The 54831-nt window shown below is 32.4% G+C and overlaps 4 protein-coding genes across 7 annotated transcripts; all 4 read right to left on the bottom strand.

The window, feature by feature from the left end:
* Positions 1-1449: 1449 nt before the first annotated feature.
* Positions 1450-5215, bottom strand: LOC110426652 (plant cysteine oxidase 2). Of its 3 annotated transcripts, none has more exons than XM_021441927.2 (5): positions 4422-5215; positions 3112-3230; positions 2834-2996; positions 1975-2196; positions 1450-1863 (listed from the first exon to the last, which is right to left on the bottom strand). In XM_021441927.2, the coding sequence occupies exons 1-5, from the start codon at positions 4720-4722 to the stop codon at positions 1754-1756; spliced, it is 915 nt and encodes a 304-aa protein (XP_021297602.1). In that variant the 5' UTR covers positions 4723-5215; the 3' UTR covers positions 1450-1753. The 3 variants fall into 3 exon arrangements, with proteins under 3 accessions (XP_021297602.1, XP_021297601.1, XP_021297600.1); XM_021441926.1 differs by having other exon boundaries at positions 1450-1878; positions 1975-2193; positions 4422-5211; XM_021441925.2 differs by having other exon boundaries at positions 1450-1878; positions 4422-5210.
* A 10499-nt stretch (positions 5216-15714) lies between these two features.
* On the bottom strand, positions 15715-19249 carry LOC110426701 (Tetratricopeptide repeat (TPR)-like superfamily protein). The gene is made up of 2 exons (XM_021441988.1): positions 16541-19249; positions 15715-16345 (listed from the first exon to the last, which is right to left on the bottom strand). The coding sequence occupies exon 1, from the start codon at positions 19059-19061 to the stop codon at positions 16935-16937; it is 2127 nt and encodes a 708-aa protein (XP_021297663.1). The 5' UTR covers positions 19062-19249; the 3' UTR covers positions 15715-16345; positions 16541-16934.
* A 7000-nt stretch (positions 19250-26249) lies between these two features.
* On the bottom strand, positions 26250-29626 carry LOC110426669 (uncharacterized). Of its 2 annotated transcripts, XR_016351966.1 has the most exons (2): positions 27904-29626; positions 26250-27041 (listed from the first exon to the last, which is right to left on the bottom strand). XR_016351966.1 is itself a non-coding variant. In XM_021441949.2 (1 exon), exon 1 carries the CDS (start codon positions 28647-28649, stop codon positions 27969-27971), a length of 681 nt encoding a protein of 226 aa, XP_021297624.2. In that variant the 5' UTR covers positions 28650-29626; the 3' UTR covers positions 27746-27968. The 2 variants fall into 2 exon arrangements, 1 of the variants encoding a protein (XP_021297624.2); XM_021441949.2 differs by lacking the exon at positions 26250-27041 and having other exon boundaries at positions 27746-29626.
* A 205-nt stretch (positions 29627-29831) lies between these two features.
* Positions 29832-33893, bottom strand: LOC110426670 (uncharacterized). The gene is made up of 8 exons (XM_021441950.2): positions 33528-33893; positions 33082-33262; positions 32893-32987; positions 32454-32559; positions 32008-32225; positions 31805-31847; positions 31427-31680; positions 29832-31055 (listed from the first exon to the last, which is right to left on the bottom strand). The coding sequence occupies exons 1-8, from the start codon at positions 33704-33706 to the stop codon at positions 30644-30646; spliced, it is 1488 nt and encodes a 495-aa protein (XP_021297625.1). The 5' UTR covers positions 33707-33893; the 3' UTR covers positions 29832-30643.
* Positions 33894-54831: the final 20938 nt, after the last annotated feature.

Genomic DNA, 54831 nt, shown 5'->3' with positions numbered 1-54831 from the left:
GATGTAGAATATTCATCTGATCCACACAAAGCTCGATCCTAGATAGATTACTTGTTCACATATGGAGAAATTTTAGCAACTCGTGAGCAAATTTTGAATGTGTCTAGTTAAGATCTGTAACTCGACATATTCGAGAAATGTGTAGCTTGTCAACCAAGAAAGAAATTCTAACAACGTTATATGAGGATAATTTTACTTGTACAGTACAATTGAAGGAAGGATATATTAAAAGCGATCGAACAAAACACATAGTTCGTCAAAATCCTTCTTTACTCATGATTTTCAAGAAAAAGGTAAAATAAGTATTCAACAAATTCAGTTAAGTGACAATCTAGCAGATTTGTTCACTAAAGCCCTTCTTATTCCCACTAGGTTTTTCTTGATAAGATTTTTAATGATGCAATATTTCATAAGCATATTCTTGAAAAGAATTATGTACTCTTTTTCCTTCACTTGGATTTTTTTTTTATGAGGTTTTTTCCTTGCAAGGTTTTAATGAGGCATATTCTTAATACAATAGATATTCAAGGAGAAGTGTTATGAATATTTTATGAATATCCATTCATGTTATCTATATCTAGATTTAATGTAAATCAGATTAGATTAGGATATAATCCATCTAATCTCTAAGTATTATCTTTATCTTGTAAAAAGTTATTTGCCTATAAATAGGTCCTTTTAATTCATTTGTATACACACTTTAATAAGATTTTTTTCTCCCTCCTTAAATACTTTCTTTATCTTTAAATACTTTCTTTTATATTTCTTTTATAATTATTTTTTAAAATTTATTTCATAACATTATTATATATTAAATTTTATACTTATAATAATAAAAAATAAAAATTAATGAGTCACGGATGACTGCATTGATAGCAATAACGATGCTTAGAGTATGGAAGAGGAGGCATCATCATTTTTCTTGCAAATGCATGTTGGAATAACATCAGAGAGTGCATGGTAGACATAGAGCCGCTGTCCTCCAAACTTGTCTCAAAATAGTAAGCACGCAGCAACCATTTCTCGCAGCAGATGATGATGAACACAGATAACGTAGACTTGAGAGACATGACGTGGGATAACTGTCAAGTCAAACCAATGTCGTAGGCTGGCTGTCTGTCTCTGTCACAATAGTCTCAAAAGATCACTCAAGAAAGGCAAGCCCCTGGAGAAAGACAGTCCGTCTGCCTCAAATCTTCCAACAACGGCCTAGGCTAAGGCAGCACCAAACCCTGGCTAGGGAAAAAAGTCTCGGCTTTATGTAGTTGTTGCCCACGACCCTCCCTGAGTGACTTGAAAAATTACAAACCATATGTTGTTACATCAAAAAAGGGGGCCTAGAGATAATAATAAAAAAAGGGGGAAAAATTGGCATCTTTGTCATAAATCTGTTTCAAGTCAGTCATTTACAACACGACGAGACAGGGACAATATGGTGGAAAAAGAAGGTACTACAAAAGAGCGCACTTTTAACATTTCTCTCATTGAGATACAAACAACATCCTCCGGTGCACTTACAGCAGTTTGGCTTTTCTTTTTCTTTTTCTTTTTCTTTTTTTTTCTTTTTTTGCCCTTTTATATACAGAAACTGTAAGGAAAAAGAAAAACAAAAGTACCCATGTCCCACTGAGACGAGAAAGCAAACAAAGAAAAGAAGAGTAAAGTTTCCTAATGCTGCACAGCAGCCACTGACACGACAACGTTGATGAGGAAATGATGTGTATTACAGGATTGACGTAGATGGCTGCAGAGATCAGTTTTCCACGATCTCAGGCCCAGTGTATGGTGCTCCAACAACAGCCAAGTCCTCAGGTTTCTCCCTCTCTTGAAGCCATGCATACTTATCCTTCTCCTCTTCAGCTACTGTTATTTCATCAACTGAGTCAAATTTTTCAAGCATTTCACGGTAAGCATTACTTCAATCACCATAAGAAAAGCATGGGAGACATGGGTTATCAAGAAGCAACATGGTACCTGACAACTTTGTGAAGGGATAGTCAAAGTAGTACGTGCAGTGCCGTCCTTCAGGATCAGAGTACGGAGGGCCTAGAACATCCAGCACCGCACATGCTGTCACAGCTGTGAAGCAATGCATGTTGCCGCCATCAGCTGGATAAAGTATGGAGGCGTTGCAAGGAGCAGTGAAGTCAGAGTCAACCTTGACCTTAGCCAACCGGACTTCAGGATGTTGCACTGCTGTGACAAAAAACGTAGTGTCAGTGCAGTTTCTTTCCATGTAAATCAAGGAAAATGCTTCTGTAATGCCTGTAATTTTTTTCCACTACGAATCTCTTCAGGGATTCCTAGTGGGGCTTCCAACCATAGCTCTATAAAAAAAAAAAAGCATTCATAACAAACAGAGCATCTTCATATACTGCATTCTAAGCATATAACTCGTTCCAGGATCAAATTTTAAGCAAATACAGCATCTCTAGTGGACTATCATGTCCAACAAAAGAATTGCACAACCTAAGGTTGCAAATGCAAATTTTACTACTACCGATATTTGCTCCTCTATTTCTTCACCCCTCCCTTGCCCTCTTTTTCTTAATTTTTTCTTAGGCGCCCTGCCACTAGTCCTGTATCCACAAACTTAAATTAGAAATTGGAAGTCAATTCATCAGGCAATAGTAGAAATTGCCTTCCTTTTCTTATTTATTGAAGAAGTGGAAGTTCGCTGGCCTTTTACATGAGATATCTTTTGCAGTATCTCAAGACCAACAGCATAAACATCTGGAAGACCCACCCTTTACATGGCTGGAAAGAGAATGAGTTTGAACACAACCGCTTAGAAGCAATAGAAAAAACATTTGACCTTGCAAAAAACACTTACTTTGTGAAGGAGGCACAACAGCTGATGCATTGCTAGGCACATCAACCACCCAATCATATGATTTGATGTGCATAGTCCCAAAGAGAAGCTTACTGAAAACAGTCATTCCAGGGTGATTGTGAAGTGGAAGGACACCAGATGGCGGCAAGCAAAAGATGCCCATCTGCAATAAATGAAAATTTTTACAAACCCCAACTAAGACACACTACATGAAGTCAACAGATTTCGGCTTACGTTTCCTAAAGATCACAAAAGCATTTCAATAAAGATGGATGTACCGAAAACTTTTCACATTCATGGATGTGCAGGTATGTTATTGGCGGAGCTCGCCGAGTTACTGGCAGACTGAAAAATGGCATTTGTGGAGTAAGACCAACATCGGCTGGTTGGATTTGATCTACACAAAAGAAGAGACAGTAGTCAGTGTCATACAAGTAGCATCTATATAGTTCATGTAATTGTTGTTCTTTGGCTATATCTCCATTAGTTACAACATTGCACTCTTTAGATAATTAACAAAAAACTGCATCTTTTCTACGGACGTTTTTACTTAAAAAAGAAGATAACAATTAATGAAAGCCAAATAACTTTATTTGAATTATAGTGGCAATTGATTATTGATGAAAACAACCACGTTGACTGTCTACAGAAGAACAAAATGCAGGAACATGATGGGGGAGTTAGCATCAGACATAACTAACGTGCATCAAAATTAGAGCAACCCGAATGGCTATATACAAAATGAATGCTCCTTCTACTTATCCGAAGAAAAGAAAAAGCTCCCTTCTACTTTTTCCAGTTACACACCATAAAGAAATATTAGACATAGGATACAGATACAAGATATCTTTCCTTCCACATCTGAAACACGTAATATCAAAATGAAACATTATTTATTGAAATACTTTAACCGACAACTAACATAAAGTACACAAAATATGAATGAACGAAAGCCTTAACGGATATCAATGAATCATATGCAATAAGAACGACATGAATAAAATAACAATGCACGCACCCCAAAACACAAATATTCAAAAGAAGCAGTAAAACAAGAGTAATGGTACACTTCCCAACATTTTGTTTTACCGTCTTATCTTCTAAAATAATGTGACATCAGTAACTACTGGTTTATGATATCACATTCCTCATGATCTTCATACCCTAACAAATGAATAGGTAAATGAGTGGAAAGCCAATGACTACATGCCACTAGATGACTCGTTCGAAAAGAAAATTAGTGAAAAATATGTATATATATTGAAAGACGGCATTTTCCCAAAATTAAAAAAAAAATCATGAAAGATGGTAACATATTTGATTATTTCATCAATGTTAAAAGGATATAGCATTATCAAAAGACAAAAACATTCACAAAGAATGCTGAACCAAATTCACAAATTTCATATTGCTTGATCAAACAACTAGCTAAGCAAAAACACTAAAACTCAATCAAAATTGACACATAGAACCCATTCCAAATCAATTAAAAGTTAACACAATTAACAACTTTGGGTATCAATTAACTACATTTAGACACTAAAATCAAACTATCCTATGACGCAACAAAGCTACAATCAAAACATACCCAAAACAGCTCTTAGCTGTTCAATTTTATCCGGAGTAGGGACAATTCCAGTCCCAGCTAAAGCAAAAACGTCCTTGCAAGTATCGAAAAGCCTTTGAACCGGCGACACCATGACTGCAGCCGGCATCGTCGTCTTCTTAGGCCGCCGACGGCTCTTCTTTCTACTGCTATCTGAAGTAGTAGTACTCCTGTTCTTATTCGTATTGGAAACTTTATTTGTATCTTCTGTATTTGTTTTGGTTTCCTTAGCCAATTCGCTAAAATCTTTCCCTTTTATATCAGCCAAAGCTGCTCTCCCCATTCAGCCTTCAGGTGTTTCCTTTGAATTTTGAATCAACTCTATCAGGGGCATAGACAAAAGAGCTAAATTTCGATATGGGTATTTCTGAGAAGTTTTAAAAATTGAAAATTAAAATCTGGGTTTCAAAGAGAGAGTGAAAAAAATCAAGAAATGGGGATGAACAAGGAAAAACAGAGGAAAACAGGGGAAGCAGGGGAGGAAAAAGTGTCAAAAAGAAAATATGTTTATTCTCCTTTTGTAATTCAAGATGTGATTTTTGTACAAGTAGAGGGAGGGTAAGACAGAGATGTGAAAGTTGGCATCTCTGTTGGTGAAGAAAAAGAAGAGGAAATGAAGGGGTATAAAACGGAGGGAAGAAGGAGGAAGGAAATGCTAGGGTTAGGATGAAAGGGCAAGAGTGAACAGTTGTTTTTTGAGAGAGAGAGTGAAAACCAGGGGCCATAGTCTTGGATACTGCTTCCCCTGCAAAATCTATGGGCCATTCAAACAGCGGATTTTGTATCCAACTCTTCTCTCTTCTCTCTTTCTCTCTTCTCTCTTCTCTCTTCTCTCTCTACCTATATCCCCCACCTTTGCTTCCCCTATTTTGCCCTTGCATTTTTGAGTTTTTTACAACATCACCCTTGCACCCCAACTGTAGAGCATAATTCCGCAGGTGTTTTTTTGATGTGTGCATGGAAAAGAAGTGTTTGCAGTTGAGGACTTGAGTTTTGGGAAATTTTCACAAATGGTTGGTATTGTTGCTTCCTTCTTGTCTTTTTCCATTTATTCCCCAACACAAAGAAACAAAACACTCAGGAGGAGGAGTCTCAAGTCTTGCTTGTGAAGATTCTCGGAAGTGGTGGGAATTTGGTGGTATTTATGGTTAGGCCTTTTCGTTTTTAGGGCTATAGTTTCTTATTTGGATGTCCTCCAATGTTTACTATGTTTGTTGAGGTTTTCTTACAACTAAACACTTTGTTTGCTATATTCATGCTCCTGCCTTCAAAGTCATAGTCGAACCTAATAAGTAAGGTTAGCAGCCCATGACTGTTTTAGGATCTCCAAATTTAATAATTTCTCGTATTGAAACATACATGATTAAAAGATTCACCGACAGTCATGTATCATTATCTGTAAGTAAATATTATAATTATTGTGACTTGATATTCTAATGTATAAAGTTCAAGTTCAAATTTTGAAATAAAAGAATTGAAATTCATGGAATTAAAAAGAATTTTTTTTATATATATATATATATATATGACTATGGAATCCAAAATAATGACTTTTTATTAAATACTACAAAACCTAATGAACTTTCACTTTTATACAAAAATAAACATATAGAAAACACAGAACACCTGTGGCTTTCAAAAATAGTTCAAAAATCAGTGTCCTACAAATATTTTCATCCCATTTCTTTTTTTTTTTGTTTAAAATTGAATTTTTTATTTTAATTTTCACTATCCATTTTTCAATTGTTAATGTTTTTCATGTGAGGGATCAATTGCTTGGATATTATTTTGTCTTCAACGTTTCAACCTTTAATTGAAAGACAGTAAACCATTAAGTAATGTGGGATTTACCTTTTTTTATTGAAAAAAAATCCTAATTTAAATTCAAGAATGAGTATGCATATAAAAAATTAAAAACCATCATAGTTTTGATGGAATTTAATCCAACAGATATAACTTTTAATTGTTACAAAATTTGAACACTAAAGTATTAGGTCAGTTATGAATCTAAATCTATAATCTTACCAGAATCCTATTGTTGATGTTTTGGTAAATTAAATACACAAAGACTCCTCTTATTTCTATATCAGTATAAGTATTCTAACATATGAACATTTTAATATTGACAATGCAAAAAAGAAAAAAAACCTTGAAAACTAGAAATAAATTAAAGAAAGCTCAAGATATTACACTAGTTTGGGGCTAAAAATTAAGGTAATTAAGTTAATTATATTCTCATACTAATTTCAAGAAAAAGTAAAATAAGATTGTGAAATTGCAATCCCACTAAAGCATACTCTGCATGTCATTTCATACACCTGGGCAGCTTTTATTTCCTTGGTTTTCACATGGCTTAATTTGTGAAAAATAATATTACATCATATTTTTTTGATTAATTTGAATTTTTTTTACCTTAAATGTTAGTATTTTGTCTAGGAATATCCACAAGGCCAATCATGCAACTACTGGAAAAATTATCACACGAGCTATTTTGCCTTATATTTTAAATTTCTAGTTTCGTATTAAACTAACCACAAATTAATATCTAATTAAGACAGAATACAGATATAATGAAAACTAAAATCATTAGGCCATTTATTACATCTGAGTGTTAATTTATTATTAACCTCTATATATCTAACAAGAAAACATAAAAGAGAAAAATATTAAAAGAAAATTAAATTAATAAAAATGAAATTATTCTATAAGAATTAATATGTTAGTATTACGTCTTAATATTTAACTTATTAGCTAGTGCATGATCTCTTTATTTAAAAAAGAAGCAATGTTCGAATCCCCTTAACATTATTTCCATACAACTACAAGTTGTAGCTTATTTATTAATTAAAGTTATTCAAACTTTAGTAGTTACAAACTATAGGAAATTTGGCTAATTTGCATGGCTCCAGCTATATGCTCATTTGCTGCCTGCCCAAATATATATATATATATATATATATATATATATATAAGGTCTGCAAAACAATTATTTTAGGTGAAAAATTATTTATATTTTTAGAAGTATTTTTCTAATATATCAAGGGAAATATATGTACCATACTCTTCCAAGAAAAATCACAAAACCTACAAAAAATTAAAACATGCACAAACAATAGTTGTAATCATATATAATTTGCATCAAATCTTGGTATAAAAAGCAAGCAAAGTTTTTAGATGGAAATCATGACACTTACTTTTCCAAATACAAGAGCATATGGCTTCACAAACCCTAATCAATCCATTAATAACTCCAGATTCCCCTTGCTCCACACCTAACAATGAGATGAACTTGCTTCTTCCTTGATTATTCACCATTTTTGCTATCTGTTCTAAAATAATAATGGAGGCAGTGAATGTATAGATTTTGTCGAATATAAATAAAAAAGAAAACGTAAATGAAAAGAAAGAGCGTTACTCAAAAACGAATCGACACGTGGAAATCATGCTCATAATCGAACAAAAATTGTTACGTTTAATATGTTTTAGGCTATAAAACCCTTTTTTTATATATATATTTAAACAAAATTTTAAAAAAAAATCCATAGTTTTATTTTTTTACCATACAGTCTCCTATTGATTTTTCTTTTGCTTCTCTGCCTAGTATGAGCAAATCCACCAAGGTTACCCTGATTTTTCCTTTTGGGTCAAAGACGAAAAATCATTCTATATATTGCTCTACCCTACTTGGTACTTGCCTCACTATTCCATATTCTCTTCTAATATAGGCTTTTTGCATGCATCATTTGCAACTTGCCAACTCATCATATGATCATAGTACTTCAAACTAGAATCACTTTTTGGTCGAAAGAGGACAAAACATCTGCATCTCATGTGTACATACCTGTATAATATATTCAAACTATAAAAGAATAGATTTGCTTGTCAATAAGTTAAAGAACAACACTACATAGAAATTGCAAGTTATATATATAGCTAAAATAAGAAGGATTGAAAAGAGAGAAATAGCGGCACTATTAATGTGAATGGATATACTCATCGCGGCAGACAAAGGACACTTTATGTTATTACGATGAGGAATTGGTATAGCTAGACTCTTCAACTTGGTCTCTCTCTTTTTTCTTGTTCTTTTTTTATTCCTACAATTATAAAGACAAATTACATTAAAAAAAGACTTGAACATGACTTTTTCAGCACTCATTTACCTACCGTCTATACCTATACATATATATATTATATACATTTCAGCTTGTTACTGTAGCGTGCCTATTAGCAAGCGCCCATAGACTTCATCTGGTCTCGGGAATTTGAATTTTCTCTTGATTTCCGTTTGAATTCAACAATGGCAATTAAAATGTGAAAAGCTTGAATTTCCCAGGGTTGGTTTCCGTAAGAGGAATGCAATAACTTCGATAGGATATGGTAGAAAATGAAAGAAAAGAGAGAGGAAACATTTGCAAATAGTATAAAATATATTCCTTCAATTATCAAAATAAAAGACATTAATGGAACCCATAAATTTGCCGTATATTTGGGTAAAAGGTGAAAGGGATAATATGGGAAATGGATCAAAGTTGTTTTCGGTTATGGTCCTTTTGGAGATGGAGAAGGGTAGGTATTGTTAAACAGCTGTGACAGAGGCAATCAAGGCATTTCAATGGGGCTGTTTCTTTCTTATGTTTTTTGGGCTTTTAAGGCATGCAGATGGAAAGGGTTGGCGTTGGACACATGCACTTAACTACATTGAGTTTTAGCTTTGGCAAGTTGTAACGTAAGACCTTTGCAAAAGAGCCAAAAATGGCCAAAATGTTTGGTAAACAAAAGGGGCAAAACGAAAATCTGGGGGCTCAAGCAGCACCCAAGATTAAAAAATACAACTACTAGTGTTGGTTTCAGCTAAAAGCTTCAAATTTAATCCACCATTTTCAGGAGAAAACATGCATTGCAAGGTCGCTTTTGGCTTCGTGTAATGACCCTCTCTCTCACAGTTTTTGTCTGTGGAAAAACAAAAACAGTTCTATGTTAGTCCAAGTTGATCATCATGATTACACAGAAATGCAAAGGTGTGTTATATATTATTTGCTACCCCTTTTTCAACATTGCTCCCCCATCGTTTGATTTGTGTACAACATGCCATATATAGTCATCCATTTCATGATGTAGCTTTGACCTGCCTTCCCCATTCATCACCTCTTGACGATGATATATGCTAGGCTATAAGATAGTTTTTTCAAACTAGCTCTCATGGATCTCAATATTATAATGCCAAGTTCAGTAACAATTAGGGTTTCTGAACCACATTCGTTGTGGTCATCCCGACTAATCTCGAACGATATACACATTGATAACAACACATCTTGTTTTGATGTAAAAAATTGAACAATTTATGCGTGGCAGATGTTGGCCTTGGGTATAAAAAAAAAAGTTGAATATCTGTTATGGGTATAGCTCTTTTAGATCAAACATGGCATTGATGACCTAAATCAACGTGAAGAATAAATGGTAATGTTTATGAATGATCACTTTAATTAGCAGTAGTCTCAAAGAAATTTTTTCACCATTTAAAGGTTTACCTTTTTTTGTAAGGGTTTAAGGGAAAAAAATCCCTCTCCTTAATTTTGAGAGAGAAAGAAATGGGATGGTTAGGAGCAAATTAACGTTTCTTTTATCCATTTTTAAATGTTCAACATAACTGATTGATATTAATGTGCAGGAAACTTTTCCTTTAATTAATCATATTCTATGTATTACTTTGTTTTTTCTTTTGGAACCATTGTAATGGACCATTCAATGCTGACAAAGCTGAATAAATGTCCCTTATCTCTTCATTTGACATTGTTGCAGCCCTAATTTTTTAGAATAAATTAATAGACTTTTTCAGAGCATATAATCATGGTACTATCTCTCAACAAATTAATTTCAATCAATCCTTGGTAGGGTGGGTTTTAGTATGTAAAGAAAGCTCAAGTATGAAGAGATTTGTCAAGTTTTTGTAATGTGGTTTCCAAAAAAGCTTTTGTTTCAATCCCCTTAGACGAATTAAGTGACCACCCACGAGGAAAAAAACCTTGAAAAAAAGTAATTAGAATATAATTATAAGCAAGCAATGATGTAATTGAACCCAAGATTTTTATCAAGATACAAGAAAAGGAGAGGAAAAGTAAAAACAGCTCTTTAAATGAGTGATTTTCAATTTAAATTTATTAAACAATTGAATAATATATATATATATATATACATTATGGTACAAAAATTAATTTTCTTATATTAACCCCGCAACAGTTTAATAAAAACTTAGAGATGGGTCAAAATAAGTATATAAATTTTTACAATTTTTACATTTAAATATATTTTTATATAAAAGTAAAATTATACATTTTATTTTATATATATTGAAAGACAAGTGTCATGTGTCGACCATCATAAGCCGAAAGCCTAACCTCGTGCGGCCTTAAATTCTAAAAATGAAATTTAAGTTTATAATCACAGCTCACATTTTCAATCTAAAAAACACATATGATAAGTGATGGAAAGCCCATGTTTATACATTCAAAATCCATTTAATCTGTTACTGATATAAGATCCATAACATTCTACCTCATCTATTTGTGCAACATCTCATTGCATTGACTTTTTCCCCTTAAAGGGTATAAACTTTTACATTAGACCTCAAACTCTTATATCTCTCATGAAGGCCCGACATCAATAAAGATCTAGGCCTTCTCTAATACCACTTGTCACAAGCTGTAACTTAAGTCTAACTTCATATAACCTAAGTTCTGAAAATAAAACTTAAATAGGCCTATAAATCATGAATCCACATTCTTAACTTAAAAAGCATGCTTGATAAGTGATAGAAGACTCATATTTATATACTTAAGATCCATCCTATTTCTTATTAATGTGGAATCCGTGACATCGACAATGACTTTAAATACATTGTGCTAATTCAAGACTTTAGGCTTATCATTGGTAGGCAAAAGACTTGTTTCAATCTTAAATTTTATTATATAAAAATACATTTTTAATTCTTATTTATTGAAATATATTCTTTTGCTCTTATATCTAAATTCCTTTTTTTGGTTAAATAACTAAAATAATAACCTAACGATACCTAACTTGAAAAATTCATAAATGATTATATTAATTATAGGCATGATTGCATAAAATAATATATTTTATTATAATATTTTTTGATGATTTTATTGCAATAATTTATTGTTAAAGTAATTGGATAATACACTCAATTTTTCTTAATATTTAATACTTTTGGGTTTAATGCAGAAGTTACTTTAATAATACAATGTATAAAAAGTCTGTGTTTATACAATGCACATTATAGTATATGACCCCACTTATACTTTGTCCTGACTACACCACTAAATGAATCCTTTAACTTATATGTATGTTCATATTTCTTCATTTAACATTCTACTACTGACTAATAAGAGATAATCGTACTCATATGTGAAACTCGATCAATGGTTACACTAATCTTTCTTTGTGATTTTGACTCATTAGTGGAAACATATATCATAGACTTATATCTGATGCAATGCTGAGTACTTGATATTTGCAGCAAGCTATACAAGAGCTTTTCAATATTAAATAAAGAAAAGAATTGAAGGACCAAACTGCCCGAAACTAACTTTTCATCTTGTTAAAATTTTGGGTTCATCTAATTCTTGGGTTACCTAATGCTCATCTTGTATATGTTACTGTTTCTCCTGTTAGGGTTCATGATTTGTGTGAGAATTTAGACATTAATGGCCCTGAAATAATAAAGCATAAGGTACATATCCAGTAGCATTGTCGTTTAAAGCTTTACTTCATCAAAATACTTTGTATTTTATATTAGCACGTATTTCAAGTGGCAATCCAACCTGTTCATACATTAGTGGAAGCATAACTAATTTGCTTAGTACGTATACATCAAGATAATTGTCAACCAAGATATATAAATAAAAGCAATTGTTTAATTATAAAAAATATTGTCAACAAACTGGAATATTTAAGTGTTCATGCAAGCCAGCATGATTCATATCTACATATAGTTTTGAAAATTAAATTAGATGCAATCTCCTTTTCTAAGGAGAAATGTCTCTTCGTTGGGCCGACAATTCTTTTTTTTTTTTAAAGAAAAAAAGGGAAAAATAAAGGTTAAAGGACTCTGAGACAAAAGAAGAATGGGGAAGTTGTTTGTCTAGGATTGGCTGCCACGTGAGCATGAAAGCATTAATATTTATATATATCTATATCAAGCTACATGAATAGATGAAGTGATATCTCTTCTGCTTATGGTTGTGACGGGTGCCCCCATTCCACCGCCCATATCTATCCTTGAAGAAGCCATGACTTTTAAGTATGTGCTTTCTTTTTCTTGCTTCAAAATGTAAGCCCACGGCTATGTCTATATACTTCCACATCTCAATTTTCCGGATGACAATGGGTATCCCATTTGATTATATAAAATTTAAATACTTTATAATCAAATTTAAAACAAGTTTAAATAGTAATTTTATCACTCTTATCAGATTCGGATAGAATTTAGATATCACACGTTGAATATCTACTATCCGAACCCACCCATTATAAATATTTTATTACTATAGGTAAAAATCTTAGTATCCCTTTCTTTTCTTTAACTAGCCACGACCACAGTCGCTCCTCCTTCCTCTTTGTTTTCTTCCCCAAGCCGACAGCCGCTCCTCTCTTTTCTTTACCTAACCATTGCCAAATCCGCTCCTTCTTCTTTCTTTTCTTCCCCAAAGTCAGCAGCCACTCCTTTCATTTATTTGCCTAGCCACTGCCATAGCCGCTTCTTCTTCTTTCTTCTCTTCCCCAAGCCGACAGCACTCCCTTTCTTCTTCTTTTCTTCCTCGCTCAACCCTAGCCACCGATCCTCCATTCTTGGTCTTCCATTCAATGGTGTATTCTTGCTCAATATTATTTTATTTACGTTTTTTTATTAATTTAATAATTAGTAAATTATATTGAATATGTATGAGAATTCTTGTTGTATATAAATACGGATATGAATTTGGAATCAAATAATTAGATATCATGAAGAGTATTTTAATAATTGTTTTTACATAATTGAGTTTTTAAATAAGATCGAGTAAGTATAAGTAATGAAGATATATTAAGATTAAGGTTAATATAATAATTTTTAAAAATATTCAGATAGTTAGTAGAGTTCAAATATTTTATTTTTTTATAAAATTAAGATTTGAGCATTATCTTATTTGTTGATAACTTTATTTTTTTATTTTTAAGTAAGTTCAAAAATAATGACAAATCATTCAACCATAATCCATACATAATCGCCCATCTTCTTAATTAATAAGGCACCATGTGTTTGCTTTAAACAATATGTCCACAATCACAAAAATTACATATATTTATTAATTAATCTGACTTACAAAAACAAAAGTGAAAATGAATGATGAATTGGACATTTATGCTCGAGAGTTGCGTGAAGGATTGTTGTGACACTGTTGAGGCAACTTTCAACTGCTGCCGCTCATGGGAGCACCTGACATCACGTGGGGTTTTTTTTGTTTTTTTTTTCTCCATTTCTTTAATTTCGGTGTGATGATGTGATTATTTTAAGAGTATTGCAATGAACTAGTTAAATGTTTGACCTGCCAGATTTGACTTTAGATGCTGTAAAATTACATTATTATCCTCGTAAATTTATCAGAGGATGAAAGTGTAATAGATAGAAAGAGTCCATAAGTTTCAAGTGCTGAACTATGATGGAATGGTAATGATTCGTAGGGGTGGGTATGTAATTTGAATAAAATGGTTTAGTTTGTTTAATTTATTTGGTTTAAAAAAATTCATTTCAATTAATTTTTTTGATTGGTTCTCAATCCTATTATTTTTAGATCCAATTGATCAAAAAATTAAATTAATATTATATACATATTTTAAATTTATATCATATATATATAACTTTTAAATGTAAATTTGATGGATTATGTGAAAACACATAATTATGTGAACGAAAGAATAAATGTTATATTTTTTAGTATTTACATTATTTGTATAATTTATAATTATAAATAAATTTGAATTTTATAATTTATAAAAAAGAAAAGTGACAAAATTTTGATTTTTTTTGTTTAAAATCAAATTTGATCAAATTAATTCAATATTTAATTAATTTCCTATAAAAAATTGATCTATTTAAGATTTCATTATGATAAATCAAATCGATCGAACTGATCGATGAATTGCTACCCTTTAATGATTTGAAAAAAAGGAACACAAAAACATAATAGAGAAATTCTGTGAGGGAAATTAAGTGAATCAGGAAGTGATCATTTCCCTGAAACCAAACTGCCCAAGTTCACAAGCAACGAGCCACTTGAATGCATGTGATTGGAAGCAACAAAATGCATATATATATATATATATGCACACAAACCAATAATACGAAGAAGCCAATTGTCTAAACTTGCATACAAAATGTTTCCAAGTGATGGTAGAACTAGAACATATAGCACTGCTCTCTCACCACATGTTTGTTTTCTGATTTTTCGTACAATTAATTGATCATGCAATAAGGGGGCTGCTGCTGCTGCTGCTGCACGTACCCTAGCTATTTTGGTGGCTTCTTCCAATACAATAAGTGTGGTTCCTTTCGATCGATGCAACAAAAACATCATCTTGAACTAAAACTTAACCCACAAAAGATACATAACAGGTTGCCATAAACCCTTGCATGTGCACGGATTTTAAAATGATATCTCCTCAATGTTTTGTGCCAACGTTATGTTAAAAAGATTAATGATGGATACATTATATAAACAATTGGTATGGTACAGGTTAAAAGATCAAACAGCTAGCATGTGCAAGCCCTTTTAAACTGATATCTCCAAGATATTTTGGACATATTTGAAGGTGACAGAAACAGTAGTAAATAGTTGCTTCAAATATAAATTTGTATCCAAAGATTCGATCAATGCACTTATTCATTGTTGCAGCACTTTGGCCACACTCTTGTCTATTTTTGTTCCTTCTTTCTTTTAAATTACAACGAGATCATAGTTGGAATCCAATGGAAAATTTTGATGCTTTGCTATCTTGTTAGCCCCGTTACATATTAAATGATAAAATATTAGTCTGAAATTCCAGGTTAATTCTCATTAACGGTGTAACAGCCAGTTAACGGCGGCTTACTGCTGACCTGTATCAAGAAAGAATGATGAAGTGGTCAAGAAGATGCTGGATGTTGAGGGAACCAGCTATATATTTTATTTGCTGTATCCTAGGAATCTACAAATATTTGCAAAGTAAAAATGTGGACAGATGAACCTTAAATTACAAGCTCAAGCTCAATCACGTGGGCTGATACACAAATGTACTAAGATGAATTTTTAATATCCCAAATGTTTCCAGAAAAGAGGAACAGCAATCAAGGTCCTTAAGCAATCCCACAACAAGACCAGCCTCAAGTTGGGGGTAAAGACAACATGGCAATCTAATCTGACAACAATGTTGCAGTTCAACTTGACAAAAAACATATGAGTGCATGGATTAATGTTGAGCTCTTTCTCTCTCTTTGGGGCCCAAAGTTGGGGGCTTGCATATGGCCCAGTAATTGGTGAACCTTTATTTCCCCTCACAAAAGAGGGGGGTAGGTTTGTTAAACTTGGCCCACTCGTTTTTCACTAACTATACCTTGCAACGTCTTGAGCCATATTTCTTTAATTCCATCTCCTCAAGCAAATATGTCATCACAATTTACCTGTTACGGCAAAATGAAGACCGGCATAAGCTATACTCTGGGATGTAAGCTGTAGCTGACATCAGGACATTGCGATGGGAACCACAAAAGAATAAATTCCACAGGTCTAAATGAAGTTGGATTGTAAACCAGCTGAACGTGACTTGGCAAAAGCAAAGGACTTTGACATCGGCAAAGCATGCAGGACGCAGACCTGCAGAATAAGTCATGATCAGGAAAATTGGTGGAGGACTGAATCCAGTAGTTACTCCCAGCTTCAATTATTGATGCATCAATATATCTTATAATGAATGATTCTAAATCTTGAAATCAATTTAATTCTGTAATGACATAACAATTAAAACCATACACAAAGCAAATGAACAGCAAAAAATCACAAGGATTGTACCTCAAAGTGCTGGCTATTTAAACTCCATGCTCTTCTGTGCTCATCAGCCCTAGGATTATACTACCACACCAAACAGGGGCACCTAGGCTTTCCAGAATTCTAGATTTCCTAAACCGAAGTACGAGAGGAAGTTAATAAATAAGGCTTCTGCATGGCATTGTCACAGGCCTCATGTTTGGATCAAGGTATCAACATAAATTTCATCAGATGCAGAAGAAATCCAGAATTCATTTGCAGCTGTCACCGCTGGAAGATATCTTTATGTTGCTCTCTTCAAAAACTCCATGCTATAATCATTTTAATCACCATTAAATTTTACTTTCGATCTGAAATCCTATTCTTACAATATTGTTTGTGGCTACCCATCATGCAGATATCTCAATGGTGGATGAATTCAGGTCATCTTAAAATTTAATAAAGCTTCAGAAAGTCCATATATATTTTCTAGTTGCAACCTCATTGTCAATTCCAATTTTCCTAGTAGTTCATAAATCCTTTCACTCTCTGGGTGAAATTTATCATCAGCAACAAAGCTATGAACCTCATTCTTTATCTCAACCATGCTCTGTGCAAACATCTTCTTTAAGCCCTTCTCCTTTATTAGAGTTCTAATTGTTGCCACATTACCCCATTTCCCATCAACAGCATATATATTAGATAATAGAATATAGTAACCTGCATGATTAGAATCTAAGCAGAGAAGATTCTTTGCTGCCAACTCTCCTATCTCAACATTGTGATGAATCCTACATGCAGCAAGCAAGGCACCCCAAACATGGGGCTCAACTGGAACTGGCATTCGGTTTATAATGTCCATGGCCCTGTCTAACTCTCCTGTACGGCCTAGAAGATCAACAACTATGCCATAGTGCTCTGAAGTAGGACCCAGTCCATAATCATTTACCATCATACTGAATATTTCAATCCCCTCCAAAACCAAACCTGCATGGCTACAGGCAGATAAAATAGAGAGGAAAGTGACATTGTTAGGTCTAGCTGCAGAACTCTTAACCATCTGTTCAAATAACTTTAATGATTCTCTACCTTTTCCATGAATTCCATAGCCAGCAATCATAGCACTCCAGAGAACAACATCCTTATCTATAATTCCTTTAAATACTTTTATTGCATAGTCTAAGCTACCACATTTTGAGTACAACTCTATGAGAGAAGCCCCAACAAAAGGATTACTATCAAAGCCACTTCTAGTAATATAACCATGAAGGCATACAGCTTGATGAAGAATACCTAACTCCGAAGAAGAAGCAAGAATCTTTACCATGGAAACAGCGTCAGGTAGGATTCCACTAGATAGCATATCTCTGAAGACCCCTATAGACTTGTCAGCCATCCCAGTTTGAGCATACCCACTTAACAAAGCAGCCCAGGAGACTACATCTTTCCTAGGCATTTTTCTAAAGACATTAACAGCTTCATTTGGTGATAAGCACTTCATGTACATATCAATCAGAGTGGTGGAAACTGAGACTTCTAAATCAAAACCTCTGTTAGTTGCAAGTTCATGAATCTTCTGACCATTGTCTAGATCACAAGCAACTGCACACGCTTGAAGTGCACTAACAACAGTAACTGCATTAGGTTGAAATCCCTGGTTGATCATTTCATTGAAAAGACGCAATGCTTCAACAGCAGCCCCATTATGAGAATAGCAACCAATCATTGAGCTCCACGATACAACATCTTTCCCTACCATCCTCCTAAATAAATTTTCGGCTACTTCCACGACACCTGTCTTTGCATACAAATTCAACAATGCGTTAACCAAAGATAAATTATTTTCCAACCCTCTCCTAATGACAAAACCATGTACACTCCTTCCAAGCTTAAGATTCATCAACTTAGCACAAGCAGAAACTAAACTAACAAGGGTTACACGATCCGGTTCAACACCCTCCTCTGCTACCATTCTTGAGAAAAAGGCCACAGCCTTTTCAAAACAACCATTCTGCTCATAACCACTCACCATTGAAGTCCACAAAACAACATCAGGTTTCTCAAACTCCTCAAAAACTTTCAACGCATCACCCATTTGGCCACATTTTGAGTAAAATTCAATTAAAGCAGAACCCACAAATAAATCCAATCCAACCTTTTCATTTTGCCTCAAAAATCCATGTAAAATTTCCCCTTGTTGAAGCAACCGTAAACCTGCACAAGCCTTTAAAACTATAGACAGAGTAAAATTATCAGGCTCATTTTTGTCACCTTTTTCATTAGATATCATGTTTTTGAAAAGAACCCAAGCTTTTTTCCATTGTTTTTGTTTAGAATAAGCTCTAAGAATTGAGTTCCAGAGATAAACATTTCTTTGAGGCATTTCATCGAACAGTTTCTGAGCTTCTTCAATGGAAATAAATTTAGAATACACAGAAGCGAGCTTTGTGGTGAAAAAACTGTCATGGGAAAACCCAGTTTTGAGAAGTAGTGAGTGTAATTTTGCTGCTGATTTCCCATCGTTACAAGCTTTGAATAAATTGACCAAGAGTTGCCTCCTTTTCATCCGTAATTTGGTTATCTATTTCAACTTCAGATTTTCTTCCAGGTGCCTGGACAGTCTCGAATTTTCCTTAACTGTTAAAAGATGGCCTTACTTTTTGGGTGCACAGAAGAACAAAATGCAGAGACATGTTAGCATCAAAATTAGAGCAACCCAAATTGCTATACACAAAATCAATGCTCCCTTCCACTTTTTCCTGTTACACACTATAAACAAATATTTGACAAAAGGTCCAGACACCAGCTATCTTTCCTTTTAATGACATCTGAAACGCATCATGCTAAAATGACACATTATGTTTTGAAAACCTTTAACCCTTAAATAAATGCGAAAAGAACAATTTTAAAAGAAAATATTTAAAGGGAAAGAAAGTATTTAAAAAGAGTAAAAATTTTTTTTTTAAGTATATATACAAATGAATTAAAGATGTCAACTTATAGGTAAATAATTCTTTTACAAAATAAAGATAATACTTAAATATTAGATAAATTAAATTTTAAGTTTTTAATTTATATCAAATCTACATATAGATAACATGAATGGATATTCACAAAATATTCATAACACTCTCCTTTAATACAAGGAAAAAAACTCATAAAAAAAATTCAAGTGAAGAAAAAAGAGTATATAATATTTTCAAGAATACACTTTTGAAATATTGTCTCATTAAAAACCTTATCAAGAAAAACTCAGTGAAAAAAATCTTAATGAAGGAAAGGAGTACAATGCGTATTTTACTCTCCTGATGATGTATTATAGAATCTTTAAAATGATGCATTCCAACTTTTCAAATGTTGCAGTAAAAAGGGTTTTAGTGAACAAATCTGCTAAATTGTCACTTGGCTGAATTTGTTGAACACTTATTTCACCATTTTATTGAAAATCATAAGTGAAGAAGGATTTGGACGAACTATGTGTTTTGTTCGATCACCTTTAATATGTCCTTCTTTTAATTGTGCTATGCAAGCAATATTATCCTCATATAACGTTATTGAAATTTTTTTCTTTGTTGATAAGCCACACATTTCTCGAATATGTTGAGTTACAGATTTTAACTAGACATATTCACGATTTGCTCACGAGTTGCTAAAATTTCTCTATATGTGAACAAGTAATTTGTCTAGAATCCAGTTTTGTGTAGATCAGATGAATATTCTGTATCTGCATAACTAATTAAAATTTATTTTTGATGCATTTGAATAATGTAATTCCATATCCATTGTTCCTCAGAGATATGTTTAATTCAATTCCAATGTCTTCGAGTTGGAAAAGAACTATATCTTGTTAATAAATTCACAGCAATTGATATATCAAGTTTTATATTGCTAGCAAGATACATTAATGCTCCAATTGTAGTAAGATACGGTACTTCAGAACCAAAAAGTTCTTCATCATCCCCATGAGATTGGAAAAAGTTTCTTTTCACATCTAATGACCTTACAATCATTGGTGAACCCAATGGGTATGCTTTCTTCATATAAAATTATTTTAGCATTTTTACAATATAATCTGATTGATGGATAAAAATTTCATTTGTCAAGTGTTCAATATGAAAATCTAAACAAAACTTGATTTTTTTTCAAGGTCTTTCATATGAAATTCACTCTTTAAGTAATCCACAGCTTTTGATAACTTTTCAGGAATTTTAATAATGTTCAAGTCATCAACATAGACAGCAATTATAATAAATTCATATCTAAACCATTTTATAAAATACATGGGCATATAGAATTATTTTTATAACCTTCTTTCAACAAATATGCACTAAGGCGATTATACCATATGTGTGAATTGCTTTAATCCATAAAAAAATTTATTTAATTTAATAGAGTAAATTTCTCAAGAATTCAAATTTTGTGCTTCAGACAACTTAAATCTTCCAAGGATTTTTATATAGATATCGTTATCAAGAGAGCCATATAAATAAACTGTAGCTACACTCATTAGACGCATTTCAATCTTCTCATATATTACCAGACTAGTTAAAATAGAATTGTAATTATATCCATCACAAAGAATATATCTCTTCATATTTAATACTAGATCTTTAGGTAAAACATTGTGCAATAATATGTGCTTTGTATCTCATAATTTCATCTTTCTCATTTTGTTTTCACACAAATACTTATTTATTTTTCATTGGTTTTACGTCATTTGGTGTACGGACTATAGGTCCAAAAACTTTATATTTTGCAAATAAATTCAATTCCTCCTTAATTGCGTCTTTCCATATTGGCCAATCATTTTTATATTTACATTTTTCAATAAAAGTTCAAGATCTCGTTCTTCTTTCACAATATTGAGCTTTATATTTTATACAAAATATTGTTGACGTTTATTTACCGATTTCATTTTTTTTCCATCATGACATAATTGATTGAGATCTCTTTACTTTCAATGATTTCAGGTGCCTGAATTTCTTTTGAAATTTTTCTCAATTATGTCAAAAGTCTTTTCTAGAGTTTCTACTTCCTCTTTCTGACCATCTTAAATATTTACTCTTTTTTTTATGAAGATTTTATTTTTGGAACCAATTGGTGTCAACGCTTCTAGCGTGCCTTATCCTACAAGAATATCAATACTAATAGGATTGCAGCTGGTAGATAAGATTCTATTTGTTCAGTAAATACGTCTCGCAACTGATTTATTATATTTTGAAAAAAAAATGATATTTTGAACTTCAAGTTCATATTGATTTGTGCGAGGATTAAAACTAGATAATTCATTTTAAGAATTTTTTTTTTTTTGCAGCTACTTATTTTTCTCCCCCTAATGTTGGAAAAATTGTTTTATCAATATGACAATTAACAAACTTTGTCATGAATAAATCTCCTATTGATAATTCTAGATATTTAATTACAAATGGAGATTCGTATCCAACATATATTCCGAACTTCCTTTGAGGACTCATCTTTATGCCTTGTGTTGGGGCAATTGAAACATATACCGCACATTCAAAAAATTCTTAAATGGAAAATATTCAATTCTTGACCATAAACCAATTGTATGTGGAGAATTTATAATAACTTGTTTGGCCTAGTGCATACAAATACTACTGCATCTAAAATGGCATGCCCCCAAACAGACACTGAGAGTTTGAATTTCATAAGTAATGGCCTTGTAATCAGTTGAAAGTGTTTAATAAATAATACTGCTAGACCATTTTGTGTAGAAACATAAGCAATAGGTTGTTCACTAGTTATTCCAACTGATATGCAATATTAAAAGTTTGAAATGTAAATCCACCAGCATTATCAAGACAAATAATCTTGATTATGTAACTAGAAAACTGTGCTCGCAAACAAATAGTTGCAAATGTCAAATTACAAGCTGATAATAGGCACATATGTGACCATCTAGTCAATGCATCAATTAAAACCTTAAAATATCTAAATGGTTCACATAGTGGATGTATGAATCCACATATAACCTTAAATATTATTCAAATACGTAGGGAATTGAATCCCAACTTTAGTTGATGATAGCTTTATAATTTATTTACCTTCAGAGTAAGTAGCACATAAAATTCATTAGATTGAAAAACCTTCTAGTTTTTCAATGAATGATCATATAAATTTTTAATCATTTTTTGCACTATTATTGATCCGGGATGGTCCAACCGATCATGCTAAACATTAAAATCATTAGTAAGCTTCTAGTTTACTATGAGTTTCAATTATTCTAATATTTGTATAATTTAATTCTGAGAACATGGCGAGTAAATTTTTTCTTTCAACACACACTTTCTATCTAAGATAATAGATGTAATATAGGGGGCATTAAGTGTCTCTTTTATTTATTGTTTCAATATAATATCTATTCAGGCGAATATTTTTAAAACTTAATAAACTTCTTTGAGACCTAATAGAAAATAGTACATCCTCTATTACTTTATTCCTCAAGATAGTAAAATATTAACTCTTTTGGACCCTCCAATTAACTTTGTACTGCCAGATATTTAATTGACATTGATTTTTTTTTTCATTGTCAAATAGAAAAATTATTTCTTGTTTTTAAATATAATGTGTGTTTTAGTAATGTCTGCTAGACATATAGTTATATAATAGATCTTGCATTCAACAAGATGAATATCTATATTTTTTCAATAAAATAAAATATATATAATAAGAAACTTACAAGTTAACATAAAAAATATTAAACATAGAATTAAAACACATAATAAGAACATATCATTTAAATATAATAAAAACATATTAAAGCATCTTCATAATATAGTTATACTAAATATACCAATTACTATTAAGTTCATTATCAGATATTTCAATTACCAATCAAACAATCAATTCCTTTTCAGGATAAGAAAATTGATAATAGATATTTTTATTACCAATCATATAATCAATTCCTTTTTCAAGGTGGACAAATATCTTGATGTGCTATATCAACTTGGCCATGATTAATATTATCACAAGATGTTTTAATTTTTAGTAATGTTTAATAAAATTTAAGACGTACAATAGATACGTGACCAATGATCTTTCATGCCACATTAACAATAATATGTTTTCTATATTCATTTTATTCTTTTCATTATTTATCCACTTCTAGTGGGTTACAAATATTCACCCACTTCTTGATAGATAATCTACTTCTGGTGGGCTAGCGGGTTAAGGTATATATGTACTTTTGGTGCGTTGAAAGTGTTCATCTATTTGCGGTAGGTTACAAGTATACATCCACTTTTGATGTGTGATTCACATATGATGGGTTATCCACTTTTGGTAGATTATAAGCATCCATCCAATTTTTATGGTAAAATTATCTACTTCTAGTGGTAAAATTATTCTTAAATTCAGGTGATAAAATATCCATATACTTTTAGTGGTAAAATAATAATTAAAATAGTGATAGTGTAAATTGTTGTGACCATCATAATTAAATGATGTTGCATTCACTTCAAGGAATGGATAGTTTTATGATTATGACTATAATTAGTATATGATATCGCATTCACTTTAGAGAATAGACAGATTTATAATTTTTTTATTAGTATCTCGTTTGTCACATTCACTTCAAAGAATGAACATTCATAATTTTTATTACTAGCTCGTTTGTTACATTCACTTTAGGGAATGGACATTTATGGTTTTTCATTAATAGTTATATAATAGTAAATTCACTTTTTAATCAAGAGATAGAATATAATATATATAACATGATAGTTAAATTCATATTAAAGTTGATTTTAAGAGAATGAAAATACTAAAGAGATATCAAGTCACTTACTTGATTTTCTTTAAAATCAAAAATCAAAGCCCAATCACTGAAACCCTTTTGAAGCTTGAAGATGATGAAAACATAATAATTCTAAAACTTGAGAGATAAGAGAATTGTGCTGATAATGTGTTACGAAATAAATCTAAAAAGAACAACTATAAGGGAAATATAAGAGAAAGTTTTTAAAGAGAAAGAAAGTATTTAGAAACAGTAAGAATATTTTATTCAAGTATGTATACAAATGAATTAAATGGGCCTATTTATAAGAAATAACTCCTTTACAAGATGAAGATAACACTTAGAAATTAGATAGATTAAATTCTAATCTAATCTAATTTATATCAAATTTAGATATAGATAACATGAATGGATATTCACAAAATATTCATAACAAACCCAATATATTAATTTTTAAGAAAAAATATCCATCTTTTAAATTTTAATCAAACTTTTAAAAAAATCTATTAATTTTTGAAATAAACACTTTGTTAAAAAATAATCTACCGTGTGACATATAAGTCTAGCAAATCAACTATTAGTATTTCCATTAGGTTGATAATGTGACAATATTAAAAAGATAATTTTACTATTTTTAATTTTAAAAATTAGTATTATATAATTTTATTAATTTTTTATTAATTTATAAAAAAGATCCCCGATTGGGCTCCTCAAGGGAGCACTCCCTTGGGAGCTTCGGTGCTCCCCAAATCAAGCTCCTTAACGGAGCATCAATCTGGTGCTTTTTAAGGGAACGTAGGATGGAAATGGGTGGTTGACTAATGCAAAGGACGTCGTCAATTGACTTGAGAGAAAGAAAACAATGGAAATAAGAAAAAAGACATATTAGACATTTCATATTTAATATTAACACCATTTAGACATTTGGGGTAAAGTATTAACTTTAAAAATTAATGAACTTTTGTGTAATTTTGATCAAAATTTAAAGAGCAGGGGTATTTTACCTTAATTTTTAATTATAAGTAAAAAGTTATAAAAAAAAGAGAAAATATCCACATACTTTCGAATTTTAATTGAAATTTTAAGCAGATTCACTAGTTTTCGAAATAGATAATCTAAAAAAAAACTCTTCTACTAGACGCATGGTTCAACCTTTAATCAACCGTTAGTATTTCTGTTAGTTTAATAACATGTTAACATTGAAATGATAATCTTATTTTTATTAATTTTAAAAATTATTATTATATATATTTTTAATTTTTTATTAATTATTATATTTTTTAGAAAAAATTAGAAAGAAGGGAGCACCGACCGGTTCTCGCTTTCCCTCTCTTGGAGAGTTGCGGAGCATCAATCTATGTTTCATTTTTTTTTTACAAAAAAATATAATAATAATTTTTTAAATTAATAAAAAAATATTTTAATTTTTTCATAATTGAAAACTAATAAACTTGCTTAAAATTTTAATTAAAATTTAAAAATATGAGAGTATTTTATTAAAGAAAAAGAAAAAACGGATGTAATGAAAAAAATGGGCCGTTAAACTACCAAACCGTCTGGCTTTCTACAGGCTGTGCCGCCATGGCCCGTTAAATAACAGTGGTAAGTCGGTACAGCCTATTAGAACTACGGGGCTGCTCATTTTGTCGACATATGTGCAGGCTAGGCTTGGATGGGATATCTTTATCCTCTTGTTAAATTCAAACTAGTAAGTAAAATTGCTTACTTCCATACCAGTAATTAATTCATTAAAAAGATGGAAATTTAAAGAAGCTTTATAAATTTAGGTTCACACGGTTTTTCTTATTTATTTAAGAAAAAAAAATTCCAATCCCATTTCAAAATAGAAAAATCATGTACCAACCTGTAAACCGAATCAAACATCATACACCAATCACAAACTACTAAACCAAATGCTTGGATTCAATTACTGAGCCAATTCTCAAGTACAATTTAAGCTTGAAATTAAATGCTTGCGTTATACATCTCATATCAATAAAAAATAAAATAAATCTTGAATTTATAGATAAAGATTTTTCTCCACCTATTAGCCATATTTTTAGACTGGAAACACAAACACGTCGCACCTGCCTGCATCTTGAAAAGAAATTATCTCGGACAAGGATGTTATGACTCACTGATTCTAGCAGATTTATATCCCTAAACTCCAAGGGGTTTAATCCAGTTCCCCACTCCCCCATGATCCCAAGAAAGTGAGGGCATTGGGTTTTTTAAACTTGGAGCTACTCGTTTTTCATCCATATTACATAAGATAGCATGCAATGTTTTTCTTATTCATTACTTCTCTCTCCACATGCAGAAATGCACAAACAAGTAAACCATCACTAATTAGATGTTACGGCAAATGAAGACCAGCATAAGCTATTCTATGGGAAAGTGTGGCTGACATCAGGACATTGCAGCATGAGCCGCAAAAGAATTAATTACAGAGTCTATTTGCAGTTGGACTGTACACCAAGGCAAAAGCCAAGGTTTTGACATAGGCAAGCAGGCAAAACGCAGCTCATAGAACTTGCCATGTTCAAGAATATTGTAGAGTAATCAACCGGGTGGTTGCTCAAATCCATTACCTCGTCAATATGCATGAAACGATTGCTAGAGCCAACTTTAGTCTGTGACACATCCTCCCCAACAAACAGCCGCAAAAGCAATTGCTCCGGCAACAAATGGTCAAAAAATAACAAAAAAGCAATACAATTTATATCTAGACTAATGCTACTTCGAATTGGTGTTGGACACTAGGGACTTCGATGTTGCTCCTGCGACCTATCAATTTTCATTAAGTACCCATATTAGACACATATACAACTCCTCAAAGTGGGCTATGACTATTGACTATGACCCTCCACATGTAAGCAACAACTAAGTATGAAATTAGATGCAACTAAAAGACATTTTACCATTCACACCTAAATCTTAGCAACATAGGTGAATCATATCATTGTGACTCAAACATAGATCATGAATGAATAGGTGAATGGACAAACAGATGATAAGTGAGAGATAAGATTTTTGGGTCTCCAACAAGACAACAACAACAAATTAAATAAATCTGTAAATCTGCCCGTGGTCTAAAGTATTGCTGACTGACATTTTCTACTTTAAATACCAACAGGAAGTAAAAGAGATAGCAAATGCGCCGTGAACTAGAAAACAGCAGAATACACACCTCATACATATTCCATGCTGAAAATCAATATCCCATTTCAATTATATGATTCATACGAATGTCCAACATCACATGCCTTCATATCAGCACTAAACTATAAACTTCTGGTCCAGAAAGATAGTAACATAGATAGTCATTATCTGGTTATAAAACTACATAGCATTCAATGGGTATTTTGAAGGAAGTCAGCAGCAGACCGAAAACCTTAACATTTTCTAACTATATGAACTTTCAAGAGCACACACATGGTTAGACAATCAATGTATATTTTCATTCCAAAATAAACATGGAAACAAGCAGATAAGAAAGTGCATAAAATTGACATTTATCCAACATGCAATGGAAATATAGCATAAGTCGAGAGATTATGCGGTTAGGGAAATTTGAGTAACAAAGTAGAATTCTCCCTAAAATTTAAGTAATTCTTGACTAAAACTAATTTTCAAGCTTGAGACTTACCTCTCTCACAGAAATACATGTGCTCTACTATGTTAAATGATACAAACTTTGTTTCATTAAAACTTTCAAAACTGCTTCCTCTTGTTCCTGAAAAGTTTGTCTCTTTTTGCATAAACATAAGAGAAAGCAAGGAAACCAACTGCAGAAAATGATAGTGAAGCCCATGGAAATGGTGGGTCCTTGAAACAAACAAGTGACGCTTCAATTTCTTGTGATGCAGTGTATACAAGATTGTGAATTGCATAAAGATCATGATCTGAGGACCTTATGTAATAGAATGCCATCTCAAAGTCAAAATGTGACAAAGAAGAAACCGCTTTGTCCAGCTTATACCTGAACAAGTGCCACCTCTGTATGAATTCAACATGCTGATTCTGTTTAAGGAGATTTCTATCTCCACCATGTGCAACTATAGATTCAAGAACATCGATAGCACTTGTTATACTGTAATTCAAAGACGTCAAGAGAAAATTTCTCCGAGCTGCATCCTTCTGCACGAAAGACAATGAGGAAATCTCCGAAAATGGTCCAAAAGGTGTCTGACCAACACTCCATGTGTAATCCACCAGCGTACTATTATGCGTAGGGCTCCACAACAAATGAGTCGGTGACACTCCCCACATACTCTGTAAAATTGAACCAACAAGTGGCCTCTCCAGCTCCCTCATACGTGTAAAAACATGACGACCATTACAACTGTAATCACTCACAGTCTGAGCAGTCTTTGTCCTAACAGCAATAACCATATCTTTAAACGCAACAGACTGATGATACCGATCAAGCAACAGAATGGTGTTATAATCCAAATCAAACACATAAACAGGAAGCACCCTGCTACCAAATTCCTCCTCGGGCAACCCTGCAACCCTCCTAAACTCCTCAGCTGAATCAGACAATATCTGGTGCAAACGCTTCGAATCCAAATACTCGCTTACAATTAAAGTATAATTATCAAACAGGAACCTCGAAGTATATGAATTGATAGACCTAGAAACCGCAAAAGAACAAATAGAACACTCCTCGTACCTAACACTGTACCTCTTAAACTCTAAACTCTGATTGCCAAACAACAATTCACCATCATTTGCCTCATCTTGAAACGTTTTTATAATCTCATTCCAATCCAAACCGCTTGAATCCTTACTTTCAGATGCGTGAACATGAATAAACTGAACAGTTAAAGTATTCTCAAAATGAACAGGAATTCTTAAAGGAGGAACAACAAGTACCTGATAAGCACTGTATATCAATGAAGCCAACTCCGAAAGCAAGGCCTTTTCAGATTTGGGTCTTCCATGTAAGGCTGCTAAAGGGTGAAACTCGCCTCTTGGAAGTACCCCATCACCGGATAAAGCCGGTCCATAGTCAACAGGACCAGCCCCGAGATCAATCCAAAGATACCTTTTTTTGCCTGTCCAAAGGGTCCCTAAGCAATTGGTGTAGCCCGCGGAAGAGTCAGAATGAGTGTAAGAGTAAGCGTAAGGTTGCTTCGAGGAGAGGCCGAGGTTGAGAATGTAAATGTAAAGGGAATTGTCGTTTTATCAGAGTCGAAATGGCGGAAAATGATGGGGTCGATGGTGGAATATGGGACGGAGAGGAGAGGAGAGCGGAGGGAGGAAGAGTAGAGGAGATGGCGGAGGATAGGCGGCGGAGAGGGAAGAGACGAGGAGGAGGAAGAAAGGAGGATGTCTAGGTGGAGGAGTGGCGGACGAAAGAGAGTGGAGGACAGAGAAGAAGAGATGAGTGGGAAATGGGAGGAAGTAAGGGAGGATTGGAGGAAGGAATTGAGGACGGAAGGGAGGAGAAGAGAGTGGGGCCCACAAGGCGGATGTGAGTGGGATTGGGAGGGAGAGGGAAAGGAGGTCGGAGATGAGGGAAGGGATGGGGAGAGGACCTGGGGAGGAGCGGCAAGGGATTCTTGAGGAGGAAGGCAGGGATGGGAAGGGTCGTTTGTGGATTTGGGGTCCAGGTGGGATTGGTGGGTTAGGAAGGAGTCTAGGCCTGGGATTGGGGCGGAGGTGCTGGGACTGCGGCGTGCTGACGAGCAGGATCAGGAGGAGGGCGACGGTGGGCATTTTTTTACTTTGGAGGGTGGATTGAGTTGTTGACGGGTGAATCTTGGAAGAATGGCTCTATCCTTGCTAGATGAGATGTATGGCAGTCTGGCGTGGATCCAGCAAAGTCACCTCGTCTTGGCGAGCGCCGAGGGTGACTGAGCTCAGCGTAGTGGTGTAGACTAGGGAAGAGTCCAACATCTAATCGTGGGCGGGTTTTCGAATGGCAGTCTCGTGAATTTGTTGGTGTAAATAATAATTTGTAGCAGTGGTGTGGAAATGAAGTCAATTATGAGTACCATATGCCAAATGGAAGCCCACTGCTCAGAGCAGGCTTTAAAGGTGCTAGGCAGGGCGGATGTTAAATTTTGCCATTTCGCTTTAGCCCAGGAAGGTCTACCATTGTCAATGAGCAATGTCAGGACAAGTTTTCAGAGTTAATCCGTCCATGGATTCAAACCACTTTTCCGTCATAATCCCGGAGTACAGCTTCAGCGTAACCTCATTCTTCTTCCTAAGGGAACGCTTATGCTTTACATAATGCACTAATATTCCCACTGAAACAATATCGGAAAATAAGAAAATCAAACTCACCTATATAATCTGATTACACCAAAGGATTTGATAGCAGCTAAATTTATATATATAAAAGAAAAAATCATGCTGGAACAAGAGATACAAGCCCATCATTCATCACATCCGTCAGAATCATTATAGGCTTGTGTACCCCAAAATTTTGAAACATTCTCATCATCATCGTATTCTACAATAGGACGAGTTGAAGTGGAGAAATCCTGAAAACGAACGAGTCCCTGACTTTCACCATAACTGGCAGTAACAATTCTACAGGCATTTACAGCCATGGCTGAACACCTGATATAGGCACTTCCAAGCTCTGGGTGATTACAAAGCAAGGAATTTGTTTTTGTACCTGTGTCAGTTTCCCAAGCATTAACAAAGCTATCCCCCAGCCCTCCTGTAACTATTTTATATGGATCCATGTGTAATAGTGTCACTGAACCCATATGACCATCCAACTCGGCAACTGCTTCTGGTTTTGATGTTTCCTGGCCTCTCCTGATATCCCAAAGCATTGCTCTGTGCATTAAATGAACACTTTCTCATATTAGTTTAACAAACAGAGATTTAAAAATCTGATATTCCTACTAAACAGCTTTCAACAATGGAAAACTTTCAATCAGAGAAAGACCTGTTTACAATAGATAAAAGTTAACTGTTGTTAGTAGCAAATGAAGGAAGATAGCATGCAAGCCCATATATCCTCAGATGAACTAATTTGTTGTCTAAAACACAGCACTTAAATATTACAGTTCATAGGGTAAAAACAAAGAAAGCAATCCTCTAACAACAGACTGTTCCATTCACACTTCAATTTTTATTACTAGACAATAATACCCACATGAAGGGAAAATTAAAGCCAATGGATCCATCATCAGAAAAGGTCTTACTTGCCAAATCCACCAGTGCAGATTAAGAATTTTGAGGGCATAATTGCAAAGGAGTATAATTTTGGTTGATATATTGCTGCAGTGTGAACCTTTTGCATTGTCCTCAAATCAACTATCACAACAGAAGAACCAGCAGCAACATAGAGCAAGGCTTCATGGCATTTCATGTCCACTGGTGCACCAGCAACAGAAGTCATTCCTACACAACATGAAGAACGAATAGCTGATGACGTAGTTGTATCCCAAACTCTCACCTGTAAACCACAGAATGGTGAAATAGTACTATACCTATTCAGAAATCTCTAAGTGGAATCATGAAAACTAAAAATCAGATGATGTAAAGAAGTGAATGTTCAACAGGAATCGTGAATAAGATACCTTAGAATCCTTTGACATGGTCACCAAAAGGGAAGTTCTGTGCCTGGAAGAATTATGAACAAATCAACTATGGATTATAACCAAAGAAACTATAAATCAATGTATAACCAAAAGGATATACAACTTAAACTTTAAAAGTGTTTATTAGAAGTTTTAACAGTGAAGGAAAAAGGAGAGTTTTCTCAAAGAAAAAAAATGCATACCCTGCAACTGACATCGATGTAACAGGTTTCTGATGCCCATAAAGTGTAGCCCTTAAAGCTTGTTGGCCACGTTTTCCACTAGAGCTAAGGGACCAGAGGCGAACAGTACCATCTTCCCCACCACTTGCCATTACTTTGGCACCACCATCACCTAATAATTTATCTGACAATGTGGAAACTGCACCATTATGACCTCTAAAACATCGTTGGCAAGCACCCTACAAACAGAGCATGCAAGCAGGGCATTTCAGCAAGTAACTGAGGCTAAGAAAAAGATAGGCTGAGCATTCTATTTGTACTCCAAACACTACACCAGTACTAATGAAGCAGCAACAGAAATTGTTTATAATCTGTATGCCCTCCTAGTCAGTCCAATGCAAGGAATCACAGGTTCATAATTTAACTCTGTTGAAATGGAAAAAACACGAAAATGCTTGGTGTGATACCTTCCACCATAGACGAATTGAGTGGTCGTAACTTGAGGTTACCAAAACATTTTCTTCTCTTTGTGTCTCACTTCGAACTAAAGAAGTTTCACTGAGTGGAAACAATCTGCAGACCAATGAATTCAGAGGTTAAAAACAACTATAGCTTTTGGAAAAGAATATACCCCCTTTTATGACTAATATCCATGAAACACTTTGGACATAAATAAGCATATTGCTTTTAGTATGTGAACTCTTTAGTTAGTCATACATGCTAAACTTGGAAATCGAAACATTACAAGAACAACAACAAATTATAATCAAGAAAGTCAAGCTCCAAATTGTGAATGCAATTTGACGAAATATGCATTAACATCTAGATACAAGTGCTACTAGCTTTTTGTGGTGAACCACAGACAAGGTCAGTTATTCTGCAAGGAAATCCATCAGATTGTCTCACCTCATGCATGTAATTCTTGCATTATGATCACTCATTCTGACGAGCGACCCTCCACTCAAAAAGCTGTCCGTTTTCATCCTTTTTATCACAGAGCCCTACTAAACAAAGTTAAGTAAGCTCTCAAATGGCGATAAAAATTACAAAGCATCACAGAACAAGAAACATGATTAAGATAAGAAAAGGTCATACTTGAGAAAAGATTATATCGTTCTTATCGAGAAGTATATGGTCGAAATGCCTTGCTTCGGTATACAAGTCCAGAACAAAAGGATCAGCAAATTTAAGCTGATGCAATGCGGTGCGCCAATCCAAATAGGCCTTCCTCACACCTGATGAAGAGCTGGATAGCATTTCCAGCGGCCAACGCTCCCTAATACAATCAAATAGAGAAAATAAAAATCCACCTAAAAATGGAAAGAAAAATATGAATATATTCATCTATTCTTAATTTTCTGTCATTACAGCTTCCTGGAATCTATTTTTCAGTCTAATTTTACTTAGAAATAAAGAAAATGAAATTCGAGCCGGCAAATAATTGCCTCCAAAAATATTCTCGGTTTTAAAATTAAGACTCCTAATTGGAGTTACTTTTGTTACTCAATGCGAATTACATAAACACTTCCAAGCGAAGAAACCTGAAGCGGTGGAGCCAGACAGAGTCGGAGTAAGCGACTTTTTTCAGGAATTTGGAGGTCATGGCTAGGTTTGAGAGGTCCTGAAGGCTAAGGTAGGCGGCGCACTGAGCAAACGAGTCTTCGTCCAAATCGGTGATCTTTGTTGCCGCTTGCCGTGGTGAAGCTGGTGGCGCCGCCATTTCTTTTTCTTCTGAATTATAGAATCAAAATTTGGAGAAAGGAAGAAGCTTTTATTTCACTTTCAACTTCTCTAATTGGGAGAAACATTAAACAGGAAATGTTTCCTTCGAGTTGTTGTAAAAGAAATAATAGAAACCCGAAGAAATGAGAGATTTATGTATTACTGATACAATGCTTGTTATGAAAAATAATCGTAATATTAAAAAAATTAATTGTGATACAAATGGGAAGGAGGTAACCTTATTTACAGTTGAAGTCATCAATAACTATCACAATATACACCTCTAAATTATATTATTTTATTGATAAATTTCACATTATTACTTAGATAATATCCATATATAGATAAATTTTGAAATATTTAGAATATGAATAATATATTTATTATTTATCAAATTTACTCTGATTTAAATTATTTTTATATGATGTAATATATCCATATTCTATAACACTTATCCTTAAACGAAACACCATTATGGTAGTCTAATTAGATGTCCTATTACTGCCTCATTAAAAATCTTAAACAAGAAAAACCAAATAAGACAAAAATCAGACAAAAGGGAAAAATCTTATAATGCACTAAACCCATAATTCTCCCTTCAATTTAGCCAAATTGCCACTTCTGAGGTAATTAATACTTTGCCACTTCAAAAGCAAATCAATCTTTCACCACATTCCAATACCATATACCAATTTCTCAAATGTTTATGTTGGCAATAATTTGGTAAAAGGATCTGCAAGATTTTTGATAGAGCAAATTTTTTTAAACTTGTCGACTTTCTTAGAATTTATGAGCATAAAAAAATTTCGACGAGATATGCTTGGTCCTATTACTTTTAATATAGCCTCCCCTCCCTTATGCAACATAAGCAACATTATCTTCATAAATTATGATGGCAGAAATTGTAATTTGTGTTAAACAACAAGAATTATGAATATACGTTATAACGGATCTGAACCAAATACACTCTATTCCATCTTCATATAGAGCAATAATTTCAAAGTGGTTAGAGGATGTAGCTATTTGTGTTTGCTTAGAAAAGCACCAAGATATGGCCGTGCCATTATAACAAAACAAATAACTGGGTTTGAGAGCGAACCATGTGCGCATCATATTTATATCCCACATTAGCGTATCCAACTAAACTAAGTTAATGGAATCCTTGAAATAATATAATCTCAAATCTATAGTTCCTTAGAGATAATAGAAGATATATTTTATCCTATTCCAATGTTTCCAAGTTGGTCTAGAGCTAAAACATGCCACTAAATTTATCGCAAAAGTGATATTTGGTCTCATACATTGTGCCAAGCACATCAAAGCCTTAATTGCATTGAGATGTTGAACTTCAAGATCAAGTATCTCTTTATCAAGTTTTTTAGGACAAAATGGGTCTTTTCGGAGATCAAGAAACCTCACAACCATAAGGATGCTCAATGGGTGAGTTTTGTCCATGTTAAAACGTCTAAGTAATTATTAACTTTCTCAAATCAAGAATTTCTAAGGAAGAGGGGAAGAGATATCTAATCAATAGAAAAACGGTAAAACCGATTCTTCATTTTGTTGAATAAATAAAACCTTACAAATATTTAGCATTTATATATATAGTTAACCGTTGCACTAACTACACTTAATTAACTAACCATAGTTTAGATAATTGAAATATAAATTATTGAACACGTGCTCCTCCTGCATGCTTCTCACATGTATGCATTTTCATTCTTTTTTCTTAACGCTCCCCTTAAAGATGAGTATGGATGTTCAAAATGCTCATCTTGCTTAGCAAAAATTGGAATTGCCTTGGTAACAATGCCTTAGTGAATAAATTTGCAAGTTGAAAATTTATCTGTATATAACTTGGTTTCACAATCCTTGCAATCACTTTCTCTTTAATAAAATGACAATCCACTTTTATATGTTTTGTACATTCGTGAAATACTAGATTTTTACACATGCTCAAAGCTAATTGATTATCACAAATAGATCAACTGCACCAGAATGACTAATTACTTATCTTTCAAGAGAAACAGCAACTAAATTATTTTGCAATAAGTAGTAGACATGGCTTTATATTTAGCTTCAGTCGAACTCTTTGCTACAACACTTTGCTTTTCCGATTTTCAGCTTATTAGGGAATTGCCAATGATTATTGCATAACCTGTTACAGATTTTCTTGTAGATGGACATCCGGCCTAATCACTATCACAATAGGCTCTAAGCTATAATTTTGAATATGAAGGAAGCAGTATGCCTTGACCAGGAGTACCTTTCAAGTATTTTAATATTTTATATGCTGACTGCAAGTGCACATTCCTTGGTCTATCCATAAATTGAGATAAGACTTGCACCCCATACATGATATCAGGCCTAGTGGATGTCAAATATAATAGTTTTCCCATTAATTATCTATAGTTTGAACTATCTGTCAATAAATCATCATCACTAGTTATGGCGAGTTTATGATTATAATCAATCGGTGTAGATGCACGCTTTGCTCCCAATAAGACATGTTCCTTAATCAAGTCTAGTGTATATTTTCTTTGACACAACAGTATACCTTTTTTTGATTTGGTAACTTCTATTCCAAGAAAATATTTGGGTGCACCAAGATCTTTTAGCTTGAATTTCGATTTCAAAACTATTTTACTCCATTTTCAGCTTGCATAAAAGAACCAGCAATTAGTATGTCGTAACATGCACCAATAATGCATCAAAACTATTATCAATAGTGGTTCTAGTAAACAAAGAATAATCTGATTGTGACTGTACAAAAACAAATTGTATTAAATTTTCTGTAAATTTAGCATTCCACTGCCTAGAAGCCTGCTTAAGCTTGTAAAGAAATTTTTGAAGCTTACACACTAATTTTGAACTAGGTGGCCACTCCCCCTTAGCTTCAAAATCTTCAGGTATCTCCATATATACATCTTCTAAAAGATCACCATAAAGGAAAGCATTATTAATATCTAATTAGGAAAACTTTCAACCATGAACAACAACTAAAGCTAAATAAAATCTCATTGTGGTTTGTTTAGCTACAGGGCTAAAAGTATCTTGATAATCAAAACCATCTCTTTGATTGTATCCTTTGGCTATCAATCTAGCGTTAAATCTCTCAACATTGCCATTAGCTCTAACCTTAACTTTGTAAACCCATATGCAACATATAATCTTGAAATTAGTGGGCATAGGTACAATAATCCAAGTCTTGTTCTCAACCAAAGCATCTAACTCAGATTTCAGGGCATCTCTCCACTGTGCATGTTGGACAGGTTGTGAATAGGAATTAGGTTCAGCAATATGAGACAAGGATGAGGTAAATGTTTTCTGGTTGGAAGAGAGTTGATTAACAGATAAGTATTTACTAATTGGATGAGCTATGACAGCAGAAGTAAATGAGGGTAATTGGCATTGGTAAGATTCTAAATGTTTAAGAACTTGTCTGATTTTGTTACTTTTCCTAAGGTTTGGATTGTGTGATGAAGGGGAAGATGGAGAGGTAAAATCAAAGTCAGAATTAAAAGAAGCAAAAGAGGGTAAAAAAGAAAAAGTAGGTTCTGCATTAGTGGAAGGGATGGTATTATCTGAACTAGAAATATCATATGATCTTAAAGGAATATTGAAATGATGTGATGAATTGGTATCAAGATGGCATTCATCAAAATTTTGAAATGGAAAAACACTTTCATGAAATATGACATTTCGTGAAACAAAACACTTATTCTGAAATTTTGAAATATTTAGAATATGTATAATACATTTATTATTTATCAAATTTACTATGATTTGAATTGTTTTTATATGGTGTGATATATCCATATTCTATAACAATTCCCCTTGAGCGAAACACCATTATGGTGGTCTAATTGGATGTCCTATTATTGCCTCGTTAAAAATCTTAAACCAAAAAAACCAAATAAGATAAAAACCAGACAAAAGGGAAAAATATTATAGTGCACTAAATCCATAATTGCTCCCCTCAATTGAGCCATATTGCCACTTTTGAGGTTTACCACTTCTGGGGTAATTAATACTTTGCCACTTTAGAGGTAAATCAATCTTTCACCACATTCCAATACCATATACCAATTTCTCAAATGTTGATGTTGGCAATGATTTGGTAAAAGGATTTGCAAGATTTTTGGTAGAGCAAATCTGTTTAAACTTGTCGACTTTCTTGGAATTCATGAGCATAAAAAAATTTCGACAAGATATGCTTGGTCCTATTACTTTTAATATAGCCTTCCCTGCCTTATGCAACATAAGCAACATTATCTTCATAAATTATGATGGAAGAAATTGTAATTGGTGTTAAACAACAAGAATTATGAATATGCGTTATAACGGATCTCAACCAAACATAGTCTCTTCTAGCTTCATATAGAACAATAATTTCAAAGTGGTTGGAGGATGTAGCTATTAGCGTTTGTTTAGAAAAGCACCAAGAAATGGCGGTGCCATTATAGCAAAATAAATAACCGAGTTTGAGATCGAACCATGTGCGAATAAGATTTATATCTCGCATCAGCGTATCCAATTAAACCAGGTTAATGGAATCCTTGGAATAATATAATCTCAAATCTATAGCTCCTTAGAGTTAATAGAAGATATGTTTTATCATATTCCAATGTTTCCAAGTCGGTTTAGAACTAAAACGTGCCACCAATTTTATCACAAAAGTGATATTTGGTCTCATACATTGTGCCTAGTACATTAAAGCCTTACTTGTATTGAGATGTGGTAGGTCAAGATCAAGTATCTCTTTATTAGGTTTTTTAGGACAAAATGGGTCCTTTTGGGGATCAAGAAACCTCACAACCATAAGGGAGCTCAATGGGTGAGCTTTGTCCATGTTAAAACATCTAAGTAATTATTAACTTTCTTAAATGAAGAATTTGTAAGGAAGAGAGGCAGAGATATCTAATCAATAAAAGAATGCTAAAACTGATTCTTCATTTTGTTGAATAAATAAAACTTTATAAATATTTAGTATTTATATATATGGTTAACCATTGCACTAACTACACTTAATTAACTGACCATAGTTTAGATAACTAAAATGTAAATTATTGAACACGTGTTCCTCCTGCATGCTTCTCACATGTATGCATTTTCATTCATCTCTCTTAACACTGCTCCTTAAAATGAGCATGGATGTTCAAAATGCTCATCTTGCTTAGCAAAAATTGCAATTGCCTTGGTAACAATGCCTTAGTGAATAAATTTGCAAGTTGGAAATTTGTCCATATATAACTTGGTTTCACAATCCCTACAATCACTTTCTCTATAATAAAATGACAATCCACTTTTATATGCTTTGTACGTTCATGAAATACTGGATATCTACACATGCTTAAAGCTAATTGATTATCGCAAAATAGATCAACTACACCAGAATGACTAATTACAAAATCTTTCAAGAGAAATAGCAGCCAAATTATTTTGCAATAAGTAGTAGACATGGCTCTATATTTAGCTTCAGTTGAACTCTTTGCTACAACACTTTGCTTTTTCGATTTTCAACTTATTAGGGAATCACCAATGAATATTGCATAACCTGTTATAGATTTTCTTGTAAATGGACAACCGGCCTAATCACTATCACAATAGGCTCTAAGCTGTAATTTTGAATATGAAGGAAGTAGTATGCTTGACCAGGGGAGCCTTTCAAGTATTTTAATATTTGATATGCTGCCTGCAAGTACACATTCTGTGGTCTATCCATAAATTGAGATGAGACTTGCACCCCATACATGATATCAGGCATAATGAATGTTAAATATAATAGTTTTCCAATTAATTGTCTATAATTGGAACTATCAGTCAATAAATCATCATTACTAGCTATGGTGAGTTTATGATTGTAATCAATCGATGTAAATGCATCTTTGCTCCCAATAAGCCGTGTTCCTCAATCAAGTCTAGTTATTTTTTCTTTGACACAATAGTATACCTTTTTTTTTTATCTGGCAACTTCTATTCCGAGAAATATTTTGGTGCAACAAGATCTTTTAGCTTGAACTTGGATTTCAAAAACTGTTTTACTTCATTTTCAGCTTGCATAAAAGAAATAGCAACCAGCATGTCATCAACATGCATTAATGATGCATCAAAACTACCATCAACAGTGGTTCTAGTAAATAAAGAATAATCTAATCGTGATTGTACAAAAACAAATTGCATTAAAGTTTCTATAAATTTAGCATTCCACTACCTAGAAGCCTACTTAAACTTGTAAAAAGATTTTTGAAGCTCACACACTAATTTTGAACCAAGTGGGCACTCCACCTTAGTTTCAAAACCTTGAAGTATCTCTATATATACATCTTCTAAAAGATCACCATGAAGGAAAGCATTATTCATATCTAATTAGGAGAGCTTTCAACCATGAACAATAGCTAAAGCTAAAAAAAATCTCATTGTGGTTTGTTTAGATACAGGGCTAAAAGTATCTTGATAATCAAAACCTTCTCTTTGATTGTATCCTTTGGCTATCAATCTAGCCTTAAATCTCTCAACATTGCCATCAACTCTAACCTTAACTTTGTAAACCCATTTGCAACATAAAATCTTGAAATCAGTGGACATAGGTACAATAGTCCAAGTCTTGTTCTCAACCAAAGCATCTAACTCAGATTTATTGGCATCTCCACTGTACATGTTGGACAGCTTGTGAATAGGAGTTACGATCAGCAATATGAGACAAAGATGAGGTAAATGCTTTTTGGTTGGAAAAGAGTTGATTAACAGATAAGTATTTACTAATTGGATGAGTTATGATAGCAAAAGTAAAAGAGGGTAATTGACATTGGTAAGATTCTAAATATTTAGGAACTTGTCTGACTTTGTTGCTTTTCCTAAGATTCAGATTGTGTGATGAAAGGGAAGATGGAGAGGTAAAATCAAAGTCAGAATTAAAAGAATCAAAAGTGGTTAAAGAAGAAAAAGTAGAATCTGTATTAGTGGAAGGGATGATATTATCTGAACTAGAAATATCATATGATCGTAAAGGAATATTGAAATGATGTGATGAATTGGTATCAACATGGCCTTTATCAAAATTTTGAAATAGAAAAACACTTTCATGAAATATGACATTTCTTGAAACAAAACACTTATGCCCTTTCAGATCATAAAGCTTGTAACCTTTGGCACCTATAGGATAACCAATAAAAATGCATCTCTTTGCTCTAGGGTCAAATTTCTGGCTATTGTGAGTCAAGGTACTAGCAAAGCATAATGAACCAAAAACCTTGAAATGTGAATATGTAGGAGGTTTATGAAATAGTAGCTCAAAAGGTATTTTGTTTTGTTTGGTTGGTGATGGTACTATATTAATAATATAAGTTGTAGTAAGAATTGATTCTCCCCAGAATTTTATTAACAAAGAAGGTTGAAAAAGAAGAGCTCTAGCTACATTTAAAAGATGTTGATGGTTCCTTTCCACTTTACCATTCTGTTGTGGGGTGTCAACACAAGATAATTGGTGCACAATACCATATTTGAAATAAAATCAGTCAAATTAAACTCAGAACCTTTGTCAAACCTTAATTGTTTAATTGACTTTTCAAATTGAGTATTAACCATTTGATAAAAAAAAAAGAATAATAGTACTAACTTCTGACTTTGACCTCATAAGAAATAACCAAGTATATCTTGTGTAATCATCAACAATAGTTAAACTAATTGTAACTCTAGTTACAACCACCACACTCATAATAAGAAAGAGGCCTAAAATTTCTTAATTCTTCCCATATGAAATTCAACTCAGTAAAATATTAGTTTACTAATCTAGTCCCTTGTATGATATTGCATAACATGAATTAAAGATTACAAATTCGTGAGTCATCCAGTTGAGAGAAATGCTCTTTCAATGTCTCCTATTTTTGTCGAGTAGAATTCATACAAAAGACTGTTAATGCAATTTCTAGTGAGAGGGACTCAGGCAACCAAGCAAAGATTAAGTTATTACATCTGCTCCAATAACCAAACATTTCATTAGTCGGTTTGGGTTCCCCAATTGATCCGTCCACAAAACCGATCTTATTACGAATGGCCAACACAAGTAAAAACAAACGGCTCCAAGATTCATAGTTTGCAAAAGTCAACTTTGGATTTATAACGACAGGACCATGATTATCAAATTAGTGAATGAAATACAGTGAGTGAGGGTCCTCAATTGGAGAAATGGAGGTTTATGATGAAGAAACAACCATTCAGGATATCAACTAAAGATATAAAGTAAAGACAATAACAAGATTCGACTGGGTTGCAACAAAGAAGAGAAAAATGAGAAATAGGGAAGCAAAAGGAATTTCACAATTCTTTTATTAAATTGAAAATTGCTTGTGATAATCACTGGTCATGTGTCGAAAATGAATTGAAATTTAAGCCCATTAGCTCTGATGCCATATTAACTTTCTCATATCAAGAATTTGTAAGGATGAAAGGAATAGATATCTAATTAATAAAAGAATGTTAAATTTGATTCTTCATTTTGTTGAATAAATAAAACTTTATAACTATTTAGTATTTATATATATGGTTAACCGCGACACTAATTACACTTAATTGACTAACCATAGTTTAGATAACTAAAATATAAATTATTGAACACATGCTCCTCTTACATGCTTCTCACGTGTATGCATTTTCATTCTTCTCTTTTAACAGTAATCTTTTAATGTATGCTGACTGGTGGACAAATAGTCAATTTATTTTATGCTCAAGCTTTGAACTAAGACAAAGCTTGGTTTTACCTAAATCTTTAACTTCAAACTCTTTTTTCAAATATTCAGCAATTTTAATAACTCTTTTCGAGTTCTAATCAAATTCATACTGTCTACATAAATTGCTACCATAGCAAATCCAATTTTTGATTTCTTAATAAACACACATAGGCAAATAAGATCATTCTTATACCTTTCTTTAATTAGGTACTCACTTAAGCTTTAATTCCATATGCGACCGAATTGCTTTAACCTATATAAATATCTTTGCAACTTTATTGAGAATAAGTTTCAAGAAGTCCATGCTTCATGCATTTTGAACCTTTTAGAAATTTTTATATAAATATCAGAGTCTAATAAACCATATAAATATGTCGTCACAACATCCATAAAACGTATTTCTAATTTTTCAGAAATAAATAGGGTAATAAGGAAACGAAAGGTAATCGTATCCATCACAAGTGAATATGTCTCATCATAGTCAATCCTAGGTCTTTGGGATAAACTTTAAACTACAAGTCGAGCTTTATACCTCATGACCTCATTTTTCTTATTTCATTTTTGGACAAAGACCCACTTGTATCCAATAGGTTTTACATTGTTGGGGGTTCGAACTACAAGTCTAACAACCTCTTGTTTAGTAAGGGAAGTCAATTTGGCTTGGATTGTTTCCTTTCACTTAAGCTAATCTTGCCTTTGACAACATTTGATAATAAATCGCGATTCATAATCATCGTTCATAATCTCATGAGCAACTGAGAGTACAAAAACATCATCGATTATTATCTCATTTCGATCCCAAATCTCAGTATAATATGTAATAGAGATCTCAATATTCTCGAGGTCAGTGATCTTTTCATGGGTTTGTGCCTTTTTAGGGGCAATAGGCTCTTTTGGAGCAAGCTCAATACCAAGCTCTTCTAAAGCGGATTTTGGATTCTTTTCTCTTCATTTTCGAGATGTAGGGTCTTTTGATCTTATTAATCTTCCACGTTTTAAGCGTGAGCCATTTTGATCCATTTCAACCTATCTTTCAAGAACAACAATCTTAGCCAGAGCATTCAAAGCTCAAACACTTCATGACCTTGGTAGTATCATTAACTATGTTACGAAGTCTATTGGTAATAGCCTATAAATGGATTATACGTTACACCTCATTTTCACATTAAGGAGTTCTTAGGTTTAAATGGGATAAAATTTTCTCATTCAAAGAGAAATTTTCAATTGGTTTTTGTTTCTCAGCCATGAAAACGTTAAGTATCCCAATTAATGGAAACATTGTCTTATTGAAATGACAATCAACAAATTTGGTAGTAAAAAGATCACTCGTTGTTGGTTCTAAGAACCTAATAATGGACGGTGAATCAAACCCAACATAAATGTCCAAATGGCGTTAAGGACCTATTTTAGTCTTTTTGGCAATGCTACAAGCACCAATATAGCATAACCAAAAGTGCATAAATGTGAAATGTCTGATTTATAATCGAGAACCAACTGCATGGGAGATTGCAAGAGGCTAGCAGTGGGGTGCAATCTAATTAGTGTCGTTACATGCAAAATAGCATAACCCCATATTGAATAATAGAGCTTTGTCCTTAATAAAAGAGTTCGAGCGATAATTTGGATGCATTTAATCAGGGATTTTACTAATCTGTTCTAAGCATGAATATGTGAAACAGGGTACTCAACCTTCTTTCCTAATGAATCACAATATGTATCAAAGCTCTTTGATGTAAATTCACCAGTATTATCCATCTTTATGCTCTTGATTAGATAATTAGGGATGTGTGCCCAGAGCTTTATAATTTGTGTAAGTAAACGTGCAAAGGTGACATTACGCATAGATAACAAGCAAACATGGGACCATCAGTAGGATGCATCTACTAATATCATAAAATATCAGAATGACCCACTTGCTTGTTGTATTGGTCCATAAATATCACCCTGAATTCTTTGCAAGAATGAAGGAGATTCAAGATCAACCTTTGTCATAGAAGGTTTTGTAATGAGTTTTCCTTGTGAACAAGTTTCACAAGTATAATCCTTAGATAACAGAACCTTTTTATCATTTACAGGGTGTCCTTTAGTATTTTGGATTATCTTATGTATCATCGTAGTTCATAGGTGACCTCGGCGATCATGTTAAAGTCCAAACTCGTCAGGATTTATTAGTCTTCAAGACATGGTAGCATAGGATTCAACAGCTTTAATAGTGCCATAATGCAATCCTATAGTTAAAGATTTCAGCTTCTTATGAATGGTCTTCTGGCCCATCTTATAAAAAGTGATGTAGATGCATTCTTTATTTTGCTTATAAATTATCTCAATATGGTACCTATTATGATGAACATCTTTGAAGCTAAGTAGATTTCTCTTCAATCTACTACTTAGCAATGCTTCCTCAAAATGCAAAGTGGTGCCATTAGACAGAACAATTGTGGCATTAATATATTGACATTTGCCTTATGTAATGTCATATTCGAGAAAAAGTGCTTGCCACAAAGTATGGTATGTGTCGTTGTAGTATCAAACAAACAGACATCTTCCTTTTTCTCAGTAGTTCCCATTTGCATTCGTATTGACAACTTCAGATGTCAGGTACCATAAAGTTTTACAAATTAGTCATGGATTGAAAATTTCAAATAATAAATATGGAATCAATTTCATAATAATTTTATTAAATGACCATATTGTTCTTCCTTGAGAACAATCAACCCGGGGTACTATATTTAGAAAATGTGGAAAAAAATGAAGAAAACATTAAAATCATCAAATCCTAAGTATGGGTTATCCTCCACCATTTTGATGCCTTATCTTGGCTATCAAGGTCCTCGAAGAAATTAGAGACTTCTAAAGATGTTCTTACTTCTATAAGAGCAGGATGAGTCATTTAAACAAAGGCATTGTTAGCTTCAACATTGGTCATAGTAGTAGATTCTCAATGGTGTGAATCTCAACACACTTGCCTTTATCCTTCAGGGATGTTTGGTATAAATTAGCAAAGTGCTTTGGCGTACAACAAAAGCATAACTAGTGTTTAGCCATGCCATAACGATGGCAGATACTTTCATCATGCTTCTTCATGGATTTCTAACCCTTGCAATGATATAGGCCAAGGTTGAATTGCCTAAGCGATTAAGTCTTTCACCACCTTTACGTGGGTTATGCCCTTACTTGCATTCATAGCCCTTAAATTGGCCTGTACTTTTACTAGAGCTAACATTTACTTTAAGTAATGTTTTTGAGCCAGCAAATCTAAGATCATGGTTCTTGAGCAATAGTTCATTAATCTACTTTGTAGTTAAAAGGATAGAAATCAACTCCAAGTACATTTTAAATTGATGTTGCTAGTATATTTATTGTAATACAATATTTGAAGCATGGACAGTAGAAAAAGTTTTCTTTAATAGCTCTGATTTAGTGAACTTAACATTGCATGGCTCTAACTAAGAACCAATGTCAAATAAGGCTGAGTTGTAGTCAAACATCGATTTGAAGTCTTATAGCCTGAGATGCTGTTAGTCATATTGTGCCTAAGGGAGGATAATTGTCCTGGTATGATCATACATCTCTTTCAACCTCATCCATAGGATCTCAAGGTCTTAAACAAATAAATATTGAATTTTCAAGCTCTCATGCAAATGATGATGAATGAAGAGTAGTGCATTCACCTTATCTTTGTCATTTGCTTTCTTATCTATAATAATTGCATTAGCAAGACCTTGCCCTTGAAGATGCATCTCCACATCAAGGAACCAGGACAGATAATTACTTCCTCTCACTTATAGGATGTGAAATTTGGGCTTTTTGATATTTTCCATAATTTTACACATAGAAAAATAGACCCATAAATTAATTATGACAACTACAAAGGTGAGGTGCATCATCGCTTCAAGGCCGAAGTAATGCTCTAGGTTCGTTGCTAGCTTTAGGAAGACTGGACTCAATACAAAATCAAAATCTATTTAGTTGATGAAGAACCAAAAAATCACCTCCTTATTTGGTGATCGTGCTGATAACGTTTTGTAAAAGAAACAATAGAAACATGTAGAAAAGAGAGATATTGAGAGAATGCTCTTTATGTATTACTGAAGCAATGTTGGGAATGAAAAATAACTCTTATACAAATGAGGGTGGGGTGACCCCCTATATATAGTTGAAGCCTTTTACAGACCAATGGCTATCACAATCTTCTACTAAGATACATTTCTAAATTATATTATCTTCTTGATAAGTCCCACATTATCATCTAGAAAATATCCACATGTAGATAAATCTTGAAATGTCTAGAATATGGATAATACATTTATCATTTATCAAATTTACTCTAATTTGAATTAGTCTAATGTGGTGTGATATGTCCATATTCCATAACAGAAGTAAGTTTTAAACTTTTTTTTTATAATTTTAAGATTTAATGTAAAAAATAATTTTCTTTTATTTTGTAAAACTTACCTTAATTGTCAGATCTTTTTTAAAAATCACATATTCAAATACACTTCCTTAAAAATTATATTTGAATTTTATTTCTAGTTTTTATTAATAATCAAAATTTATAAATATATAAAATGACAAGGTGTTACTTATCCTTTCAACACCTAAATTTTTTTTATAAATTATAAAAAAATTCACTCTTTTAAAAGAGTTTTTTATACTTATAATTTGGAGAATTACAAAAAAATCACTTTAATAAATTTTATTTAATAGTTTTGAGATTTATCAAACTAAAAGTCCAATTATGAAAAAAAAAATCACCTTTTTAATATGTTTTTTTGTATAACATTTTTTTTTGTAATTTATCAAACCAAAAAAAATTACCAAAAAATCTCTTTTCAATAAATTTTCTTATGATACAGTTTTGTAACTTGCCAAGCCAAAAAGCAAATATCATATGAAAGCAAATTATATTATGAAATAAAAAAAATACATGCACACACTCCATAATGAAAACATCTCATGACCAACTGTAGCATCCATAAAAGTATCAATATTCAGAACATGAAAATCATCCTTGGGATAAGCTTTATTTAGATCTCTGAAGTCCACCCACACTTAAATGTTGGTTCCAAAGAGTGTGTTAGATAGGGGTGAATAGCACTTTTGGAATGATAATAAAATTCTTTCCAAGTAAATAGCTGATTAAAGGAATTTGAAAATGAAAATTTAAAGCTTACTGAAGGAATAATTTAAGTGGTAAAAGTATGAAGTACAAAAAAGTAGACAAAACACAGTGATTTATAGTGGTTCGGTCCCCTTGACCTACATCCATTACCTTGATCTTCCAATCAAGGCTTTTCAAACTAATTTACTAAAATCAGTAAAATTTTCAAAATTCCACCAAGCTTTTACAATGGCTTTTCACAAGCTCAACCACAACCTTTAACAATGATTTTTCACGGGATCAACCAAAACCCAAAATAGCTTTTCACAGGCTCGGTCACAACCTTTAATAATGGTTTTTTTCCAAAATCAACTAAAACCCAAAACTAACTTTTCTAAGGCTTAGTTAGAACCTACAATAATAACCAAGCTAAGCTAAACTTCATCAACCCCTTTGAGTGTCTCTCACACTCTTAAGTAAACAAGAAATGAAAAAAAGATTAAGTACGAATGATCACTTAGTTGATCTAAGATGTACGAAGTTAAGTTCAAATACTATTTCAAAGGATAGGAGTGAAATACAAGTATAAAAAGAAAGTTTTTGGTCTTTTAAGCTCAAAATCACTTTGGATAACTTCTCTATCTTATTTTTGACTGTTGGAGAGGTTTTAAATTCTTGCTAAATCACTTTGGACCGTTGGAGATAAAAACTAGCCATTTTTGGTCGTTATTTTATCCTTTTGTGGTTAAATTCAAATTTTCTAATAATGAGCTTTTAGTTGGCTAATCATACTTCTTAGTCAATTAAGTCTTCTCTATCTTGCAATCAAATTCTTTGACGATAAGCTTTTATCTGGCTAACTATACTTCGTAGTTGATTAAGTTTTATTTATCTCACAATCAAATTCTTTGATGGTGAGCTTTTAGCTAGCTAACTATACTTCTTAGTTGATTAAGTATTCTTTGTCTGGCAATTTGCTTTACTTTGTTAATCAATTAAGAAAGACTTTGACTGATTAAAAGTTTACTATTTCTAGAGCAACCAACTTCACCAACTTTTCTTTGTTTGATTAATTCTTCTGTTAGTGTGGCAACGTTGATCTTCCATTTTCCTTAAACAGCCATGAGATATGTTAGTCATTCAAGTCTTCTTGAATTTTCTTCATAAATTTGATTGCCTTCATTTGGGATCTTCATTTTTGGATTTTAGCTAACTAACTCCCTTAATTAACTGACTAAGAGGCTTCTGTTTGTATCCAGTACATGCTTAACTGATTAAATCTTGTGTTAATCAATTAAGACCTTTTTATCTATCCTCAGTATAGCACTTAGAATTGCTTTAATTGATTAAGGATTTGTGTTAATCGGTTAAGACTAATCTGTCTTCATTAAAGCTCTTTTTTCTTTACTTGTTTACCCAATTAACCCATCTTGCAATTAAACAAGCATTTTGACTTACTTTCAAATACTAAATATATTAATGAATTTAAGCTTTTTCCTGCACACTTAAATAATATAATTAGACACCAATGAATGGGAATATTTTGCTATCATCAAAAACATATAAAGTCAACATTCTCTATTTCTTCTTTTTTATGATGACAAAACACTCCTAAATTAAGAGCACAATGTCTGTGTTCAATATGAATGCTTCAAATTGTTATGGGTAATGAGTTGCTCCCCCTTAGTCAATGCATCTAGTTTTCTTTACATAATATTCAACAAAACTAAAACTAAGCGTCACACACATAAATTAAACATGAAGACCTATCAAAGCTCTATTTAACTTAATCTTCCTTTTTTCCTATTTTGTCATCATTCAAAAAGATATTTAAAACTCCCCCTTAGTGAGTGCATCTAAATTTTTCTTTAATATTTAAATCAAACTTTAATGAATAGGAATCATAAGCACTCATACACCTAAGTCATACAAGCTCATAGATATAGTTCAATAACTTCAAGAGTTAAGCTTGTAACTATGTAAGAACAAATGTATGGGAGTTAAATCATTTCAAGATATTGTCCAGAATTACTTAAATAATGTTCAAGCAAATTTGGTCCTTTTTTCATAATCAAAACCATAATAATTTTAAACCTAACAATCTCCCCCTTTTTGATATGACAAAACTATGAGCATAATTTGCATTTAAATGAGTTTAAAATCTCCCCCTTCAACATATGCATAAATATAAATTTGCTCACAAACCTCCTCCCCCTTTTATTATATAAAAAAGATTAAGAAGAGTGAGCATTAAACACTTAAGCTTAAGAAATAATGGTTAGCAAAATCCATCAGGACCATAAGCATTAAGACCATGAATATGTAACCATAAAGTCTTCAAGTCATCATATATATGCACTTAATATCCTCCACCAAATCATTAAGAAATATACCCAATAAGCACATTCAAGTATTAATTCATCAAGAAAATTATCAATAAGAAAGCCACATGTATATATATCTATGAGCAAAATGTGGACATAACAATTATGAAGTTCAAGAAAGATAATTATAAAAATGTTCAATAGGCACATAAGCCATATTTGAACACCAATACCAAGTGTTAAAGCTCAATATACCAATTGATAGATATAGGTAAAATCTCCCCTTTTTGTATAAGCACAATATCAAATATGAGAGATTGAGTCATTTTAAAGCTCATTATATTAATTGGTAAAGCATTAGTAAAGACTTCCTGTATCACTAAGCGTTCCAAGCATATCAACTTCAAGGCTCAAAACATTTAAGAAAGATATGATCAATTTAAAGCTCCAGAGAGAAGAGACAATTATAAAGCTTGATACTAATTTTAAAGCTAGATACTAATTGAGAAAACTTAAGGCTTGATACCAATTATGCATTTCAACATTCAAGTTTAAGTGAGAAGTAATATAAGGCACAATATCTATTTTGGTGTTTAGAAAGATGTTACAGTAGCGAAGGACATCAAATGTTGAATCTCACCAAACCTTGTTGTTGAAGATCTTAATTCCTTATGATATCAAGGACAATGATTGACTCCCCATTAAGAAATCATAAGGTTAACACAAATTGTTAAAGATCCATAATAAATCAAACATTAGGAGAGAAATCATGAGCCTAGAATGAATAAGCATTCAAATGGATATTCAATTTATTTTCCTAATATTAAAGTATTCATGGAACTAAAAAAGTATGAGCATTTCAATAGATGTTCAACATATGCATCAAATACTCACATTTCAAGAAATATTCGCAAAGTAGTTCCTAGGCATGTCTAAGGTATCATTAGTCTTCAAGCATCATTCTCAATTATCATCAAGTATTATCAATCATCATCAACGATTCATTATTTATTCTCAATATCAATCAGCCAAGTAGTATCAATCAAGCATTTATGAGAAATTCCTTAATTCATATATAAAAATAGCAACTCAAGGAGAAATTAAAAAAAAATCATCATTAATCATTTTTAGTGAGTATTCTTTCAAATTATTTTCACACAGTCATTCATCCAAGTCATTTTGAAGCAAGCATTGCAAGATGCATTCTCCAAATTATATATGAATTTATCAATTTAAGGAGAACTCTCACAAAATGCCTATCATTATTAACAAAGCATGACCAAAGCATTTTGCACTCATTGCGATCATATAAGAGAGTTATGATCAAATAGGCACAAACATGACCAAAATAAAATAAAATGGCTATATTCATTAATCATAATTCCATTTTTCACAAATATATAGACATATACCAAAAAAAAATACAAGCATTGAATTTTAATGTGGTACATGCTATTTCTCAATATTCTTCATAATTCATGAGTGATACTAAAGAAAATTGAAAATAAAGTATTCAACTCATGAATATATTCAAAGTGAACATTCAATCATCAATGAATACCAATTATCAAGACTCAAGAAATAGATATTTAACCAAAGCACATTAGGCATTCATTGCTAACTAAAGCTATAGGCCATATTTTATTTGACATGTCAAATTGTTTATGGTGACCTATAAGGTAAAGTTGGATGCACACAAAATGTTTAGATCATGTAAACGTTAAGACTTAATGAAGACATAGTTAACATTTAAATGCATATTCAAAATAAATTTCAACTATCTCAACTCACAATATATGTCGTGATCAAACTTGACAATTAAATTTATATTCAAATGCATAGCTTAAGTCAAGTTTTAGACTTCAAACTTTAAGGTCAAGTATAAAGAAAAATCATATAAACATATGTCTTCACCAAAATAGTAGATAAACCAAGAATTTTTTGATTAAGTTCAATGAGTTCATCTTAATTGAGTTCGTATGAATAATCAAGAAATCAAATTTAAAACAATCATTTAATTACAAACGTAAAATGTGTTTGAAGAATTGTTCCTAGATTAGCATTTGAACATTTCAATTTTCATGAGAAGATATTATCTTTATATGCACATGAAAATTCAATCAGATTAATAAGTTCAAGCATTGATGAACAATTTCTCATATTTCTATGTTGCCATTGTAAATACATGAGAATATATGGAATCAATATGAGTGTCATGCTTAGGAATAGATAGATTTATGTCATCAATAAGGATTTCCCATTTTTCAGCAAGTTTTACAATTTCAAGAACATGTACTTGCACCAAATGATCATGAAAGTATTCATAATGCATGTTTTTAAGAGTCAAGAATCATTTTTGAAAAGGAAATTCAGGGAAGAAAATATTTTAATGGACAAGAAGTAAAGTAAAAAGACATATTGGAACTCAAAACCTATCCATTTTAGCTTTAAAGCATTCAAGAGTTGACTACATATCCCTTGTCTACTTTTTATCATTCCAGCAGCATTTGCATTTTGTTCTACAATAGTTGACTAGCTATGCTTAGGAGTAAATTATGCTTGATCCATGCATATTGAAAAGATAGAAAAAGGTGCAAAACATGCAATGTTCCAAGGTATAATGATCTCAAAACATTATTTTGTGTGAGAACAATTTAGAATTTCATTTCAACCATGTTTAGAACATCATTGTGCATATGTATAATCAAAGAATCTTCAAGGAAAACATGTGAACTCAAATTTTGACTTCTATTGCTTATTATTCACAAATACTAAAAAGTTGAAATGCTCATTTGAAGAATCATGTCTCTAATATGCTCAAACATATTCCATTTACATCATGATATGTGACTATGACTTGTAACATGTACAACAAGCATTTAAACAATGTTAAAGCACAATAAGCATCAAATTTAGCATTTTCAACAATTTTTCAACATATGGACAAAAATGTCCTTGAGATTATTCAAGCAATCATTCGCAACAAGAACAAGATATAATGGCATTTTCAACAGAAGATATACTTGTTCAAGTTATATATCATTGAAATCATTGTAATCTCAAGGATGTCAAACATTGCAAATAGATTTGTTTTTTTGCTTGAAAAATGCCATCAATGTCAAATTATCACAGTAAAGATCATGCTTAAGAAATCCCTTTCAATCAATTTCACCAATCATAAAAGAAATACCAAGCAACGTCGAATTTGTGCAATTTATATAAATATATCAAATCAAGTTTGCTCAACCATGCTATATCATTAAAAATAAAGAATTAATAAATCATTTGCAATCAAGGAGGATAAAAAGATTTTGCAAGAAAATCAATTGATAAGGATTTAATCTTTCTTTGCAAACTTTTCAACTTGAAACATTCAAGATTTGACATGCTTTGTGAAAAATCATGAGCTCAATATCACTTAATTTTGTTCAATTATGCTTTAACTGATGTATGAAATGTGTAATGAGCATAATGAATAATGTTGATGCATGTCAAGGGTCATTTGCAAATATATCACAATCATGTGCCAAAAATGTCCTTATGACCATGCAAGCTTACAAGCAAGCATGCACATCCAATAAGAACAAGTCATAAGTATTTTCATTATGAAATAAACTTGTTCAATTCATAAATCATTCTAAACTTAAAAGATGGCAACATTTTTCTCATATAAGCTCATTTTACTTTAAAAGTACCAATTAAAGTAGTCAAACCTTTCAAGCTCATTATCAACCATCTTGAACTATTCAAACAAGTTCTTGAATGTAAATCAAGATTGTTCAAATGGTCGACTTATGTTAGGCACAAGGAAATTAAGGATATTTTTTTTAATTCAAGTTTCCTTGTCTTAGGCTACTTGAATAAGTGTGAGTGTAAGTCATCAAGTATTTCTATCATATTATCCAACCTTTCATGTTTCAAAAGTATGCTCAAAAATCATTTTTCCTCAAAGAAGTAAGGAAATAATTTTACAAAACATGAGGAAATTTTATAGAAACAAATTTTCATAATTAAGCAACTTGATAAAACAATTTTCTCAAATAAGAATGACGATATATTCAAAATCAAATATAAGTGCATGCTCAATCTTTAGATTCAACTTCCTTGCAACTTATATAATGTATCATATCAAATCAAATTACATATTTAAGATTTATCAAGAAAGCTTAATGAATTATGTACGTAATATTCAAGCAAGAATAGGCAACCAGAGTTTTCAATTAAGAAAAGCAAACAATTTTAGAAACTAAGCTAAATGAATGAGACTTTTAATAAATAAGCAGTCAAAATTTTCATTTAGACAAATAAAAGGCTTTTAGTATAGAGATTATCCATTTTCCTTTATGTGTGACTAAAGAGCATTCATTCATCAAGAATTGTTCCTCCTTCTAGCACACCTACAAGAAACATTTTTCATTTGATCTTTGGTACTCAAATTATTTTGGATCCTTGAAAGTTAGCCTTGTCACACAAAATTACTTTTAGAACCAACACTTGTCTAAATTTATAAGGTAAACATTTTTTAATTGGACAAGTGTATGAACAATAATTATAAAATGTGCAATGATTGCCTTTGGTCATTTTGGAAGATAAGGAATTCATGAAAGCCTTTTGTTTCTCATTTAATAAATCTCTAAATTTTATTTTTTCAAAATATCACTTTCTTTTGGTAAGCTTCAAAATCCTTTTCTAAATTTTCATTTTCTTTTTCCAAGTCAAATTTTCTTTTCATCAAAACTTCATTTTCAACATCGAGTATGGAAATAATTTTCTTGTTCTTCAAATTCATTTTCTCAAACTCAAATAATAAATCTACAAAAGCATCATGCAATTCATCAAAAGCATATGAATTAAATTCACAAGATGAAGAAAGTTCCTTTATCTCTTTAAGAGCAATAAGGCATAATTCAATTTGATTTGAGGATTCATCTTCACTTGATTCCTGATTTGCATTTTCCATGTTGCTTGT

This window comes from Theobroma umbraticum, unplaced genomic scaffold (assembly GCF_002168275.2).
Source record: "Theobroma umbraticum cultivar Fairchild unplaced genomic scaffold, ASM216827v3 scaffold_12.0, whole genome shotgun sequence".
NCBI lineage: Eukaryota > Viridiplantae > Streptophyta > Magnoliopsida > Malvales > Malvaceae > Theobroma > Theobroma umbraticum.
The sequence above is the reverse complement of the archived record's forward strand: the minus strand, read 5'-3'. Positions and strand labels throughout refer to the sequence as shown.

Bases quoted from the DNA above. Each gene is read 5' to 3' on its own strand.
- LOC110426652 (XM_021441925.2), bottom strand. From the start codon at position 4,722: ATGGGGAGAGCAGCTTTGGCTGATATAAAAGGGAAAGATTTTAGCGAA. The intron at 3,231-4,421 runs GTATGTTTTGAT...TCTTTTGTGTAG, and splicing joins ACAGCTAAGAGCTGTTTTGG to ATCAAATCCAACCAGCCGAT. The intron at 2,197-2,833 runs GTAAGTGTTTTT...TTTTTGTCACAG, and splicing joins TGTTGTGCCTCCTTCACAAA to CAGTGCAACATCCTGAAGTC.
- LOC110426701 (XM_021441988.1), bottom strand. From the start codon at position 19,061: ATGAAAAGGAGGCAACTCTTGGTCAATTTATTCAAAGCTTGTAACGAT.
- LOC110426669 (XM_021441949.2), bottom strand. From the start codon at position 28,649: ATGGTTATTGCTGTTAGGACAAAGACTGCTCAGACTGTGAGTGATTAC.
- LOC110426670 (XM_021441950.2), bottom strand. From the start codon at position 33,706: ATGGCGGCGCCACCAGCTTCACCACGGCAAGCGGCAACAAAGATCACC. The intron at 32,988-33,081 runs GTATGACCTTTT...TTTGTTTAGTAG, and splicing joins ACGATATAATCTTTTCTCAA to GGCTCTGTGATAAAAAGGAT. The intron at 32,226-32,453 runs GTATCACACCAA...CTCTGTTTGTAG, and splicing joins CAATTCGTCTATGGTGGAAG to GGTGCTTGCCAACGATGTTT.